Source organism: Hypanus sabinus, unplaced genomic scaffold (assembly GCF_030144855.1).
Source record: "Hypanus sabinus isolate sHypSab1 unplaced genomic scaffold, sHypSab1.hap1 scaffold_445, whole genome shotgun sequence".
Taxonomy (NCBI): domain Eukaryota; kingdom Metazoa; phylum Chordata; class Chondrichthyes; order Myliobatiformes; family Dasyatidae; genus Hypanus; species Hypanus sabinus.
In genome coordinates, this window is record NW_026781319.1 from 37,590 (window position 1) to 109,678 (window position 72,089).

A 72,089-nucleotide genomic window follows, 5' to 3' on the forward strand; every position below is an offset into this window, starting at 1 on the left:
AGAAAGCAAAGTCCCCTTCTGTCCCATCCACCCTTACTTTCCCAATAAAACTTCCATGGGTACGTTATCAAATTATCGTTGAAATCACTCGTTGAAACCTAGATATACTGCGCTACCTACATCGATATGTTCAGTCACACCATCAAAAAAAATCAGTCCGGCTATTAATGCACGACCTACTTTTGAATATCCATGCTGACTATTATTAATTATATCATGCCTCTCCGAATGTTCACAAATCCTGCCTCTCAGGATCTTCTCCTTCAACGTAGCAACCACTGAAGTAAGACTCATTGATCTATAATTTCCTGGGCTAGCTCTACTCCCTTTCGTGAATAAAGGAACAACATCCGCGACCCTCTAATCCCCCGGAACCTTACCCATCCCTATTGATGATACAATCATCATCGCTACTAGTTCAACAATCTGCTCGCTCGGCTCGCACAGTAGCCTGATCCTCCATTCCCTGTGACTTTTGCAACTTTTGCAACTCCTGCATTTTGCCTTTATTAATGTGTAATTACTCAAGGTTTTCAGTCCGCTCTAAGCCACCCGTACAAACGCCAGAATCCTTTGCCCTGGTGAATTCTGAAGCAAAGTATTCATTATATTCCTCTGCTGTCTCCTCCGGTTCCATCCACCCTTTTCCACTGTCATACTTGATTCGTCCCCATCCCTCACGTCTTATCCACTTGTTCTTCATATACTTATCGAGTGCGCTGCAGTGCAGCTGAATCCTAACCTCCAAAGGCTTCTTAATGCCACTTCCGGGTCTCCTAATTTCTTTCTGAAGCTCCTTCCGGTTAGTATTATAATCTTCCAGATCTCCGTCATCTGCTTAACTTTTAAACTTTTCATAAGGCCTTCTTTTATTATTGACATAATTTCCAACAGCCTTTGTTGACCACGGTTTCTGTACCGTACCATAATTTCCCCTTCTCATTGGAACATGCCTATGCATAACTCCAACCAAATATCCCGTAAACATGTATCATAACTCTTTCTTACAGTTCTGAGAACACCTGATCCCAATTTATGCTTCCCAATTCCTGCCTGTTAGCCCCGGATTTTGGCTTAATTCAATTAAACGCTTTGCTAACTGATCTGAACCTATCCCTCTCCAATGTTATGATAAAGGAAGGGGAGTGTGATCACTGTCTCCTTTGAATTCTGATCTGGTGGCCATTACAGATACTTCGATGCCTCAGGGACAGGAATGGTTACTTTCGGGGTCGAGTTTTGAAGTTACAGAAAGACATGGAGGGAGGCAAAAGAGGTGGGGTAGTGGCACTGTTGAACAGAGATAGTGACACAGCTGCAGAAAAGGTGTACGCCATGCCGGAATTCTCTACGGAGTCTCTGAGGACGAAGATTAGTAACAGTAAGGGTTCAATAACTTTAATGGGTGTTTTTATAGGCCGCCCAATAATAGCAGAGATATCGAGTAGCAGACAGGAAACCTGAGCCTGGAAAGACGCGATAATGACAGAGTAGTCGCGATGGCAGAGTTTAATTTCTCAAATTTTGATTGCTATCTCCCTAGAGCAAGGGGTTTAGATGGAGTGGAGTCTGTTACGTGGTTTGCAGTAATGTTTCGTGACACAACATGTAGATAAGCCTACAAGAGGAGAGGTTGTACTTGATTTGGTACTGGGAAATCAAACTGGTCAGGTTTCATATCTCTCAGTGGAAAAGCATTCTGGAGATAGTGTTCATAATTATATTTCCATTAAAGCTGCATTGGAGAGATAGACAGAGACAATTAGAAAAACACTTAATTGGAGTAAGGTCATTTATGAAGTTATCAGGCAGGAAAATGGAAGCTTAATTTGAAAACATATGTTCTCATGGAAAAGTACGGAAGACATTTGGCAAATGTTCAGGGGATGATTCACAGTGAGCGATTTCAAGAAGCACTTGTTAGATATCAGCCAGTCAACGAATGCTTCCGAGCGGTGCGCAAATTTAGAACTGCACGTCTGCAGTCAGTTCCTCCATTACCACGACAGTGTCGGAGAAAAGTTAACATTACCTCATTCTTGGAATGAATCTTTGCAAACTTTTGTTAGCTCGCACAATCAGAGCAGCTTCTGCATCTTATCCTGTGTTCTTCGGGGCCTCGGTCCTCAGCTAGTCAAGCTCAGCAACAGCATTTAATTTTTCCACAATAAAACAAAAGAAACATATCATAGCAACGTAAGATGCAGGAGCCAAAAGGCCCTTCTTGACTGTGCTGAACCATTTATCTTCCTAGTCCCACCGTCCTGCACCTGGCCCGTATCCCTCCATAAACCTCTCTTCCATATACCTGTCCAAGTTTTCAATGTTAAAAGTGAGCCCGCATTTACCACATCATCTGTCCACTCTTCCCACATTTTCACCACTCTCTGCGTGAAGAAGCCCCCTCACAATGTCCCCTTTAAACTTTTCCACTTTCACCCTTAGCACATGGCCTCAGTTTTTTTTTCCTCTCCTGGCCTCAGTGGAAAAAGGCTGCTTGCATTCACTCTCTCGATATCCATCATAATTTTATACAACTCTTTCAAATCAACCCTCATTCACCTACGCTCCAGGTAATAATGCCATAACCTGTTCAACCTTACACTGTAACTTAGTTTCTCAAGTCCCGGTCACATCCTTTTAAACCTTCTCTGCACTCTTTCAAACTTATTAATATCCTTCCTGTAATTAGGTGACCAAAACTGCACACATTACTGCAAATTCGATCTGTCCAATACCTTATGCAAACTCATCATAACATTCCAGCTCTTAAACTCAATACTTTGATTTAAAAAGGCCAATCTGTATCCCCAGATCCCTCTATTCTACAGCACTCCTCAGTGCCCTACCTTTACCTTGTATGTTCCACCTTGATTTTGCCATCCAAAATGCAGCACCTCACACTCGTCTGTATTAAACTCCATCTGCCATTTTCCACTCCGCTTCGCCTGCTGGTCCAAATCCCTCTGCAAGCTTAGAAAACCTACCTCACTGTCCACTACACCTCCAATCTTTGTATCATCAGCAAATTTGCTGATCCAATTTACCTCATTATCATCCACAACAATGATATAGATGACAAATAACAATGGTCCCAGCACTGATCCCAGTGGCACACCATTAGTCATAGGCCTCCACTCAGGGAAGAAATCATCCACTACCACTCTCTGGTTTCTCCCATTGAGCAAATGTCAAATCCAGTTTACTACTTTATCATCGATACCTCGCAACTGAATCTTCTTAACTAACCTCCTATGTGGGACCTTGTCAAAGGCTTTACTGAAGTCCATCTCTGCGGCCATTCTCTCGCACTCTCATTCCCTCTCCACGGTTCCTCTCCCACCCCCAGCTCTCGGTTCCTCTCTTTTTCAGCTGTTCAGCTTGTATTTCTTGGTGTCGGTCTGACTCACTTGTCAAAACGGGCTTACTCTGACAACTGTTACTTCTCCTTCCTGATCTCAGATACGCAGAGGATCCTCGACAGGATGGACGACAGCGAGACTTACATGAATATGAAACGCACATATACTGGCTCAGGGGCACCTTCCCGAGGTGAGTGGGGTTGAAAGACGGAGGGAGGGCGTTTCAATTTGAGTCTGGCTCCGAGGTCGTGTGTTGGAGAGTGTGGATGGAAACCCCCGCTGCTTTTGTCCCTGGGGTTTGGTGACGGCACAGTGGGGAGCGAGCGTCACTCTGTGTCTAAGCCCAGGACTTGTGAGAAGCTGCACAGGGAGATTCAGGGAACCTCAGCCAATTTCTGAAACTGATTTACCATAGGTGGAGACGAAAGCCTAAACCCTCTCTGTGCCCCAGGTCCGTAGAATTGGAAGCCAGCTTCATCGTTGTTGCCTTGACTGTGTTCATGTAATTTGCCCATTCCTGTCGAGAAACCTCAGGGCAAACTGACAGCGGACCCTAATGATTCGCTGTTTGAGAATATGTCAGAGGGAACGCGCAGGACAGGCGACTAGGAGGGAGCAATGTGAGGGGGTGGGGGCGTCAGTGACGCTGGTGTGCTTTGTGAAGGGTGGCGTGGAGCGACTAGCATCTGAGGATATTATCGAGGCAGCATTGTGGAGTGGGGTGTAGAGAGTGTGATGTGTGAGGACGGAATGTCATGGGGACAGTGTTGTGTAGTGGGGTGTAGAGAGTGTGATGTGGGAGGACGGAATGTCATGGGGGCAGTGTAGTGGAAGTCTCGTGTTCGGGGCGGTGGGGTGGGAGGGTGACTGAGGGGGGAGCGCTTAGACGGCGGAGGGAGGGAGCGTTGTGGGATGGCAGGTGAATCAGCAGCACCGTGGGAAGGGTGGTGTTTAGAGAGGGCAATGAGAGATGCAGTGATGAGGGAGACCTCGAAAATATAATTTTAATCCACTCTCGTATTTTCCATCTACCCCCCCCCACTCTGCACAAACCTTACCTCTCTCTCACACTCATTCTTCTGTTTCCCTTCTCTTCTCCCCTCTGTCCCCCTTTTCCCATCTCGTCCACTCTCCCCTCTCTGGGCCTCACTCTGCCCCTTGTCCCTCATCACCCCCTGTCTTTACGGTCTAACTATTCTCCCCTTGCTGCTCTCTCTCACTCGCTCCTCTCTAACGCCCCCTCCCCTCTCTATCCCTCCTTAAACCTCTCTCTCTTCCGTACTCACTCTCTCCCTGACCTCTTTCACGCTATCTGTCCCACTATTCCCTCTCTCACATATTCTCCCTTTCCATATAACCATATAACAATCACAGCACGGAAACAGGCCATCTCGGCCCTTCTAGCCCGTGCCGAATTCTTAATCTCACCCAGTCCCACCTCTCCGCACTCAGCCCATAACCCTCCACTGCTTTCGTCCATATACCTATTCAATTTTACCTTTAAATGCCACAACTGAACTGGCCTCTACTACTTCTACAGGAAGCTAATTCTACACAGCTATCACTCTCTGAGTAAAGAAATACCCCCTCGTGTTTCCCTTAAACTTTTCCCCTTTAACTCACAAATCATGTCCTCTCGTTTGAATCTCCCCTACTCTCAATGGAAACAGCCTATTCACGTCAACTCTATCTGTCCCTCTCAAAATTTTAAATACCTTGATCAAATCCCCCCTCAACCTTCTACGCTCCAATGAATAGAGACCTAACTTGTTCAACCTTTCTCTGCAACTTAAGTGCTGAAACCCAGGTAACATCCTAGTAAATCGTCTCTGCACTCTCTCTAATTTATTGACATCTTTCCTATAATTCGGTGACCAGAACTGCACACAATATTCCAAATTTGGCCTTACCAATGTCTTGTACAATTTTAACATTACATCCCAAATTCTGTACTCAATGGCTCTGATTTATAAAGGCCAGCGTTCCAAAAGCCTTCTTCACCACCCTATCTACATGAGACTCCACCTTCAGGAAACTATGCACTGTTATTCTTAGATCTCTCTGTTCCACTGCATTCCTCAATGCCCTACCATTTACCCTGTATGTTCTATTTGGATTATTCCTGCCAAAATGTAGAACCTCACACTTCTCAGCATTAAACTACATCTGCCAACGTTCAGCCCATTCTTCTAACCGGCATAAATCTCCCTGCAAGCTTTGAAAACCCACCTCATTATCCACAACACCTCCTACCTTAGTATCATTGGCATACTTACTAAACCAATTTACTACCCCATCATCCAGATGATATATGTATATTACAAACAACATTGGACCCAAAACAGATCCCTGAGGCACCCCGCTAGTCACCGGCCTCCATCCCGATAAACAATTATCCTCCACTACTCTCTGGCATCTCCCATCTAGACTGTGTTGAATCCACTGTATTACTCCAGCATTAATACCTAACGACTGAACCTTCTTAACTAACCTTCCATGTGGAACATTGTCAAAGGCCTTGCTGAAGTCCATATAGACTGCATCCACTGCCTCCCCCCCCCCTCTTTCTCTCCACTTTTGTCTCCGTCTCGCGTGATTATTCTGTCCGCTCTCTAACTATCTCCCAGCATCTCTCTACCCGTTTATATCCATTAACTCTCCCCTCTCACATTGCTCACTAACTTAATCTTCTCCCCTCTGTCACCGTGCCCCGGACTTCAACTTTGGATCTGTTTCTGCAATCTTTCCCCCTCTCACTCTCTCCTTTTGACTCTTCCATCCTCTCTTCCACACATTTCACTACCCTTCACTTTACACTCTCTCAACAGTCTGCCTCGCCTCTTAATCCTACACTCCGCACTGACTACCTCTCTCCCCTCACCTCACTTTACCCTCTCTCTCTCCTATTGCTCCTCGTTCTCTTTCCCCAATTCTGCTCCATTTTCCCACCCATCGCCACTCTTCAGTCACCCCCTCTCAACAACTCAATTAATCCTTTTCACTCGCTCTGTCGTTGTACTCCCTGTCTCGCTTCTCTCTGTTGCCTCTCCCTTCATTCCTTTCGCTGTCCCCAACCATCTCCCCCCATCGTGTCTGTACTCTCTTCCCTTCCCTCTGCACCTCACTGTCCCCGATTCTCTATCGCGCTATCTCACACTTGTCTATCACTCTCTCGCAGACGATCTGACCTGCACCGACACCGATCTGAACATTCGGAAAGTCGAACGCCTCACCAATAGACAAGCAGGTCAGTGATGCAACAACGACGTCATTCTGGAGGGTTCACATGTCATACTGCCAAATGGCCAAGTGTGTAATGTATTCTTCTCCACCAATTCCCTGGCAGCTCGTTCCACAGACTGGCCACCATCCGGGTAACAAACGGTAATCAATCGGCTCACCAGCTGAATCTATTTCCCCTGTCTCCTTATACCTGTGCGCTCCTGTCCTCCATTTTCGAAATCTAGGGGAAATAATTGCGCTCATTCACTCTGTCTGTGTTCCTCGTGGCTTCATATACCCCTCAAAGGTCATCCCTGCTCTACAACGAATAAAGTCGCAATCAACCCAACCTCTTTCCCTAACTCTGTCCCTGGAGTCCCGGTAACGTCGTCATAAATCTCCCCGAGCACTCATTCCAGCTCTGTGGCATCTTTCCGAGAACATGCTGAACAACACTGAATACCGTACTCCAAGCGCGGCCTCATCGAAGTCCTGTACAAACGCAACATGACCGCCTTACTCCTGTACGCAATAGACAATAGACAATAAATACAGGAGTAGGCAATTCAGCCCTTCGAGCCAGCATCGCCATTCATTGTGATCATGGCTGATTATCCACAAACAGTGCTCAGTTCCTTCCTTTTTCCCATAACCCTTGACTCCGCTATCTTTAAAACTCTATCCAACTCTTTCTTGAAAGCATCCAGAGAAATGGACTCCACTGCTTTCTGAGGCAGAGCATTCCATAGATCCACAACTCTATGGGTGAAGAAGCTTTTCCTCAAGTCAGTTCTAAATCACCTATCCCTTAGTCTTAAAATATGACCTCTGGTTCTGGACTCCACCAACATCGGGAGCATGTTTACTGCCTCCAGCGTGTCCAATCCCTTAACAATCTTATATGTCTCAATCAGATCCCCTCTCATCCTTGTAAATTCCAGTGTATACAAGCCCAGTTGCTCCAATCTTTCAACATATGACATTCCCGCCATCCCCCGAATTAACCTCGTGAACCTACGCTGCACTCCCTCAATAGCAAGAATTTCCTTCCTCCAATTTGGAGACCAAAACTGAACACCATACTCCAGGTGTGGTCTCCCCAGGACCTCTTTGTTCCTATACTCAACTCCCCTTGTTATGAAGGCAAACATGCCATTAGCTTTCTGCACTGTCTGCTGTACGTGCATGCGTGCGCTCAGTGACTGATGTACAAGAACACCCAGATATCGTTGTATTTCCGCTTTTCCTAATTTTACACCATTCAGATAGTAATCTGCCTTCCTGCACTTGCCACAAAGTGAATATTCTCATATTTATCCACATTAAACTGCATCTGCCATGTATCTGCCCACTCACCCAACCTGTCTAAGTCAGCCTGCATTCTCTTAACATCCTCCTCATATTTCACGCTGCCACCCTGCTTTCTGTCATCTGCAAATTTGCTAATGCTACTTTTAATTCCTTCATCTAAATTATTAATGTATATAGTAAATAGGTGCGATCCCAGCACCGAGCCTTGCGGTACCCTTCTAGTCACTGCCTGCCATTCTGAAAAGGACCCGTTAATCCCTACTCTTTGTTTCCTGTCTGCCAACCAATCTATATCCATGCTAGCCCCCTACTCCCAATACCATGTGCTTTAATTTTGCCCACTATTCTCCTATGTGGGACCTCATGAAAGACTTCCTGAAAGCACAGATGCACTACATCTGTTGGCTCTCCTTTGTCCATTTTCATAGTTACATCCTCAACAAATTCCAGAAATTAGTCAAGCATGATTCCCCCTTCGGAAATCCATGATGAATCGACCGATCCTGTTACTGCTATCCACATGTGCCGCTATTTCATCCTTTATAGTTGACTCCAGCACTTCCCCACTACTGATGTCTGGCTAATTTCTTGTGTTTTCTCTCCCTCCTTTCTTAAAATGTGGGATAACATTAGCTATCCTCCAATCCTCAGGATCTGATCCTGAATCAATAGAACATTGGAAAATTGTTACGAATGTGTCCACGATTTCTAGACCCACCACTTTAAGTACTCTGGAATGCAGACCATCTGGCCCTCGGGATTTATCAGCCTTCAGTCCCATCAGTCTACCCAACAACATTTTCTGACTAATGTGGATTTCCGTCAGTTACTCCGTTGCCCTAGGTCCTCTGACCGCATCTGGGAAATCGTCTGTGTTTTCCCTAGTGAAGACAGTTCCAAAGTATCTGTTCAACTCGTCTGCCATTTCCTTGTTCCCTATAATTCACCCGTTTCTGCCTTCAGTGGCCCAACTTTGGTCTTAAATGTTTTTTTCCTCTTCACAAACAAAGAAGCTTTTACTATTCTCCTCGGTATTCTTGGCTAGCTTACCTTCGTCCCTCATATTTTCTCCTCCTATTGTATTTTTTGTTATCTTCTGTTGCTCCTTAATTGTTTCCCAATCATCTGGCTTGCCGGTCATCGTTGCTATGTTATACTTCTCTTTTATTTTTATACTGTCCTTGACTTCCCTTATTAGCCACGGACGCCCCCTAATCCCCTTAGAGTCCTTCTTCCTGTTCCAGTGTCACCCCTGCTAGGGTATCTTTCCAGTCAACTTTGTCTAGGTCCTCCCTCATGGCTCCATAGTTCCCTTTGATCAACTGTAAAACTGACACATCCCATTTTCCCTACTCCCTCTCAAATTGTAGATTAAAACATCATATTCTGGTCACTATCTCCTAATGGCTGCTTTACCTGGAGTTCCCTTCTCAAATCCGTCCATTACACAACACTAGATCTACAATTGCCTTCTGCCTTCTAGGCTCCAGTACAATCTGCTCTAAGGATCCATCTCGGACGCACTACACAAACTCCATTTCTTGGGGTGCAGTGCCAACCTGATCTTCACAGTCTCCCTGCATGTTGCATTATCTTTGCGACATGCTAATTTTAACTCTTGATTCAACTTGCACCCTATATCACGGCTACTATTGGGGGGCCTGTTGACAACTCACATTAGAGCATTTTTGCCCTTCCAATTTCTCGGTTCTATCCATACTGACTCTACATCTCCTGATTCTATGTCTACCCTCGCAAGGGACTGAATTTTATTCCTCACCAGTAGCGTCTTCCCAGCCCCTCTGTCCACCTGCTGTCCTTTCGATTGGACGTATACGCTTGAATATTCATGTCCCAGCCCTGGTCCTCTTGCAGCCATGTCTATGTTATTCCTATAGCATCCTATAATTTCCAACTGAGCGTCAAGCTCATCCATTTTATTTCTTATACTTCGTGCATTCATATATAATACTTTTCATTCATCACTCCCCTCGCTTCTCACACGGACTGCTGTTGCACTTGGCCATACTCTCCGATCCCTTCCTGAGCTTTCTACCCCTTTAATTCTGTTGTCATTGTTAAGTTTTCTGTTTCACTCTTTCCCTTTAACTGTAACCTTATATTTCAAGTTCGTACCCACCCATCCTACACTTACTAGTTTAAAAACACCCGTGTTGCAGTGGCAAACCGGCCTGCCAGAACGCTGGTCCCCCGCCTGTTAAGGTGCAAACCGTACCTTTCCTTCTTCTCCGTCCACACTGCCTGTTGAATTCCTCTCCTCGTTCTGTCTCCCCATTCTCTCCTATTTTCCCGTCCATCGGCTTTATCTCTCAAACGATTTCCCTTCTCTGTCTATCCATCTGCTGCTCAGTCTCCACTTCTTTCTCTGCTCACTTCCTCATCTTCCTCAAATTTTCTCCCGGTCTCCCACTCCGCCTCACCATTCTCTACCCGTCTCTTGCCCTTCTATTTGTCTCTCTCTCAGATTCTCTTCCATTCTGTTCCAGATGATCTGGACCCCACCTACTCTCAGCTGAACTTTCACCAAAATGAAATTCCCATCGCTAAAGAAGAAAATCCTCCTATGGCGCCGAGACCAGGAGAAATGCCAACGACTGCTCAGGCAGGTCAGAGTTCACGTTTTGAAGGGGTCACGTGCTATATGTTAAATATAGAGATAATTCATCTGCATCGACCAATGCCCTGGCAGCTGGTTCCACAGACTGACCACCATCTGCGTAACAAATGGTTGTCAATCGTCTCACCAGTTGAATCTTTTTTTCCCCTTTCTCCTTATACCTATGCGCTCTGGTCCTCGACTGTCCAGATCCAGGGGAAATAATTGCGCCCATTCACTCTGTCTGTCCTCCTTGTGGTTTTATAAACCCTTGAACGGTCACGCCTGCCCTACAAGGAATAAAGTTACAATCAACCCAACCTCTTTCCCGAACTGAGTCCCTGGAGTCCCGGCAACGTCGCCCAAAATCTCCCCGAGCACTCATTTCCAGTTCTATGGCATGTCTCCGGGAACCGGCCGTCCAACACTGAGCACCGTACTCCACGTGCGACCTCACCGACTTTCGGTACAACTGCAACGTGGTCGCCCGACTCCTGTACTCAGTGACATTCTGATGAAGGCCTGCGTTCAGACGCATTCTTCACCGTCCTGTCTACCTGTCACTTCACTTTCTGGGAACCGTGTCCCAGTACCGCGGGTCCTTCTGGTCTCTAACACTCCTCAGTGTTCCTCCGAATCGTTGTGAAAATCCAACACTGGGCTGTCTTACTGAAATACGATTACTCACACATGTCCGATTTAAATAGCATTTCCTTCAGCTCGTGACGGGCGCCTCGTCTGAGAAAAGAACTGCAACATTAAACCTTTGCTCCGGACACAGAGCCATTTCTATGTCCAGTCAGCCATCCGGCCCTGCGCGACGCACATCTTCCAGAGCATATACCATCTGGGACCCTGTTAAAATATGAGTACAGTACGTCTACCACCCCGACTTGACCAGTCCACCGCAATCCAGTTAATCAGATGTATCTCCTCGATTCCACATCATCCTCCAGAACAGATAACCATCTGAACAATTGTTAATAGCCATGTTAAATACGATACATACACTACTAGTGCTTGACCTGTCATTCCCGGTTAAATCAGCCCGACCATTCACCTCGGGTCTCATATAATCTAGCATCGCCCTCTCTCTTCTATCTTCCACCGTCCCAATCTTCCCTTCTACCTCCCTCTGTCACTGCTCCTTTCCTTCTCCGTCTCTGCCTCCCTCCGTGCCTTCCATCTTCCTGAGCAATCTACCAACTGGGACCTCGTGTTTGGACTTGTTAAATTCAGCGTCCATTATGCCTACAAATACGCACAAACCAGTCGGTCAAATCTCTCTGGGTCCCACACCAATCTACAGATTAGCCAACGTGGAAACATTAAACGCCTTATTGAGTTCCCTACACATCACGTCTACCACCCTGCTGTCATGAACCGTCCGGGTTCCTGAATCCTCATATAGAATCTGCTCCGCCCGTGAGCGAAAGAAACTGCAGAACACTGTGGACACAGCTTAACACATCTCAGGAACCAGAGACTGCAGAACACTGTGGAGACAGCTGAACACATCTTGGAAACCAGAGACAGCAGAACACTATGGACACAGCTGAACACTCCTCGGCAAAATGGCTCCCCTCCAGGAACTCTGCCTATACTGCCTGCTGTCATCGTGATCAAAGAACCAAACCCACTACCCGGTCATGCTGTCTTCTGCCCCCACCCCATGGGAAAAGATGTCTCACTAGAACATAGAAGTGTACAGCACATTTAGGCCCTTCGGCCCACAATGTTATGCCGACCATGTAAACTATTCTATAAACTGCCTGGAATTTCTATGGCGCAGAGCCCTCTATTTTTCTAAGCTCGATGTGCCTATTTAAGAGGCTCTTTATTGACCCTATTGCACTCTCCTCCACCACCGTCGGCGGCCGTGCTTTCCACGCACTCACCACTTTCTGTGTGAAAGTCTTACCCCGTCACACCCTCGGCACCTATTTCCAAGCACTATAAAGCTCTGTTCCCTGGTGTTAGCCATTACACCTCTGGGAAACAGCGTCTGGCTATCAATGTGATGCCTCTTATGATCTTAAACTCTCTCAGGCCAATTATTATCCGCCGTCTCTCTGAGGAGAAAGTTCCAAGATCACTCAGCTTATTCTCATAAGGTACGCTACCCAATCCAGGCAACAACCTTGTAAATCTACTCTGTACTGTCTCTATAGCATTCCCACAGTGAACACAGTGCTCCAAATAGGATCTATCCATGGTTTTATATAGCTGTAACTAGGCTCAAGGACAGCTTCTATTCAACTGCTATCAGAATATTGAACGGTTCCGTATTGGGATATCAGGTACGCTTAACCTCACAATCGTCACCTCGTGGCCCTTCAACATTATTGTGTGCCTCCGGGCACTTCCTCTGTAACTGTGACGTTTTACTCTGTCACTTCCTGTGACTGATGTACCGCGTAAAATTCCAGCGAAGTTCGCTGAATCTGTGTATGTTGCTCTGACCTGTCCTGTTTCTGATGAAAATAAATGATATGGTTGAAAATGTAGATGGAAGGTTGGCAAGTCTGCACGTAATACGAAGTTGAGTGGTGTTAGGGACCGTGTAGAAGATCTGCAATGAATGCAGTAGGATATGGATCAGTTTCTGATATCGGTTGAGAAATGGCAGATTGAGCTTAACACAGAAAAACGCACAATTTGCACTTTGCTAGGTAGAATGTTAACCGGTAACAAACTATTAAAAACAAGAACCAAAACGGTGTTGATTATCAGAGGGATCTTGTGGTGCAATGTCATTGCTCGTGGCCATGCTTACTGACAGGGATTTATGAAGGCATACAGGATACTTGTCTTTATTAGGCTGCATCAGGCATATTATATGAGGATTGGGAAGCTTTTAAAAACTTGCAGAAGGAAACTAAGAAGGTCATTAGGAAGGTAAAGATGAATTATGAAAGGAAGCTGATGACTAATATCAAAGAAAATACTAAAAGTTTTTGTTTCTGTACATAAAAGGTGAAAGAGAGTCAAGAGTAGTTATTGGACCAATAGAAAATGATGCTGGGGATACGGTAATGAGAGACGCAGAGATGGCAGAGGAACTGAATGTAAATGTTGCGTCCGACTTCAGAGTTGAAGAAGTCTGCAGTATGCGGATATTCAAAAATGTTTGTGCAGTGAAAATTATGAATGAGAAGGTGCTCAGAATGCTTAATGGTCTGAGGGTGGATAAATCTACTGGGCCCGATGGAATGCACCCTCGGGTTCTGAAGAAAATAGCTGGCGAGATGGCGGAGGCACTAACAATGATCTTTCAAGAAACAATAGATTCTGGCATTGTACCAGATGACTGGAAAATTGAAGATGCTACTCTGCTATTTAGGAAGGGTGGGGTGCAGCAGAAAGGAATCTACAGATGAGTTTACGGAATACCTGCAGGCAAATGATAAGGTAGGCCGAAACCGGCATATTTTCCTGGAAGGAACATCCTGCCTGATTAACCTACTGCATTTTTTCTGAGGAAACTACTAGCAGGGTAGTCTAACGGGAAGCAGAAGACATGGTGAACTTGGATTTTCAGAAGGCCTTTGGCAAGGTGCCGCACATGAGGCTGCTTGGGAAGATAAGAGACCATAAAAGTATAGGGCCCAAAGAAGAGTGTGTGGAGCATTGACTGATCAGCAGCAAAGTGAGACTGGGAATAAAGAGATCCTATTCCGTCTGGCTGGCGGTTACCAGTGGAGTTCCACAGGGTTCGGTGCTGGAATCTTTGCTTTTTGCGATGCATGTCAATGATTTCCCGCTGACACAAATATAGTTGGAGGAGCGAGAAGTGTTGAGGAAACAGAGATGCTGCTGAGGGTCGTAGATAGTTTATAGGAATGGGAAACGAAGTGGCAAATGAAATACAATGTTGGAAAGTGTACGTTCATGTAGTTTGTTGGAAGAAATAAACGGGCATACTATTATTTAGATGGGGAGAGAATTCAAAATGCAGAAATGCAAAGGGACTTTGGGAGTCTTTCTGGAGGATACTGTAAAATTTAACCTCCAGTTTGAGTCAATGGTGAAGAAGGCCAATGCAATGCAGGTATTGATTTCTACAGGTATAGAATATAAGAGCAGGGATGTGATGCTGAGGCTGAATAAGGCACTGGTGAGACCACACTTGGAGTATTGTTAGCAGTTTTGGGCTCCTTATTTTAGAAAATGTATTCCGTCATTGGAAGGTTTCAGAGAAGATTCACGAGAATGATTCCAGGAATGAAGGGGTACCGTATGAGGAACGTCCGGAAACTCACGGGCTGTATACCCTGGAATTCAGGAGGAGGAGGGGGATTGCATAGAAAAATTCCGAATGCTGAGTACTGAGCGGATTACATACAGCAAAGTTATTTCCCTTGGTAGGGAAGTCGAGAACAAGAGGGCAGGAATCAGGATTGATGGACCTCTTTTTTGAACTGATATTAGGGAGAACTTACTTTAGTCAGAGGTTGGAAAATCTGCGGTTTTTGAAGCGACAAACGGCTGTGGAGGACAAGTCATTGGATAAATCTAAGGCAGAGATAGATAGGTTCTAGTTTAGCCAAGATACCAAATGATATGGCGAGAAGGAATGGGAGTGGGGATTGCTGGAGGATTGGATCACACCGTTATTGAATGGCGGAGCAGACTCAATGGGTCAAATGGCCCGCTTCTGCTCCTATATCTTCTGGCGATAGGGTCTACTGATTTTAGCAGCCAGTCATCTCCATTTTAATTCAGATCAGTCATTGACATCACAAAACACAACCAGCCACTTGTATATGTAAATGATAATCAACCTTGTGAATCTTTTTTTTAAATATATATTGAGATTTGTTTAACTCGGGTCTCTGGTACTGTGAGCAACCACGTTACCTACCGCTCGTCCTCTTGCAATCAGACAGGAAAGAAAGGAAAGCCCCATTGCATTGTAATCCCTAAAAGACCATCATATTTCCAATGTGTGACAAAACAAGTTGCAAACAACAGTACAACCACGACCAAAATAATAAAACCTTAACCCTCTCTCTTCCCCCTCTATCACCCATTGTCTCTCTCTCCTTCTGTCCCTCTCGCAACCTCTGCCATTTTTCTCCCCTCACTCTGCCCGTCTCTTCCTGACTCTTTCGATAACGCTCTTACTCTTCACACTGCCGCTTCACTCATAACCTCGTTCCATCTTCTCCATTCCCACAGATTGTCGAATTCCTCTCCTCGTTCAGCCTCCCCATTCTCTCCCATTTTCCCGTTCATCACCTTCATCTGTCACCCTATTTCCCGTCTCCATCCGTCCCCCATCTACTGCTCAGTGTCCACGCCACTCTCCACTCACTTCACCTTCTCCCTCATATTTTCTACCTGTCTCTCACTCCGTCCCCACCAGTGTCTACCTGTCCCTTACCCTTCTATTTGCCTCTCTGACACATTCTCTTGCATTCTGACCTAGATGATCTGGACCCCACCTACTCGCGGCTGAACCTTCTCCAAAATGAACTTCCCATCGCTAACGAAGAAGATCCTCCTGTTGCGTCTGGACCAGGAGAAATGTCAGTGACTGCGCAGGCAGGTCAGAGTTCACATTGATGATGCTATTCTGAGGGGGCACAGTCACAGTGCAAGTGTTAATGCATCTGCATCGACCCTTTCTTCTGGCAGTTCCTTCCACAGACGGAGCACCGTCTGATAAAAAAAAAATGTCTCTCTGGTCCGCAGTTAAATCTCTTTCTGCTATCGCCTCAGAACTTTGCGTTCTGTCCTCGATTCTAGAAGTATACAGAAAATGACTCTGCGCATTCATATTGTCTGTGCCCCACATGGTTTTATAAACCTCTGTAAGGTCACCCATGAACTCCAAGGTATAAAATCCTAAACTGCCTGAATTATCTCCGTAACTCAGTCCATCGAGTCTCGGCAACATACGCGTCAAGCTCCCTCTGCAATCGCTGCTGCTCAGTGGCATTACTCCTGGAGCAGGTGGACAACGACTATCTATCCTTGACCACAATTTCTGGGAACTGTTTTCCCGTAGTCTTGGGTCCATCTATTCTATAACACACCCTATGGTTCCTCCTTTGCCTGTGAATGTGCCATCCGGGCTTGTCTTCCTCAAATACTACATCTCTCTCACCTCTCCTTTCTTTCTCCATCTCTTCCTCCCTTTCTCTCTTCAATCTCCCAAACCGATCTACCATCTGGGATCTTGTGACTGTATTTGTTAAAGCCATTGTAGATTTATCTGACAATCAGGACAAACAGGTCATCGGCAATCAAATCGGTCCGTCTAATCTCCCTGGGCTCCACCCCATTATACAGAGCAGCCAAACAAATGCCTGATTGAAGACCCTATACGTCATTGTCTACTACACTTCCCTAATCGTCCGTCTCGCTACCTCTCTCCAAATATGGAAATCTAACAAGTTCCTTCCGTGGCCGCTGGCCCACATTCCCTGCTGCCTCGGTGCAGCAGCCAGATTAATCATAGACCCCCGCCCAACCCAGACTCACTCCCATTGGGGGGGGGGAGTATCGGATTATCGAACGTCCCCCTAGGGCGATCAGACGGACTCCTCACCTCACGATCTGTCTCGTCGTGCCCCCTTGCACCTTATCGTCTGCCCGCCCTGGCCTCTCTCTGTAACTGTGACACTTTATTCTGCATTCTGTGATTGCAAATTGAGCTACAGACTCCCTCACCGCCCTATCTAACCTTGACCTCAATTTCTGGGAAACGTTTTCCCGTAATCTGGGTCCATCTATCCTTTAGCTCTTCCCAAGGTTCATCCTCTTCACTGTGAGTGTCCCATCCTGGCTCGTCTTCCTGAAATACCTAACCGTAGGCTTATACAGAAAGTCAGAAGCCACGGAATCCAGGGAAGATTCAGAATTGGCTTGCCTGCAGAAGGCAGAGGGTCGTTGTGGACGGAGTCCATTCTGATTGGAGGATTGTGGCTAGAGGTGCCCCACAAGGATCTGTTCTGGTCCCTTACTTTTTGTGATTTTTATTAACGAACTGGATGTGGGGGTAGAAGAGTGGTTTAGCAAGATTGCAGACGACACAAATGTTGGTGGTGTTGCAGATAGTGTTGCGGTTTGTTGAAGATTGCAGAGAGACATTGAAAGGATACAGAAGTGGGCTGAGAATTGGAAGATGGAGCTCAAGCCGGAGAAGTGTGAGGTGGTACACTTTGGAAGGACAAACCCCAAGGCAGAGTGCAAAGTATATGGCAGCATACTTGGTAGCGTGGAGGAGAAGAGATGTCTGGAAATATATGTCCATAGATTCCTGAAAGTTGACTCACAGGTATTTAGGTTAGTTAAGAAAGATTACGGAGTGTTTCATAAGACGAGGGATAGAATTTAAGAGTCGCGGGCAATGATGCAGCTCTAGAACTGTTAGGACACACTTGGAGTATTGTGTCCAGTTCTGGTCGCCTCAGTATAGGAAGTATGTGGATTCATTGGAAAGGGTAAAGAGGATATTTACCAGGATGCTGCCTGGTTTATAGAATATGCATAATGAACAGAGATTAAGAGGGCTATGCTTTATTTTCTCTCTCTGGGGAGAAAGAGGATGAGAGAAGACATGTTAAGTTATACAAAATATTAAGAGGAATAGATAGAGTGGACAGCCAGCGCCACTTCTCCAGGTCAACACTGCTCAATACAAGGTGACAGGGCTTTAAGGTAAGAGGGTGGAAAGTTTAAGGGCGATATCAGAGAAAGGTTTTTAAATCAGAGAGTGGTTGGTACGGAGAATGCACTGCCTGAGTCAGTGGTAGAGGCAGATACACTAGTGAAATTTAAGAGATTACTATACATCTATATGGAGGAATTTCAGGTGGAGGGTTACATGAGAAGAAGGGTTTAAAAGTGGCCCGAAGTGCCTGTACTGTGTGTACTATTCTATGTTCTATGTTGTAACATTGTCATGCATTTCTTGCTCGTCATTTCCACCCATAAAGCCTCACTTAGACGAATTATCTTGCTTGTCCTGATTGTTCACTACGGTAACATATTCTAAGCCTAGTAATGTCACCCCTCCTCCTTTAATTCCTTCTGCCTTCTCACATCGAAATATGGTGCTCTCCTGCTTGCTCTTTCTGCACACAATTCTCAGTAATGGCTACAATCTTATAACTCACTGTATTGATTCATTCCCTGATCTAAACCGCATTTCCTTAAAGCTTCTTGCATTGAGATATGCCCCAATCCCGTCTGGGATATTGCCTGTGTCTACCCCAGTGAAGACAGATCCAACTGTTCATCTCATCTGCCATTCCCTTGTTCCCCATAATAAATTCAACTGTTTCTGTCTTCAAGGGCCCAAATTTGGTCTTAACTAATATATTTTATCATGAATACCAAATGAAGCTTTTACTATCCTCATCTATATTCTTTGCTAGCTTACCTTCGTACCTCAAAATTTCTTCCCTTATTGCCTTTTTTGTTATATTCTGTTGCTCTGAAAGTTTCCCAGTCCTCTGGCTTCCCGCACATCTTTGCTATGTTAGACTTCTTCTCTTTTATTGTTATACTGTCCTTGACTTCTCTTGTTAGCCACGGTCGCCAATAGGTATCACGACCTCTGGCGGTTCTGCTTCCTTCTACAGGATATCATGGACGCGATCAGAAACATCCTGGTCCCAGGCAACAGGGAGGGAAGCAACCACCCGTGTATCTTTCCAGCGTCCTCAGAATCGCCTGTCTGACCCCTTAACTATAGAGTCCCGATTTACTGCTTGTGTTCTCTACCCTACTGAGCAACAGGGACAGACCCTGTGCCAGGAGCGCGTCAGTTGTTGCATCCCATAGGTATCCAGTCCCCCTCCAACAGTACTCAAACAGGAGCACATATAGTTTAAAGGGACAGCCACACGGGTACTCTCAATTATCTGACTTCTGCGTTTCCTCTCCTGACTGTTACCCATTTATCTGTCTCCCGGGGACACGGTGTGACTGCTTACCTGTAAATCCCGTCTATCATCTCCTCACTCTCCCTGACCAGACGTTTCCCTCTCCTGACTGTTACACATTTATCTGTCTCCCCAGGACCCGGTATGACTGCTTGCCTGTAAATCCCCTCTATCATCTCCGCACTCTCGCTGACCAGACGTTTCCCTCTCCTGACTGTTACCCATTTATCTCTCTCCCCAGGACCCGGTGTGACTGCTTGCCTGTAAATCCCGTCTATCATCTCTTCACTCTCCTTGACCAGACGTTTCCCTCTCCTGACTGTTACCCATTTATCTGTCTCCCGGGGACCCGGAGTGACTGCATGCCTGTAAATCCCGTCTATCATCTCCTCACTCTCCCTGACCAGACGTTTCCCTCTCCTGACTGTTACCCATTTATCTGTCTCCCGGGGACCCGGAGTGACTGCATGCCTGTAAATCCCATCTATCATCTCCTCACTCTCCCTGACCAGACGTTTCCCTCTCCTGACTGTTACCCATTTATCTCTCTCCCCAGGACCCGGTGTGAATGCTTGCCTGTAAATCGCCTCTATCATCTCCGCACTCTCCCTGACCAGAAGTTTCCCTCTCATGACTGTTACCCATATATCTGTCTCCCGAGGACCCGCTGTGACTGCTTGCCTGTAAATCCCCTCTATCATCTCCGCACTCTCCCTGACCAGACGTTTCCCTCTCCTGACTGTTACCCATTTATCTGTCTCCCCTGGACCCGCTGTGACTGCTTGCCTGTAAATCCCGTCTATCATCTCCGCACTCTCCCTGACCAGACGTTTCCCTCTCCTGACTGTTACCCATTTATCTGTCTCCCCAGGACCCGGAGTGACTGCATGCCTGTAAATCCCCTCTATCATCTCCGCACACTCCCTGACAAGACGTTTCCCTCTCCTGAATGTTACCCATTTATCTGTCTCCCGGGGACCCGGTGTGACTGCTTGCCTGTAAATCCCGTCTATCATCTCCGCACTCTCCCTGACCAGACGTTTCCCTCTCCTGACTGTTACCCATTTATCTGTCTCCCGGGGACCCGGTGTGACTCCTTGCCTGTTAATCCCCTCTATCATCTTCGCACTCTCCCTGACCAGACGTTTCCCTCTCCTGACTGTTACCCATTTATCTGTCTCCCCAGGACCCGGAGTGACAGCATGCCTGTAAATCCCCTCCATCATCTCCGCACTCTCCCTGACCAGAAGTTTCCCTCCCCTGACTGTTACACATTTATCTGTCTCCCGAGGGCCCGCTGTGACTGCTTGACTGTAAATCCCCTCTATCATCTCCTCACTCACCCTGACCAGCCGTTTCCCTCTCCTGACTGTTACCCATTTATCTGTCACCACAGGACCCGGTGTGGCTGCTTGCCTGTAAATCCCGTCTATCATCTCCGCACTCTCCCTGACCAGACGTTTCCCTCTCCTGACTGTTACCCATTTATCTGTCTCCCCAAGCCCGGTGTGACTGCTTGCCTGTAAATCCCGTCTATCATCTCCTCACTCTCCCTGACCAGACGTTTCCCTCTCCTGACTGTTACCCATTTATCTGTCTCCCCAAGACCCGGTGTGACTGCTTGCCTGTAAATCCCGTCTATCATCTCCGCACTCTCCCTGACCAGACGTTTCCCTCTCCTGACTGTTACCCATTTATCTGTCTCCCGGGGACCCGGAATGACTGCATGCCTGTAAATCCCATCTATCATCTCCTCACTCTCCCTGACCAGACGTTTCCCTCTCCTGACTGTTACCCATTTATCTCTCTCCCCAGGACCCGGTGTGACTGCTTGCCTGTAAATCCCCTCTATCATCTCCGCACTCTCCCTGACCAGACGTTTCCCTCTCCTGACTGTTACCCATATATCTGTCTCCCCAGGACCCGGTGTGACTGCTTGCCTGTAAATCCCGTCTATCATCTCCGCACTCTCCCTGACCAGACGTTTCCCTCTCCTGACTGTTACCCATTTATCTGTCTCCCCAAGCCCGGTGTGACTGCTTGCCTGTAAATCCCGTCTATCATCTCCGCACTCTCCCTGACCAGACGTTTCCCTCTCCTGACTGTTACCCATTTATCTGTCTCCCGGGGACCCGGAATGACTGCATGCCTGTAAATCCCATCTATCATCTCCTCACTCTCCCTGACCAGACGTTTCCCTCTCCTGACTGTTACCCATTTATCTCTCTCCCCAGGACCCGGTGTGACTGCTTGCCTGTAAATCCCCTCTATCATCTCCGCACTCTCCCTGACCAGACGTTTCCCTCTCCTGACTGTTACCCATATATCTGTCTCCCCAGGACCCGGTGTGACTGCTTGCCTGTAAATCCCGTCTATCATCTCCGCACTCTCCCTGACCAGACGTTTCCCTCTCCTGACTGTTACACATTTATCTGTCTCCCGAGGACCCGCTGTGACTGCTTGCCTGTTAATCCCCTCTATCATCTTCGCACTCTCCCTGACCAGACGCTTCCCTCTCCTGACTGTTACCCATTTATCTGTCTCCCCTGGACCCGGAGTGACTGCATGCCTGTAAATCCCCTCCATCATCTCCGCACTCTCCCTGACCAGACGTTTCCCTCTCCTGACTGTTACCCATTTATCTGTCTCCCCAGGACCCGGAGTGACTGCATGCCTGTAAATCCCCTCTATCATCTCCGCACTCTCCCTGACCAGACGTTTCTCTCTCCTGACTGTTACACATTTATCTGTCTCCCCAGGACCCGGAGTGACTGCATGCCTGTAAATCCCCTCTATCATCTCCGCACTCTCCCTGACCAGACGTTTCCCTCTCCTGACTGTTACCCATTTATCTGTCTCCCGGGGACCCGGTGTGACTGCTTGCCTGTAAATCCCGTCTATCATCTCCGCACTCTCCCTGACCAGACGTTTCCCTCTCCTGACTGTTACTCATTTATCTGTCCCCCGGGGACCCGGTGTGACTCCTTGCCTGTTAATCCCCTCTATCATCTTCGCACTCTCCCTGACCAGACGCTTCCCTCTCCTGACTGTTACCCATTTATCTGTCTCCCCAGGACCCGGAGTGACTGCATGCCTGTAAATCCCCTCCATCATCTCCGCACTCTCCCTGACCAGAAGTTTCCTTCTCCTGACTGTTACACATTTATCTGTCTCCCGAGGGCCCGCTGTGACTGCTTGACTGTAAATCCCCTCTATCATCTCCTCACTCACCCTGACCAGACGTTTCCCTCTCCTGACTGTTACCCATTTATCTGTCACCACAGGACCCGGTGTGACTGCTTGCCTGTAAATCCCGTCTATCATCTCCGCACTCTCCCTGACCAGACGTTTCCCTCTCCTGACTGTTACCCATTTATCTGTCTCCCCAAGACCCGGTGTGACAGCTTGCCTGTAAATCCCGTCTATCATCTCCTCACTCTCCCTGACCAGACGTTTCCCTCTCCTGACTGTTACCCATTTATCTGTCTCCCCAAGACCCGGTGTGACTGCTTGCCTGTAAATCCCTTCTATCATCTCCGCACTCTCCCTGACCAGACGTTTCCCTCTCCTGACTGTTACCCATTTATCTCACTCCCCAGGACCCGGTGTGACTGCTTGCCTGTAAATCCCCTCTATCATCTCCGCACTCTCCCTGACCAGACGTTTCCCTCTCCTGACTGTTACCCATTTATCTGTCTCCCGGGGACCCGGTGTGAATGCTTGCCTGTAAATCGCCTCTATCATCTCCGCACTCTCCCTGACCAGAAGTTTCCCTCTCATGACTGTTACCCATATATCTGTCTCCCCAGGACCCGGTGTGACTGCTTGCCTGTAAATCCCGTCTATCATCTCCGCACTCTCCCTGACCAGACGTTTCCCTCTCCTGACTGTTACACATTTATCTGTCTCCCGAGGACCCGCTGTGACTGCTTGCCTGTAAATCCCCTCTATCATCTCCGCACTCTGCCTGACCAGACGTTTCCCTCTCCTGACTGTTACCCATTTATCTGTCTCCCCTGGACCCGCTGTGACTGCTTGCCTGTAAATCCCGTCTATCATCTCCGCACTCTCCCTGACCAGACGTTTCCCTCTCCTGACTGTTACCCATTTATCTGTCTCCCCAGGATCCGGAGTGACTGCATGCCTGTTAATCCCGTCTATCATCTCCGCACTCTCCCTGACCAGAAGTTTCCCTCTCCTGACTGTTTCCCATTTATCTGTCTCCCGAGGACCCGGTGTGACTGCTTGCCTGTAAATCCCGTCTATCATCTCCGCACTCTCCCTGACCAGACGTTTCCCTCTCCTGTTACCCATTTACCTGTCTCCCGGAGACCCGGTGTGACTCCTTGCCTGTAAACCCCTCTATCATCTCCGCACTCTCCCTGACCAGACGTTTCCCTCTCCTGACTGTTACCCATTTATCTGTCTCCCCAGGACCCGGAGTGACTGCATGCCTGTAAATCCCCTCTATCATCTCCGCACTCTCCCTGACCAGACGTTTCTCTCTCCTGACTGTTACCCATTTATCTGTCTCCCCAGGACCCGGAGTGACTGCATGCCTGTAAATCCCCTCTATCATCTCCGCACTCTCCCTGACCAGACGTTTCCCTCTCCTGACTGTTACCCATTTATCTGTCTCCCGGGGACCCGGTGTGACTGCTTGCCTGTAAATCCCGTCTATCATCTCCGCACTCTCCCTGACCAGACGTTTCCCTCTCCTGACTGTTACCCATTTATCTGTCCCCCGGGGACCCGGTGTGACTCCTTGCCTGTTAATCCCCTCTATCATCTTCGCACTCTCCCTGACCAGACGCTTTCCTCTCCTGACTGTTACCCATTTATTTGTCTCCCCAGGACCCGGAGTGACTGCATGCCTGTAAATCCCCTCCATCATCTCCGCACTCTCCCTGACCAGAAGTTTCCCTCTCCTGACTGTTACACATTTATCTGTCTCCCGAGGGCCCGCTGTGACTGCTTGAATGTAAATCCCCTCTATCATCTCCTCACTCACCCTGACCAGACGTTTCCCTCTCCTGACTGTTACCCATTTATCTGTCACCACAGGACCCGGTGTGACTGCTTGCCTGTAAATCCCGTCTATCATCTCCGCACTCTCCCTGACAAGACGTTTCCCCTCTCCTGACTGTTACCCATTTATCTGTCTCCCCAAGACCCGGTGTGACTGCTTGCCTGTAAATCCCGTCTATCATCTCCTCACTCTCCCTGACCAGACGTTTCCCTCTCCTGACTGTTACCCATTTATCTGTCTCCCCAAGACCCGGTGTGACTGCTTGCCTGTAAATCCCTTCTATCATCTCCGCACTCTCCCTGACCAGACGTTTCCCTCTCCTGACTGTTACCCATTTATCTCTCTCCCCAGGACCCGGAGTGACTGCTTGCCTGTAAATCCCCTCTATCATCTCCGCACTCTCCCTGTCCAGACGTTTCCCTCTCCTGACTGTTACCCATTTATCTGTCTCCCGGGGACCCGGTGTGAATGCTTGCCTGTAAATCGCCTCTATCATCTCCGCACTCTCCCTGACCAGACTTTTCCCTCTCCTGACTGTTACCCATTTATCTGTCTCCCCAGGATCCGGAGTGACTGCATGCCTGTTAATCCCGTCTATCATCTCCGCACTCTCCCTGACCAGACGTTTCCCTCTCCTGACTGTTACCCATTTATCTGTCTCCCCAGGACCCGGAGTGACTGCATGCCTGTAAATCCCCTCTATCATCTCCGCACTCTCCCTGACCAGACGTTTCCCTCTCCTGACTGTTACCCATTTATCTGTCTCCCGGGGACCCGGTGTAACTCCTTGCCTGTTAATCCCCTCTATCATCTTCGCACTCTCCCTGACCAGACGTTTCCCTCTCCTGACTGTTACCCATTTATCTGTCTCCCCAGGACCCGGAGTGACTGCATGCCTGTAAATCCCCTCCATCATCTCCGCACTCTCCCTGACCAGAAGTTTCCCTCTCCTGACTGTTTCCCATTTATCTGTCTCCCGAGGACCCGGTGTGACTGCTTGCCTGTAAATCCCGTCTATCATCTCCGCACTCTCCCTGACCAGACGTTTCTCTCTCCTGACTGTTACACATTTATCTGTCTCCCCAGGACCCGGAGTGAATGCATGCCTGTAAATCCCCTCTATCATCTCCGCACTCTCCCTGACCAGACGTTTCCCTCTCCTGACTGTTACCCATTTATCTGTCTCCCGGGGACCCGGTGTGACTGCTTGCCTGTAAATCCCGTCTATCATCTCCGCACTCTCCCTGACCAGACGTTTCCCTCTCCTGACTGTTACTCATTTATCTGTCCCCCGGGGACCCGGTGTGACTCCTTGCCTGTTAATCCCCTCTATCATCTTCGCACTCTCCCTGACCAGTCGCTTCCCTCTCCTGACTGTTACCCATTTATCTGTCTCCCCAGGACCCGGAGTGACTGCATGCCTGTAAATCCCCTCCATCATCTCCGCACTCTCCCTGACCAGAAGTTTCCTTCTCCTGACTGTTACACATTTATCTGTCTCCCGAGGGCCCGCTGTGACTGCTTGACTGTAAATCCCCTCTATCATCTCCTCACTCACCCTGACCAGACGTTTCCCTCTCCTGACTGTTACCCATTTATCTGTCACCACAGGACCCGGTGTGACTGCTTGCCTGTAAATCCCGTCTATCATCTCCGCACTCTCCCTGACCAGACGTTTCCCTCTCCTGACTGTTACCCATTTATCTGTCTCCCCAAGACCCGGTGTGACAGCTTGCCTGTAAATCCCGTCTATCATCTCCTCACTCTCCCTGACCAGACGTTTCCCTCTCCTGACTGTTACCCATTTATCTGTCTCCCCAAGACCCGGTGTGACTGCTTGCCTGTAAATCCCTTCTATCATCTCCGCACTCTCCCTGACCAGACGTTTCCCTCTCCTGACTGTTACCCATTTATCTCTCTCCCCAGGACCCGGTGTGACTGCTTGCCTGTAAATCCCCTCTATCATCTCCGCACTCTCCCTGACCAGACGTTTCCCTCTCCTGACTGTTACCCATTTATCTGTCTCCCGGGGACCCGGTGTGAATGCTTGCCTGTAAATCGCCTCTATCATCTCCGCACTCTCCCTGACCAGAAGTTTCCCTCTCATGACTGTTACCCATATATCTGTCTCCCCAGGACCCGGTGTGACTGCTTGCCTGTAAATCCCGTCTATCATCTCCGCACTCTCCCTGACCAGACGTTTCCCTCTCCTGACTGTTACACATTTATCTGTCTCCCGAGGACCCGCTGTGACTGCTTGCCTGTAAATCCCCTCTATCATCTCCGCACTCTGCCTGACCAGACGTTTCCCTCTCCTGACTGTTACCCATTTATCTGTCTCCCCTGGACCCGCTGTGACTGCTTGCCTGTAAATCCCGTCTATCATCTCCGCACTCTCCCTGACCAGACGTTTCCCTCTCCTGACTGTTACCCATTTATCTGTCTCCCCAGGATCCGGAGTGACTGCATGCCTGTTAATCCCGTCTATCATCTCCGCACTCTCCCTGACCAGACGTTTCCCTCTCCTGACTGTTACCCATTTATCTGTCTCCCCAGGACCCGGAGTGACTGCATGCCTGTAAATCCCCTCTATCATCTCCGCACTCTCCCTGACCAGACGATTCCCTCTCCTGACTGTTACCCATTTATCTGTCCCCCGGGGACCCGGTGTGACTGCTTGCCTGTAAATCCCGTCTATCATCTCCGCACTCTCCCTGACCAGACGTTTCCCTCTCCTGACTGTTACCCATTTATCTGTCTCCCGAGGGCCCGCTGTGACTGCTTGAATGTAAATCCCCTCTATCATCTCCTCACTCACCCTGACCAGACGTTTCCCTCTCCTGACTGTTACCCATTTATCTGTCACCACAGGACCCGGTGTGACTGCTTGCCTGTAAATCCCGTCTATCATCTCCGCACTCTCCCTGACAAGACGTTTCCCCTCTCCTGACTGTTACCCATTTATCTGTCTCCCCAAGACCCGGTGTGACTGCTTGCCTGTAAATCCCGTCTATCATCTCCTCACTCTCCCTGACCAGACGTTTCCCTCTCCTGACTGTTACCCATTTATCTGTCTCCCCAAGACCCGGTGTGACTGCTTGCCTGTAAATCCCTTCTATCATCTCCGCACTCTCCCTGACCAGACGTTTCCCTCTCCTGACTGTTACCCATTTATCTCTCTCCCCAGGACCCGGAGTGACTGCTTGCCTGTAAATCCCCTCTATCATCTCCGCACTCTCCCTGTCCAGACGTTTCCCTCTCCTGACTGTTACCCATTTATCTGTCTCCCGGGGACCCGGTGTGAATGCTTGCCTGTAAATCGCCTCTATCATCTCCGCACTCTCCCTGACCAGACTTTTCCCTCTCCTGACTGTTACCCATTTATCTGTCTCCCCAGGATCCGGAGTGACTGCATGCCTGTTAATCCCGTCTATCATCTCCGCACTCTCCCTGACCAGACGTTTCCCTCTCCTGACTGTTACCCATTTATCTGTCTCCCCAGGACCCGGAGTGACTGCATGCCTGTAAATCCCCTCTATCATCTCCGCACTCTCCCTGACCAGACGTTTCCCTCTCCTGACTGTTACCCATTTATCTGTCTCCCGGGGACCCGGTGTAACTCCTTGCCTGTTAATCCCCTCTATCATCTTCGCACTCTCCCTGACCAGACGTTTCCCTCTCCTGACTGTTACCCATTTATCTGTCTCCCCAGGACCCGGAGTGACTGCATGCCTGTAAATCCCCTCCATCATCTCCGCACTCTCCCTGACCAGAAGTTTCCCTCTCCTGACTGTTTCCCATTTATCTGTCTCCCGAGGACCCGGTGTGACTGCTTGCCTGTAAATCCCGTCTATCATCTCCGCACTCTCCCTGACCAGACGTTTCTCTCTCCTGACTGTTACACATTTATCTGTCTCCCCAGGACCCGGAGTGAATGCATGCCTGTAAATCCCCTCTATCATCTCCGCACTCTCCCTGACCAGACGTTTCCCTCTCCTGACTGTTACCCATTTATCTGTCTCCCGGGGACCCGGTGTGACTGCTTGCCTGTAAATCCCGTCTATCATCTCCGCACTCTCCCTGACCAGACGTTTCCCTCTCCTGACTGTTACTCATTTATCTGTCCCCCGGGGACCCGGTGTGACTCCTTGCCTGTTAATCCCCTCTATCATCTTCGCACTCTCCCTGACCAGTCGCTTCCCTCTCCTGACTGTTACCCATTTATCTGTCTCCCCAGGACCCGGAGTGACTGCATGCCTGTAAATCCCCTCCATCATCTCCGCACTCTCCCTGACCAGAAGTTTCCTTCTCCTGACTGTTACACATTTATCTGTCTCCCGAGGGCCCGCTGTGACTGCTTGACTGTAAATCCCCTCTATCATCTCCTCACTCACCCTGACCAGACGTTTCCCTCTCCTGACTGTTACCCATTTATCTGTCACCACAGGACCCGGTGTGACTGCTTGCCTGTAAATCCCGTCTATCATCTCCGCACTCTCCCTGACCAGACGTTTCCCTCTCCTGACTGTTACCCATTTATCTGTCTCCCCAAGACCCGGTGTGACAGCTTGCCTGTAAATCCCGTCTATCATCTCCTCACTCTCCCTGACCAGACGTTTCCCTCTCCTGACTGTTACCCATTTATCTGTCTCCCCAAGACCCGGTGTGACTGCTTGCCTGTAAATCCCTTCTATCATCTCCGCACTCTCCCTGACCAGACGTTTCCCTCTCCTGACTGTTACCCATTTATCTCTCTCCCCAGGACCCGGTGTGACTGCTTGCCTGTAAATCCCCTCTATCATCTCCGCACTCTCCCTGACCAGACGTTTCCCTCTCCTGACTGTTACCCATTTATCTGTCTCCCGGGGACCCGGTGTGAATGCTTGCCTGTAAATCGCCTCTATCATCTCCGCACTCTCCCTGACCAGAAGTTTCCCTCTCATGACTGTTACCCATATATCTGTCTCCCCAGGACCCGGTGTGACTGCTTGCCTGTAAATCCCGTCTATCATCTCCGCACTCTCCCTGACCAGACGTTTCCCTCTCCTGACTGTTACACATTTATCTGTCTCCCGAGGACCCGCTGTGACTGCTTGCCTGTAAATCCCCTCTATCATCTCCGCACTCTGCCTGACCAGACGTTTCCCTCTCCTGACTGTTACCCATTTATCTGTCTCCCCTGGACCCGCTGTGACTGCTTGCCTGTAAATCCCGTCTATCATCTCCGCACTCTCCCTGACCAGACGTTTCCCTCTCCTGACTGTTACCCATTTATCTGTCTCCCCAGGATCCGGAGTGACTGCATGCCTGTTAATCCCGTCTATCATCTCCGCACTCTCCCTGACCAGACGTTTCCCTCTCCTGACTGTTACCCATTTATCTGTCTCCCCAGGACCCGGAGTGACTGCATGCCTGTAAATCCCCTCTATCATCTCCGCACTCTCCCTGACCAGACGATTCCCTCTCCTGACTGTTACCCATTTATCTGTCCCCCGGGGACCCGGTGTGACTGCTTGCCTGTAAATCCCGTCTATCATCTCCGCACTCTCCCTGACCAGACGTTTCCCTCTCCTGACTGTTACCCATTTATCTGTCTCCCGGGGACCCCGTGTGACTCCTTGCCTGTTAATCCCCTCTATCATCTTCGCACTCTCCCTGACCAGACGTTTCCCTCTCCTGACTGTTACCCATTTATCTGTCTCCCCAGGACCCGGAGTGACTGCATGCCTGTAAATCCCCTCCATCATCTCCGCACTCTCCCTGACCAGAAGTTTCCCTCTCCTGACTGTTTCCCATTTATCTGTCTCCCGAGGACCCGGTGTGACTGCTTGCCTGTAAATCCCGTCTATCATCTCCGCACTCTCCCTGACCAGACGTTTCCCTCTCCTGTTACCCATTTACCTGTCTCCCGGAGACCCCGTGTGACTCCTTGCCTGTAAACCCCTCTATCATCTCCGCACTCTCCCTGACCAGACGTTTCCCTCTCCTGACTGTTACCCATTTATCTGTCACCCCAGGACCCGGAGTGACTGCATGCCTGTAAATCCCCTCTATCATCTCCGCACTCTCCCTGACCAGACGTTTCTCTCTCCTGACTGTTACCCATTTATCTGTCTCCCCAGGACCCGGAGTGACTGCATGCCTGTAAATCCCCTCTATCATCTCCGCACTCTCCCTGACCAGACGTTTCCCTCTCCTGACTGTTACCCATTTATCTGTCTCCCGGGGACCCGGTGTGACTGCTTGCCTGTAAATCCCGTCTATCATCTCCGCACTCTCCCTGACCAGACGTTTCCCTCTCCTGACTGTTACCCATTTATCTGTCCCCCGGGGACCCGGTGTGACTCCTTTCCTGTTAATCCCCTCTATCATCTTCGCACTCTCCCTGACCAGACGCTTCCCTCTCCTGACTGTTACCCATTTATTTGTCTCCCCAGGACCCGGAGTGACTGCATGCCTGTAAATCCCCTCCATCATCTCCGCACTCTCCCTGACCAGAAGTTTCCCTCTCCTGACTGTTACACATTTATCTGTCTCCCGAGGGCCCGCTGTGACTGCTTGACTGTAAATCCCCTCTATCATCTCCTCACTCACCCTGACCAGACGTTTCCCTCTCCTGACTGTTACCCATTTATCTGTCACCACAGGACCCGGTGTGACTGATTGCCTGTAAATCCCGTCTATCATCTCCGCACTCTCCCTGACCAGACGTTTCCCCTCTCCTGACTGTTACCCATTTATCTGTCTCCCCAAGACCCGGTGTGACTGCTTGCCTGTAAATCCCGTCTATCATCTCCTCACTCTCCCTGACCAGACGTTTCCCTCTCCTGACTGTTACCCATTTATCTGTCTCCCCAAGATCCGGTGTGACTGCTTGCCTGTAAATCCCTTCTATCATCTCCGCACTCTCCCTGACCAGACGTTTCCCTCTCCTGACTGTTACCCATTTATCTCTCTCCCCAGGACCCGGTGTGACTGCTTGCCTGTAAATCCCCTCTATCATCTCCGCACTCTCCCTGACCAGACGTTTCCCTCTCCTGACTGTTACCCATTTATCTGTCTCCCGGGGACCCGGTGTGAATGCTTGCCTGTAAATCGCCTCTATCATCTCCGCACTCTCCCTGACCAGACTTTTCCCTCTCCTGACTGTTACCCATTTATCTGTCTCCCCAGGATCCGGAGTGACTGCATGCCTGTTAATCCCGTCTATCATCTCCGCACTCTCCCTGACCAGACGTTTCCCTCTCCTGACTGTTACCCATTTATCTGTCTCCCGGGGACCCGGTGTGACTGCTTGCCTGTAAATCCCGTCTATCATCTCCGCACTCTCCCTGACCAGACGTTTCCCTCTCCTGACTGTTACCCATTTATCTGTCTCCCGGGGACCCGGTGTAACTCCTTGCCTGTTAATCCCCTCTATCATCTTCGCACTCTCCCTGACCAGACGTTTCCCTCTCCTGACTGTTACCCATTTATCTGTCTCCCCAGGACCCGGAGTGACTGCATGCCTGTAAATCCCCTCCATCATCTTCGCACTCTCCCTGACCAGAAGTTTCCCTCTCCTGACTGTTTCCCATTTATCTGTCTCCCGAGGACCCGGTGTGACTGCTTGCCTGTAAATCCCGTCTATCATCTCCGCACTCTCCCTGACCAGACGTTTCCCTCTCCTGACTGTTACCCATTTATCTGTCTCCCCAGGACCCGGTGTGACTGCTTGCCTGTAAATCCCCTCTATCATCTCCTCAATCTCCCTGACCAGACGTTTCCCTCTCCTGACTGTTACCCATTTATTTGTCTCCCCAGGACCCGGTGTGACTGCTTGCCTGTAAATCCCGTCTATCATCTCCGCACTCTCGCTGACCAGACGTTTCCCTCTCCTGACTGTTACCCATTTATCTGTCTCCCCAGGACTCGCTGTGACAGCTTGCCTGTAAATCCCGTATATCATCTCCGCACTCTCCCTGACAAGACGTTTCCCTCTCCTGACTGTTACCCATTTATCTGTCTCCCCAGGACCCGGAGTGACAGCTTGCCTGTAAATCCCGTATATCATCTCCGCACTCTCCCTGACAAGACGTTTCCCTCTCCTGACTGTTACCCATTTATCTGTCTCCCCAGGACCCGGAGTGACAGCTTGCCTGTAAATCCCGTATATCATCTCCGCACTCTCCCTGACAAGACGTTTCCCTCTCCTGACTGTTACCCATTTATCTGTCTCCCCAGGACCCGGAGTGACTGCATGCCTGTAAATCCCCTCCATCATCTTCGCACTCTCCCTGACCAGAAGTTTCCCTCTCCTGACTGTTACCCATTTATCTGTCTCCCCAGGACACGGAGTGACTGCATGCCTGTAAATCCTCTCTATCATCTCCTCACTCTCCCTGACCAGACGTTTCCCTCTCCTGACTGTTACCCATTTATCTCTCTCCCCAGGACCCGGTGTGACTGCTTGCCTGTAAATCCCGTCTATCATCTCCTCACTCTCCCTGACCAGACGTTTCCCTCTCCTGACTGTTACCCATTTATCTGTCTCCCCAGGACCCGGTGTGACTGCTTGCCTGTAAATCCAGTCTATCATCTCCGCTCTCTCCCTGACCAGACGTTTCCCTCTCCTGACTGTTACCCATTTATCTGTCTCCCCAGGACCCGGAGTGACTGCATGCCTGTAAATCCCCTCTATCATCTCCTCACGTTCCCTGACCAGACGTTTCCGTCTCCTGTCTGTTACCCATTTATCTGTCTCCCCAGGACCCGGTGTGACTGCTTGCCTGTAAATCCCGTCTATCATCTTCGCACTCTCCCTGAACAGACGTTTCCCTCTCCTGACTGTTACCCATTTATCTGTCTCCCCAGGACCCGGTGTGACTGCTTGCCTGTAAATCCCGTTTATCATCTCCGCACTCTCCCTGACCAGACGTTTCCCTCTCCTGACTGTGACACATTTATCTGTCTCCCGAGGACCCGCTGTGACTGCTTGCCTGTAAATACCTTCTATCATCTCCGCACTCTCCCTGACCAGACGTTTCCCATTTATCTGTCTCCCGAGGGCCCGGAGTGACTGCATGCCTGTAAATCCCGTCTATCATCTCCTCACTCTCCCTGACCAGACGTTTCCCTCTCCTGACTGTGACCCATTTATCTGTCTCCCGGGGACCCGCTGTGACTGCTTGCCTGTAAATCCCCTCTATCATCTCCGCACTCTCCCTGACCAGACGTTTCCCTCTCCTGACTGTTACACATTTATCTGTCTCCCCAGGACCCGCTCTGACTGCTTGCCTGTAAATCCCGTCTATCATCTCCTCACTCTCCCTGACCAGACGTTTCCCTCTCCTGACTGTTACCCATTTATCTGTCTCCCCAGGACCCGGTGTGACTGCATGCCTGTAAATCCCGTCTATCATCTCCTCACTCTCCCTGACCAGACGTTTCCATCTCCTGACTGTTACCCATTTATCTTTCACCCCAGGACCCGCTGTGACTGCTTGCCTGTAAATCCCGTCTTTCATCTCCTCACTCTCCCTGACCAGACGTTTCCCTCTCCTGACTGTTACCCATTTATCTGTCTCCCCAGGACCCGGTGTGACTGCTTGCCTGTAAATCCAGTCTATCATCTCCGCTCTCTCCCTGACCAGACGTTTCCCTCTCCTGACTGTTACCCATTTATCTGTCTCCCCAGGACCCGGAGTGACTGCTTGACTGTAAATCCCCTCTATCATCTCCTCACGTTCCCTGACCAGACGTTTCCGTCTCCTGTCTGTTACCCATTTATCTGTCTCCCCAGGACCCGGTGTGACTGCTTGCCTGTAAATCCCGTCTATCATCTTCGCACTCTCCCTGAACAGACGTTTCCCTCTCCTGACTGTTACCCATTTATCTGTCTCCCCAGGACCCGGTGTGACTGCTTGCCTGTAAATCCCGTTTATCATCTCCGCACTCTCCCTGACCAGACGTTTCCCTCTCCTGACTGTGACACATTTATCTGTCTCCCGAGGACCCGCTGTGACTGCTTGCCTGTAAATACCGTCTATCATCTCCGCACTCTCCCTGACCAGACGTTTCCCATTTATCTGTCTCCCGAGGGCCCGGAGTGACTGCATGCCTGTAAATCCCGTCTATCATCTCCTCACTCTCCCTGACCAGACGTTTCCCTCTCCTGACTGTGACCCATTTATCTGTCTCCCGGGGACCCGCTGTGACTGCTTGCCTGTAAATCCCCTCTATCATCTCCGCACTCTCCCTGACCAGACGTTTCCCTCTCCTGACTGTTACACATTTATCTGTCTCCCCAGGACCCGCTCTGACTGCTTGCCTGTAAATCCCGTCTATCATCTCCTCACTCTCCCTGACCAGACGTTTCCCTCTCCTGACTGTTACCCATTTATCTGTCTCCCCAGGACCCGGTGTGACTGCATGCCTGTAAATCCCGTCTATCATCTCCTCACTCTCCCTGACCAGACGTTTCCCTCTCCTGACTGTTACCCATTTATCTTTCACCCCAGGACCCGCTGTGACTGCTTGCCTGTAAATCCCGTCTTTCATCTCCTCACTCTCCCTGACCAGACGTTTCCCTCTCCTGACTGTTACCCATTTATCTGTCTCCCCAGGACCCGGAGTGACAGCTTGCCTGTAAATCCCGTATATCATCTCCGCACTCTCCCTGACCAGACGTTTCCCTCTCCTGACTGTTACCCATTTATCTGTCTCCCCAGGACCCGCTGTGACAGCTTGCCTGTAAATCCCGTATATCATCTCCGCACTCTCCCTGACCAGACGTTTCCCTCTCCTGACTGTTACCCATTTATCTGTCTCCCCAGGACCCGGAGTGACTGCATGCCTGTAAATCCTCTCTATCATCTCCTCACTCTCCCTGAGCAGACGTTTCCCTCTCCTGACTGTTACCCCTTTATCTCTCTCCCCAGGACCCGGTGTGACTGCTTGCCTGTAAATCCCGTCTATCATCTCCTCACTCTCCCTGACCAGACGTTTCCCTCTCCTGACTGTTACCCATTTATCTGACTCCCCAGGACCCGGTGTGACTGCTTGCCTGTAAATCCCCTCTATCATCTCCGCACTCTCCCTGACCAGACGATTCCCTCTCCTGACTGTTACCCATTTATCTGTCTCCCGGGGACCCGGTGTGACTGCTTGCCTGTAAATCCCGTCTATCATCTCCGCACTCTCCCTGACCAGACGTTTCCCTCTCCTGACTGTTACCCATTTATCTGTCTCCCGGGGACCCGGTGTGACTCCATGCCTGTTAATCCCCTCTATCATCTTCGCACTCTCCCTGACCAGACGTTTCCCTCTCCTGACTGTTACCCATTCATCTGTCTCTGAGGGCCCGGAGTGACTGCTTGCCTGTAAATCTCCTCTATCATCTCCTCACTCACCCTGACCAGACGTTTCCCTCTCCTGACTCTTACCCATTTATCTGTCTCCCGAGGGCCCGGAGTGACTGCATGCCTGTAAATCCCGTCTATCATCTCCGCACTCTCCCTGACCAGACGTTTCCCTCTCCTGACTGTTACCCATTTATCTGTCTCCCGAGGACCCGGAGTGACTGCATGCCTGCAAATCCCCTCTATCATCTCCTCACTCTCCCTGACCAGACGTTTCCCTCTCCTGACTGTTACCCATTTATCTGTCTCCCCAGGACCCGCTGTGACTGCATGCCTGTAAATCCCGTCTATCAGCTCCTCACTCTCCCTGACCAGACGTTTCCCTCTCCTGACTGTTACCCATTTATCTGTCTCCCGGGGACCCGGCGTGACTGCTTGCCTGTAAATCCCGTCTATCATCTCCTCACTCTCCCTGAGCAGACGTTTCCCTCTCCTGACTGTTACCCATTTATCTGTCTCCCCAGGACCCGCTGTGACTGCTTGCCTGTAAATCCCCTCTATCATCTTCGCACTCTCCCTGACCAGACGAAGGTCATTGAGCTGCGTCTCTATTTCCCTATCGCGGTCCCTAAGGAGCTGTAGCTCGACGTAGCTGGTGCGGAAGTTTCCATCCGGGAAGCTGAGATTCTCCCGGACTTCCCACATCTAACACGCAGTATATAACACTGGCCTCACAGACACTCTTCCTGTTCTGTTCCTCACAGCTAGCTCACCTCGCCTCGACCCGTTATCGCCGAAGCCCGTATGTATCAAAGCCCTACCGCTCTGCCTGAGGTCACTCCTTTGATAACCGCTCCTTTGGTAAACGCTCCATGGGCCAGTAGCTCCCTGAACCTACCCTGCTATCCAACTGCCGATTGGTCATCCGGTTACAGCCAGTGACAGCCCACGTTCAATGGACTAACGCTCTCGAAACCACCTTTTTAAATAGCCGCCGCAGACCTACGAGAAAACGTCTGTCGACGCCTCTCCTTTTACTTCTCTCTTTCTCTCTCTCACCTCTCAGACGGTCTGAACTCCACCTACACAGTGCTCAAACTTCCTAATGACGAACTTATCACCGAAGAGTATGAAGATCCTCCCATTGCCCCGGGACCTGCGGAAATGTCAGTGGTTGCACAGACAGGTCAGAGTTCACAATAACGACATCACTCTTAAGGGGTCACGTGTGTTATGCACAAGTGTTCAAGTTTTAATGAATCTGCTTCGACCACTTCCTTTGGCCGCTCGTTCCACAGACGGACCACTGTCGGTGTAAACAAGATGTTGTCATTCTTGTCCCCAGTTGCATCATCTACTGCTTTCTCTTTATCCCTGAGCATTTTGGTCCTCGATTATCCAAGCCTACAGAAAAATGACCCTGTCCTAACTCCCTACCCCTCCATTCATCTCAGTCCCAATTCCTCTGAATCTCCTACCTCTCAGTCCCTACTATTCTCTCTGTCCTCCCTCTCAGTCCAAATCTCTCTCTCCTCCCTCTCAGGCCCTACTCCTCTTTCTCACTCTGTCCCTACTACTCTCTCTCTCTCCTCTGTCCCTACCCCTCTCCTTCCTAACTTTCTTCCCTCTCAGTCCCTGCTCCTCTCTCTCTCTCTCTCTCTCTCTCTCTCTCTCTCTCTCTCTCTCTCTCTTCCCTCTCGGTCACTACCCCCTATGCCCCGTCTTTCTCGGTCCCTACCACTCTCTCTCTGCCTTCCTTCTCGTTCTATACTCCCTTCCCTTTCTCCTCCCCCTCGTTCTCAAACCCTCTGTGCCCCCTTCCTCTCGGTCTCGACCACTCTGTCCCTCTCAGTCCCTATCCCTCTCTCTCCCCTCCTTCTTGTTCTCAAACTCTCCCTCACCTCACCTCGGTCACTACTCTGCTCTCCCTCCTCCCTTTGGGTCCCTACTCACTCCCCCCTCTCTCTCGTGCCTACACTGGCTCACACCTCCTGGTCCCGACCCTGATCTCTCCTCTCGCTTGGTCGCTACTTTTTCTCTCTCCCCTTATCAGTTCCTAATGTTGTCTCCCTCCTCCCTCTCAGTCCCTACACCTCTCTCTCCCCTCCTTCTTGTTCTCAAACTCTCCCTCACCTCACCTCGGTCACTACTCTGCTCTCCCTCCTCCCTTTGGGTCCCTACTCACTCTCCCCTCTCTCTCGTCCCTGCACTGGCTCACACCTCCTGGTCCCGACCCTGATCTCTCCTCTCGCTTGGTCGCTACTTTTTCTCTCTCTCCTTATCGGTTCCTAATGTTGTCTCCCTCCTCCCTCTCAATCCCTACACTTTCTCTCTCCTCCGTCTTGGACCCTACACTCTCTTTGCCCCCTCTCAGTCACTACCCCCTCTCCCTTCCCTCTCTGTCCCTACCCCTCTCTCTCTCTTCAATTCCAACCTGACCTCCCTACTCCTGTACTTATTGCCCTGACTGCTTTCTTCACCGCCCTGTCCAACTGTGACTCCACTTTCAGAGAACCGTGAACCTATACCCCGGGTCCCTCTGCTCGACAACGCTCTTCACCACCTTGTCTACCTGTGACTCCACCTTCAGAGAACCGTGTACCTATACCCCGGGTCCCTCAGCTCGACAACGCTCTTCACCACCTTGTCTACCTGTGACTCCACTTTCAGAGAACCGTGAACCTATACCCCGGGTCCCTCTGCTCGACAACGCTCTTCACCACCTTGTCTACCTGTGACTCCACCTTCAGAGAACCGTGTACCTATACCCCGGGTCCCTCAGCTCGACAACGCTCTTCACCACCTTGTCTACCTGTGACTCCACTTTCAGAGAACCGTGAACCTATACCCCGGGTCCCTCTGCTCGACAACGCTCTTCACCACCTTGTCTACCTGTGACTCCACCTTCAGAGAACCGTGTACCTATACCCCGGGTCCCTCAGCTCGACAACGCTCTTCACCACCTTGTCTACCTGTGACTCCACTTTCAGAGAACCGTGTACCTATACCCCGGGTCCCTCTGCTCGACAACGCTCTTCACCACCTTGTCTACCTGTGACTCCACCTTCAGAGAACCGTGTACCATTATGCCCTTGGGTCACTCTCTTCTACAATACTCTCCACGGTTCTGTCTACCTGTGACTCCACTTTCAGGGAACAGCGTACCTCTCGCCGTACGTTCTATAAACTCTCCCTAGTTTCCTCCCGTTCACCGTGCAAGTCCTACCCTGTTGCTTGTCTTCCTGAAATACGAAAGTTCAAACTAAGTTGCATCTGCTTCTGCTCGGCCGACTTCCCCGGCGAATCGAGATCCCACTGTAAGTGAAATCTGTCTTCACTGTATAAAACGACATCAAGGTTAATGTCGTCTGCAAGCACACATACTGTGTACTGTGCAATCTGCCATAAATTGTCGATATAATTGACAGAGATCGATCGGCCCACCACCGACCACCCGTGAACAGTGCTAGTGACGGGCTTCCGGTTTGGGAAACGGACTGCGACACTAAAACGTGTCTCCTATCTCTGAGTCAATTGTATACTGGATCAGCCATCCCCCCCCCCGCGTCGCACACCATCTCCCAGAGCGGTACACCCTCTGGGGCCTTGTTAAAATCTGTGTACATTACATCCAGCAGCTCGACCTGATCAGTCCTCTTTAATCAAATCGGTCAGAGAGATCTCCTTGGGTTCCACAGCATCTTCCCATCTGAGCCCTTGTTAATAGCCTTGTACAAGCTACTGTATGGAACATCTACTACCAATTACTGGTCTGTTCTCCCCAGTTAAATCCGCCGGCATATCTACCTGGGTCTCACGCCACCTGCCAACTCCTTCCCCCTTCTCTCTTCTACTCTCCCTATCTTTCCCTCTCCCGCCCAGTCTCACCGCTCCTTTCCTTCTTGGATCTCTCTCCCAATTCCTCTCTCCCATCTTGCAGAGTGATCTACCATCTGGGAACTTGATACGGGACTTGTCAAGCGTTTATTATGCCTATCAATCCGGACATATCATTCGGTCAAATTCCCCTGGGTCCCACACCATTACACAGATTAGTCTACCAAGTAAAAAAAAAGTCTTATTTTGTTCCTTGTTCACAATGTCCACTACCCTGTTCTCATAAAACGTCCTGGTTCCTCACTAAAAATATAAACACTCCACCGCCCATGACCGCAGGGAACTGCAGAGCGTTGTGGAAATAGCTGAGCCCAGCTCCGAAACCATCCTCCCCTCCATGATCTCTCTCAGCACATACTGCTGCTCAGATAAAGCACCCAGCGTCATCAAAGGTCCCCGGACATTCTGTCTTCTACACCCTCCCATCGGAGGGAAAATGCGAAAGCATGTATCCGGAGGCTCAAGGATAGCTTCTACACAATAGCAATCAGAATATTGAACGGACACCAAATACGATAAGATGTGCTCTTGACATCAAATCTTCCTCTTCACGGCTCTTGAAACCTGTAGTCCGCCTGCACTACAATTTATCTGAAATTTTGATACTTTATTCTGCATTCTGTGATAGAGTAACCTTGTTCTACTCCAATGAAGTGACCTGTATCTGTGGGTGTGGGTGCGATCTCTCCTGTTTCTGATGTATATCTAGATTACATCTAATTATCTGGATAGACAGGGTCTGATTAGCAACAGTCAACATGGATTTGTGAGTGGAAGTTCATGTTTGACAGATCGCATTGAACTTTTTTGGAAAGGTTACTAGGAAAGTTGACGATAGTGAAGCAGTGGATGTTATCTGTATCGACTTCAGTAAGTAATTGACAAGTTTCCACACGGAAGCTTAGTTAGGAAGTTTCAACTGTTAGGTATTAATATTGAAGTAGTAAAATTTATTCAACAGTCGCTGGATGGGAGATGCCAGAGAGTAGTGGTGGATAACTGTTTGTCAGTTTGGAGGCCGGTGACTAGTGGTGTGCCGCAGGGAACTGTACTGGGTCCAGTGTTGTTTATCATATACATTAATGATCTGGATGATGAGGTGTTAAATTGGATTAGTAAGTTTGCAAACGATACTTAGATAGGTGGCGTTGTGGATAGGGAAGCAAGAAATCAAAGCTTGAAGGGAGATTTGGGTCAGTTAGAAATGTGGGCTGGAAGATGGCAGATGGAATTTAATACTGATAGGTTTGAGGTGTTAAATTTTGTTAGGCCTAATCAAAATAGGACATACATGGTACATGTCAGGGCATTGAGAAATCCAGTAGAACAGAGTGATCGAGGAATAAAGGCGCACAGTTCCCTGAATGTAGAATCTCATGTGGATAGGTAGGTGAAGAAAGCTTTTTGTATGCTGGCCTTTATGAATCAGAGCACTGAGTATAGGAGTTGGGATGTAAAGTTAAAATTGTACAAGGTATTGCTGAGGACCAATTTCTAGCATTGTGCACAGTTCTGGACACCGAGCTATAGGAAATATGTCAATAAAATAGAGGGCGTAGAGGGGAGATTTACGAGAATGTTACTTGGGTTTCAGCACCTAAGTTACAAAGAAAGTTTGAACAAGTTAGGCCTTTATTCTTTGCATCGTTAGAAGCCTGAGGGGGGACTTGATAGAGGTATTGAAAAATTATGAGGGGGATTGATCAAGTTGAAATGGATAGGTTTATTTTTTTCATTGAGAGCGGGGAACATTCAAAGAATAGGACATGAGTTGAGAGTTAAGGAGCAAAAGTTTAAAGAGGACATTTTTGCACAAAGAGTGGTAGATGTGTGGAACGAGTTTCCAGTGGAAGTGGTGGAAGCAGGTTCGATATTGTTATTTAAAAATGGATAGGTATATGAATAGGAAAGGAATGGAAGGATATAGGATGAGTGCGGGTCGGTGGGACTAGGTGAGAGTAAGCGTTCGTCACGGACTAGAAGGTCCGAGATGTGATTGTTATATTGTTTTATATGAATGAACGATCTGGGTGAGAATGCAGATGGGTGGTTTGGTAAGTTTGTAGATGATAGGCTGATGGGTGTTGTGCATCGCTTAGATGGCCTGCATTCAATTCCGTGGGACTTGGATCAGTGTCTGATATGGGATGGAGGAATGGCAGATGGTGTTTAACCCGGGCAAACGTAAAATGTTGCACCTTGGTAGGCGAAATGCTCAGAGATAGCACAAGATCATAAGAGTTACAAAGGGCATCATTCCCAAATGTGAAATGTCTGACACCAGAGGGAATGCATCCCGGACAGCATTGCCGGCCGAAGGGCCTGTTCCTCTGCTGTACTGGCTGGTCTACGATGCAGGATGTTGGAAACACACAAAGCCTTGTTAAATCTCCAGGTTCTCACAGGTTTTGGCCACAGACAATAGAGGTCCCGTGGGTAACACCACCAGTCACGGACGGCCGCCGGCCTCTGGGTTCTGTGGACAAGCCAGTACGGCGACTTAATTCCCAATTCACTGTGAATCCCGGCCATCACAATCTTGTGAATGGATCTCCCATGAGAGAGACTTTGTCTGCAGTCAAATCTTTATCACTCCATTGAACCGCGTGATCAACCCGAGATCCCTTTCCCTGTCGACAGTTAAGGGTTCTATCGTTAACTGTCTCCTATCCCTTCACATTTTGTGTCGTCTGAGATTTTACAGCCTTTCAGCTCTACATTCTTCCCGGACAGCCACACCCACCACAAACACCGGATGGTCCGGTTGTATATGTAGACCATTTCCCACCATGCTTTATCATTTCTTCCTCAAAATTTATTTTGTTTTTTTTTTACTATAGAATAACAGTTCCGAATCGGCTCTTCCGGCCATTCAGGCCGCGTTGCCCAACAATACTCCGAACTATTCCTTTTTAATGACAGTTAAATTTACAATAAACAATTAACCGAAAAACCGATATGTCTTTGTACTACGGAAGGATCCCAGATCGCCCGGAGGAAATCCACTGGCTCATGGGGAGTATTGGAAACTCCTTGCAAGCAGTGACGGGAACTGAACCCGGGTCGCTGGTACTGTAAAGCGCTGCGCTAGCCATCACGTGACGGTGCTGCCCTTCTCCTTGTCAGCAGCTGCAAAACAAAGAAACACAATGGAGTCTACGAAATCACCGCAACAGCTTCATCCCCAGAAGACAGTCATTTATCTCATGCGTGAAAAATGAACAAAGCGGTCAAACAGTGATACAGATAGGAAAAATAATAAACCCGTGAAACACTCTCTTTCCACTCTTTCCCACCCCTCTCTCTCGCTCCATTGTCTCTTCCCTCCTCTCTCCCACTTTTCTCTCTCGTCATTTCGCCTCTGTTCCCCACTTTTTCTCTGTCTCTCTCGCACATCCCACTCCCCATTCACACCGAAAATCGCTTCCTCTTCTCACACGGCCACTTCCTAGGTCCTCTCTCTTCTCGTTTTCTCTCCCCCATTGTTTCACATTTTCCGGCCCATCGGTCCTCTCACACCATCTCCTGAATTCTCCTTCTGTTTCTCTGAATCGTCTCTCTACAGGTCCGCATAAAGAGCAGACGAACGAGAACATCGGAAATAGACCGGACCGTAAGTTCTGCCTACTCTGCCTGGTTACGTTCGTCCTCTTCGCGACGGTGGTCGGGCTCTCGATCCATGGTGAGTCGAACGGACTCCGGTTGGAGTCAGACCGTAAGTTGGGAGTGTGGAATAAAACATGACTGTAAAACTCTGAATCCAGACAGCCAATTCCCCGTGCATCCCATGCATCCCCTGAGGGCTCATTCAAACACCCACAGTTCCAATTTAATCGATCACATTCGGAAGACGTGACTAAGTTTCTGGAATCAGATAGACGCTGGTCAGCCCTGGGGATTCAAGCTATTTGGAATCTCAGCGATGAGGGTCAATGTAACTGAGATTGAGAGAGGGAGGGGTGTTGGTGGTGGAAGGAGAGACCGCGGCCGGTGGGTGGAAGAGAGTCCTAGTGGGCGACACGGCTGCATTCACCAACACACTGAAAGAGAGCATGGGGAATAGATCGCACCGTAGGATCTGCCAACTCTGCCTAGTTACTTCCGCCATTATCGTGATTGTTGACGGGCTCTCGACCCAAGGTGAGCCGAACGGGCTCCAAATGTAAATAAATTGTTATTGTACAGCACCACAGTGACATCGACACGCCCTGAACAGTGACACTGAGACACCAGTCTCTGTGACACCAACACGCATCTCCCCCTGACCCGTCCAGCTCCGCACCGTGACAAAGACTCACACGTCACTGGAACACCCCTCACCGAGACGATTGCGCCCCTCAACATAACACAGATGCACCGCTCACTGACGCAATTACCTTCACCTCACCCTGGCACAGGCAAACACCTGATCGTGATACCGGCTCCGAAATTCACAGCGAAACCTCAGTGACATCGACGCACACCTTGGCGTGACACTGCCACACCTACCGTAGCCATGACATGCCGCTCACCGTGACACAGACACATCCCTCTCTGTGCGACCAGTGCACCCCAAACCATGTCACAGGTACTCTAACCACAGTGACACCCCCACGCCCCTCACTCTGCGATTTCCCTCGCAGTGACATCGAGAAACACTTCATTATGAACCGCATCAACTCTCGAGAGTGCACCTAAACATCTATCACAGTGACACCGACACTTTCATCAGAGCAACTCGGACATGTCCCCCATGATACTGACGCAGACCCCCATTGGAAAATCAACAAAATCTTCACCGGGACATTGATATACCCCTCAGCTTGCCACAGACACGACCCTCAAAATGGTGCCGAATCCTCTCACTGTGCCACCAGCACATCCTTCACTGTGACACCCTTCATCGTGAAACTGACATGACACTCTCGGTGACTCGTTCGGTAGCGTGACGCTGACTCACGTGTCACTGAAAAGGCTAAACATCCTCCACCATCTCTCGCAGTGTCACAGATTCGTCAGTCGCAGATCACACCCGACAGAAATTACTATGAGTTAAACTCAACCCTTCAATCCAAGATATCCGAGAATACCCACCTTAATTTCTCCCGGAGAACCTGTCTGAAAAATCTCTCTGCGCTCAACTCTAATCTATCCGATCTTAACCGAATGCACAGCGATCTCCGTCACAAGTTCACGGAGATGGAAACGAAGTACAGATCTGCCAACGAAATCATGGCTCGAATCTGTGAATTGTTGACCAGCAGAAGAGGTGAGGCATCATCCCCCACTTTCATCCGCTCCTCATCACAGGGCAAGCATGGAGAGAGGAAGCGTCACTCTGTGCTTGACATCGGGAGTGTGTGAAGAGATGGTATGGAGGGTGATTCACTCTGTGTTTGACCCGGTGAGTGTGTGACGTGTCTGTCTGGAAGAAGTTGTATTCTGTCACTGAACCCAGGTGAGTGTGGCGGGATGTTGTAGAGGTGGACTCACTCTGGGTCTGACCTCGGGATTGTGAGACATAACCTTAAAATTTTATTCTATGTCTGACTCCGTGAATCTCTGATGTGACCGTATGGATCCAGCTTCACTCTGTGTCTGACAGAGGGATTGTATGTTGGGACAGTGCCCAGAGAGATTCACCCCATGTCGAAACTCTGAAGTGTGTTATAGCACCGTGGAGAGAGAGTTTCACTCTGAATCTGGGAGAGTGTGACGAGACGGTGCAACGTGGGCTTCACTCTGTGTCTGAATCCGGGAGTGAGTTATGGGACGTTGTAGAAGGGGTTTCACTCAGTTTCTGATCCCGGGAGTGTGTGATGAGACGTTGTGGAAGGTGCTTGGATAAAAAAAATGACTTAAAGGAAGAAAGCAGAGTGTAGTTGTGAAAGGGAAGTATTCTTCCTGGAGGTCGGTTACTAGTGGAGTGCCGCAGGGATCTGTCCTTGGACACCTGCTGTTCGTGAATTTTATAAATAAATGACCTGGAGGTACAGGTGGAAAGAAGGGTGAGTAACTTTGTGGAGGACACGAAGATAGGAGGAGTTGTGGATGGAACTGCAGGTTGTCGAAGATTACAAGAGGATACAGACAGGCTGCAGAGTTGTACATAAAAATGGCAGATGGAGTTCAATCCGGACAAGTGTGAGGTGATGCATTTTGGAAGGACAAACCAGAAGACAGAGTACAGGATTAATGGTCAGTTACTTAAGATTGTGGGTGAACAAAGGGACCTTGGCTTTCAAATCCATACATCCCTCAAGGTCGCTGCGCAGGTTGATACGGTAATTAAGCCGATGGGATGGTAGGCTTCATTAACAGGGGGATGGAGTTCAAGAGTAGAGAGGTCATGTTGCAACTCTACAAATCTCTGGTGAGACTACACTTAGAGTATATAGTGTTCAATTCTGGGCACCTCATTATAGGAAGGATATGGAAGCTATGGACAGGGTGCAGAGGAGATTTACCAGGATGTTGCCTGGATTGGAGGACAAGTCACATGAAGCAAGGTTAGCAGAGCAGAATGAGAAAGGTAAAAAAGGTAACAGAAAGGTTAGCAGAATGAGAGCGGACTTGATAGAGGTCTATAAGATTATAAGAGGCATAGATAGGGTCGTTAGTCTGGACCTGTTTCCCAGGGCACCAGCAGAAAAAAACACCAGAGGCATAGGTACAAAATTAAGGGAGGGATGTTTTGGGGAGACATCAGGGGTAAGTTTTTTTACACAGGGTTGTGATTGCCTGCAATGACTTGCCAGGGATGGTGGTGGTGGCTAAAACGTTAGGGGTATTTAAGAGCCTATTGGACAGGCACATGGATGAAAGTAAAATGGAGTGTTATGGGGTAGTGTTGGTTTAGTACATTTTTAAGGGTTATATGGGTCAGCACAACATGGAGGGCTGAAGGGCCTGTACTGTGCTGTAGTGTTCTATGACTTTATGGTTCTATGGAGAAACTCGGTGAAACTGACACCGGAGGAGTGTGACTGGACGGCGTGCAGGAAATTTCACTACACGTCTTAACGCTGGAATGTGTGATGAGGCCATGCCGGAAGAGATTCACAGGCGGTGCGTGACAGGACTTTGTGTGATGGGACGGTGTGGAGGGAGATTCCCTCTGTGTCTGATCCCCGGAGTGTGTGATGGGACGGTGTGGAGGGAGATTCACTCTGTGTCTGACCCCGGGAGTGTGTGATGGGACGGTGTGGAGGGAGATTCACTCTGTGTCTGACCCCGGGAGTGTGTGATGGGACGGTGTGGAGGGAGATTCCCTCTGTGTCTGACCCCGGGAGTGTGTCATTGGACGGTGTGGAGGGAGATTCACTCTGTGTCTGACCCCGGGAGACTGTGATGGGACGGTGCGGAGGGAGATTCTCTCTGTGTCTGACCCCCGGAATGTGTCATTGGATGGTGCTGTGGGAGATTCACTCTGTGTCTGACCACGGGAGTGTCTGATGTGAAAGTGTAGTGTGGATAACGCGGCGCTTCTGAGGCAGGAGGTCAAGCGTGGGAATAAACGGAGACATATACCGAGAGGCAGTTACATCCAAGGTGGACATAGGTAACTGGTTGACAGCCGGGAACGGGAAAGCGTTTCAGCAGCCAGTGCAGTGGTCATCCTCATCAGCAGCCGGTATAACACTTCAGATGCAGTCGGGCATACGGACTAATAGAGGGAGGTCCCTGTGGTTGGCTGTTTGGGGTGGGTCTGTATCCTGACCCAGAAGGCAAGGGGGGAAAGTAGAGACACGCTGCGGTGATGGGGGATTTGTGAGTTTTGGGAATAGACAGGAGGTTCGCCGTGCCAGAATGAGATTCCCGGATGATATGCTGTCTCCCCTTGCCAGGGTCCGGGAAATCTCAAACCGAGTCCTCAACACTCCTAAGTGCGAGGGCGAGAAGTCACAAGTCTGTTCACTGAGGAGGTGTAATTAAATTCATTCTGTAATTTGTGAGGGAGAACCGTCAGTCACATGCATCAGTATCAACATGGAATAATGGGACTGACAGAGGCATCAGAGAGGAGCTTGCCCATGTAGACAGGAGGTGGGGACTGGGTGGGATGCTGGAAGTCTGAAATTTCTAGTAATTTTACACAATGAACAGGATACATACGCCCCAACGAAGAAGAACTTCTCACATGATCAGAGTAGACATCCGTGGCTGACAAAGGAAATTAAGGATTGCAGTTAAGCCAATGAAAGCTCATGTAAAATGGCAAAAGTGAGTAGGAATTGGATGACTTGAAAGTTTTTAAAATCAAACAAAAGGCAACTAGAAAGGCTGTGAAATAATAATTAAAAAAAACAAACACTGGAATATATCTGGAATATGATGGATAACTAGCCAATATTATAAACGCTATAGAGTTTCGCCTGGGAAGGTTTCCAGGGCGCAGGCCTGGGCAGGGTTGTGTGGGAGACCGGAAGTTGCCCAATCTGCAAATATCCCCTCTCCACGACACCGATGTTGTCCAAGGAAAGGGCACTAGGACCCATGCAGCCTGGCCCCGGTGACATCGCACAGCAATGTGTGGTTAAGTTCCATTCTCAAGGACACAACAGACTGTCTCAGCTCGAACCAGTGACCTCCAGATTTTCAGCCTGAGTCTGGCCGTGTTCGTCTGTGATCGGACGGTGTGCAGGGAGCGTAAATCTGTGTCTCACCCCGTGCGTGTCTGATGGGACTCTGTGTTCGATACAGATGTATTTGACGAGGAGCTACTGCGAGAAGGAGGGAGGGCGGGTGAATGCCTTTGGTGGATGTGAGGTGGGTTATGTGTTTGTCTGACACAGGGAACGCGCGCCTGGATGAAGTTCCGCTCTGTGTCAGATATCTCTGTGATAGGACGGTGCGGAGGAAACTTCTCTCGTTTACTGAACACTGTGATGTCTCTGGGCAGAAGGAGCACCATACTAAAGTTGACCACGGGAGTGTGCGGCGGGAGGAAGCAGCGAGTGTTTTCTTTCCTATCTGACACGGGAGGTTGTATTGGGGTAGTGTGGAGGAAGGTTCACTGGGTGTTTGACCCAAGGAGTGTGTGAGAGTGTGGATTAGGGTTAGGGTCGTGTGTGATGGGCCAGTCTGGAAGGAGCGTCACTCTGTGTCTGACACCGGGAGATGATGATGCGACCGTGATACAAGAGCTTCATTCTTCGTCTGTCCACGAGAGTGTGTGACGGGACATTGTGAGCGGAACCCAAATCTGTGTCTGAGCAGTAAGGAAGTGTGCGTTTGAATGGCCCGCAAGGACTTTCACTCTACTACTGATGGGACGGTGCCGTGGTAGTTTCATTGCATGTCTGATCTCTGGAATGTGTGATGGGACGGTGTGGAAGGAGATTCACTCCGTGTCTGATCCCGGGAGTGTGTGATGGGACGGTGTGGAGGGAGATTCACTCTGTGTCCGACCCCGGGAGTGTGTGACGGGACGGTGTGGAAGGAGATTCACTCCGTGTCTGATCCCGGGAGTGTGTGATGGGACGGTGTGGAGGGAGATTCACTCTGTGTCCGACCCCGGGAGTGTGTGATGGGACGGTGAGGAGGGAGATTCACTCTGTGTCTGATCTCTGGAATGTGTGATGGGACGGTGTGGAGGGAGATTCACTCTGTGTCTGATCTCTGGAATGTGTGATGGGACGGTGTGGAGGGAGATTCACTCTGTGTCTGATCTCTGGAATGTGTGATGGGACGGTGTGGAGGGAGATTCACTCTGTGTCTGTCCCCGGGAGTGTGTGATGGGACGGTGTGGAGGGAGGTTCACTCTGTCTATGTCCCGGGGGTGTGTGATGGGTCGGTGCGGAGGGAGATTAACTCTGTTTCCGAACCTGGGAGTGTGTGACGCGACGGTGTAGAGGGAATTTCACTCTGTGTCCTACCCCGGGAGTGTGTGATGGAATGGTGCGGAGGGTGATTTACTTTGTGTCTGACCCCGGGAGTCTGCGTTGGGAAAATGTGGAGGGGGATTGACAACGTGTCTGACCCTGGGAGTGTGTGATTCGACGGTGTGGAGAGAGATTCACTCTGTGTCTGACCCCCGGAGTGCGTGATGTCGTTCTTGTGGAGGGAGCTTCACTCTGTGTCTGACTCCGGGAGTGTGTGGTGGGACGGTGTGGAGGGAGATTCACTCTGTGTCTGACCCAGGGAGTGTGTGATGGGACGGTGTGGAGGGAGATTCACTCTGTGTCTGACCCCGGGAGTGTGTGATGGGACGGTGTGCAGGGAGATTCGCTCTGTGTCTGACTCCGGGAATGTGTGATGGAACGGTGTGGAGGGAGATTCACTCTGTGTTTGACCCCAGGTGTGTGTGATGGGACGGTGCGGAGGGAGATACACTCTGTGTCTTACTCCGGGTGTGTGTGATGGGACGGTGTGGAGGGAGATTCACTCTGTGTCTGACCCCGGGAGTGTGTGATGGGACGGTGTGGAGAGAGATTCACTCTGTGTCTGTTCCCGGGAATGCGTGATGGGACGATGTGGAGGCAGATTAACTCTGTTTCTGATCTGGGAGTGTGTGATGGGACGGTGTGGAGGGAGATTCACTCCGTGTCTGTCTCCAGGACTTTGTGATGCGACGCTGTGGAGGGTGATTCACACTGTATGTGGCCACGGGAGTGTGTGATTCGACGGTGTGAAGGAGATTCACTCTGTGTCTGACCACGGGAGTGTGTGGTTGTAGGTGTGGTGTGAGATTGACACTGTGTCTGACCCCGGGAGTGTGTGTTGGGACGGCGTGGAGTGGGATGGACGCTCTGTCTGACCCCGGGAGTGAGTGTTGGGACGGTGAGGAGGGAGATTCACTCTGTGTCTGACCCAGGGAGTGTGTGAATGGACGGTGTGGAGGGAGATTCACTCTGTGTCTGACCCCGGGAGTGTGTGATGGGACGGTTTGGAGAGAGATTCACTCTGTGTCTGTTCCCGGGAATGCGTGATGGGACGATGTGGAGGGAGATTAACTCTGTTTCTGATCTGGGAGTGTGTGATGGGACGGTGTGGAGGGAGATTCACTCCGTGTCTGTCTCCAGGACTTTGTGATGCGACGCTGTGGAGGGTGATTCACACTGTATCTGGCCACGGGAGTGTGTGATTCGACGGTGTGAAGGAGATTCACTCTGTGTCTGACCACGGGAGTGTGTGGTTGTAGGTGTGGTGTGAGATTGACACTGTGTCTGACCCCGGGAGTGTGTGTTGGGACGGCGTGGAGTGGGATGGACGCTGTGTCTGACCCCGGGAGTGTGTGTTGGGACGGTGAGGAGGGAGATTCACTCTGTGTCTGACCCAGGGAGTGTGCGAAGGGACGGTGTGGAGGGAGATTCACTTTGTCACTGACACCGGGAGTGTGGGATGGTAGGGTGTGGGGGGAGATTTACTGTACGTGTGATCCCGGGTAGTGTTATCTCTCTGACCTTTGGAATGAGTTCGTTGATTCTGTTGGTGTCTGCTACCATCAGCTTGCTTCCCCAGTACACAACAGCAAACATGATCAGTTCCTGAGGATTGGAGAATGGCTTATGTTATCCCACTTTTTAAGAAAGGAGGGATGGTGTAAACAGAGAACTATCGACCTGTCAGCCTATCCTCAGTAGTGGGGAAAATGCTAGTCCATTATTACGGATGAAATAGTGGCATATCTAGAGAGCAGTGATAGGATTTGGCCAAGCCAGCATGGAATTACCAATGGTAAATCATGCTTGACTAACCTATTGGTGTTTTTCGAGAATGTAACCAGCAAGTTAGACGGGGGAGATCCAGTGGATGTAGTGTTCCTCGATTTTCAGAAGGCATTTGATAAGGTCCCACGTAGGAGATTGGTGGGTAAAATCAAAGCTCAGGGCATCGGTGTGGGGGGGGGGGGTGGTGGGGGGGAGGCATTGAAATGGATAGAAAACTGGTTGGCAGATAGAAAGCAAAGGGTAGCGGTGAATGGGTGTTTCTCGGGATGGCAGGTGGTGACTAGTGGGGTGCCACAGTGCTCGGTATTGGGACCACAACTGTTTACAATTTACATCAAAGATTTAGATGGAGGCATTGAGAATAACATCAGCAAGTTTTCTGATGATACTAAGCTGGCGGGCAGTGTGACATGTGATGAGGATGTTAGAAGAATTCAGGGTGGCTTGGATTGGCTGGGTGAGTGGGCAGATACTTGGCAGATGACGTTTAATGTGAATAAATGTGAGGTTATCCACTTTGGGAGTAAGAACAGGAAGGCAGATTATTATCTGAATGGTGTAGAGTTAGGTAAGGGTGAAATACAAAGAGATCTAGGAGTCCTTGTTCATCGGTCACTGAAGGTGAATGAGCAAGTGCAGCAGGCAGTGAAGAAGGCTAATGGAATGTTGGCCTTTAATACAAAGGGAATTGAGTACAAGAGCAGGGAAATCCTCTTGCATTTGTACAGAGCCCTGGCGAGACCACACCTGGAGTATTAGGTACAGTTTTGGTCTCCAGGGTTAAGGAAGGACATCCTGGCTGTAGAGGATGTGCAGCATAGATTCACAAGGTTAATTCCTGGGATGTCCGGACTGTCTTACGCAGAAAGGTTAGAGAGACTGGGCTTGCACACGCTGGAATTAAGGAGATTGAGAGGGGATCTGATCGAAACATATAAGATTATTAAGGGATTGGACAAGATAGAGGCAGGAAATATGTTCCAGATGCTGGGAGAGTCCAGTACTAGAGGGCGTGGTTTGAGAATAAGGGGTTGGTCATTTAGGATAGAGTTAAGGAAAAACGTCTTCTCCCAGAGAGTTGTGGGGGTCTGGAATGCACTGCCTCGGAAGGTAGTGGAGGCCAATTCTCTGGATGCTTTCAAGAAGGAGCGAGATAGGTATCTTATGGATAGGGGAATCAAGGGATATGGGGACAAGGCAGTAACCGGGTATTGATAGTAGATGATCAGCCATGATCTCAAAATGGCGGTGCAGGCTCGAAGGGCCTATTGTCTATTGTCTATGATAGATCTGGCCACCACAGACTCGTAGAACATCCTCAGCATCGTCCGGCAGATGTTAAAGGGCCTCCGTCTCCTCAGGAAGTAGAGATGGCTCTGACCCTTCTTGTAGACAGCCTCAGTGTTCTTTGACCAGTCCAGTTTATTGTCCATTCGTATCCCCAGGTATTTGTAATCCTCCACCATGTCCACACTGACCCCTTGGATGGAAACAGGGGTCACCGGTGCCTTAGCCCCCCTCAGGTGTCATATTAAGCTGCAGATGATTCTGCTCGCACCATGTGACAAAGTTTCCCACCGTCTTCCTGTCCTCAGCCTCATCTCCCTTGCTGATGCATCCAACTATGGCAGAGTCATCAGAAAACTTCCGAAGATGGTAATACTCTGTGCAGTAGTTGACGTCTGAGGTGTAGATGGTGAAGAGAAAGGGAGACAGGACAGTCCCCTTTGGAGCCCCAGTGCTGCTGACCACTCTGTCTGACACAGAGTGTTGCAAGCGTATGTACTGTGGTCTGCCAGTCAGGTAATCAATAATCCATGACACCAGGGAAGCATCCACCTGCATCACCGTCAGCTTCTCACCCAGCAGAGCAGGGCGGACGGTGTTGAACGCACTGGAGAAGTCAAAAACCATGACCCTCACAGTGCTCGCCGGCTTGTCCAGGTGGGTGTAGACATTGTTCAGCAGGTAGATAATGGCATCCTCAACTCCTAGTCGGGGGTGGTATGCGAACTGGAGCGGGTGTAAGTGTGGCCTAACCATAGGCCGGACCTGGTCTGGAACAAGTCTCCCCAGGGTCTTCACGATGTGGGAGGTCAATGTCACCGATCTGTAGTCATTGGAGCCACTGGGGCGCGGCATCGTCGGCACAGGGACGAGGCAGGACGTCCTCCACAGCACAGGAACCCTCTGGAGACTCAGGCTCAGGTAACCCTAGATAATTTCCAAAGTAACGACATTTACGGCACAGCGTTGTGGGCCGAAGGGTCTGTGTTGTGCTGTTAGTTGATGTGAAATGTTATCACCGAGCTACACTCGATAAGGAAGTCAAACATTCTGCCGCAGAGGGAGACGCACTGTCCCGGATGTGGAGATTGTTGATAAGAACTTAGGAAATGATTGAGGATGTTCTACGAGTCTGTGGTGGCCAGATCTATCATAGACAATAGACAATAGGCCCTTCGAGCCTGCACCGCCATTTTGAGATCATCCTCAATCTAAGCATTTGTCAATAAACGGCAGCCCGATGTGGGTATTGTAATTGTCCAGATGGTCCAAGGCCCAATGGAAAGCAAGTCAGATGGTGTTCCATTTGTCTACCAATGGCAAGGCTAGGGCGAGTGACGAGGGAGTAGAGGGATAAGGGTTAAAGGGCAGGATCTCCAGGGTAGTCATCTCAGTATTGGAACCCGAGCACCATGCTCGCCGGGATTATACAGTTTACACTCATGGATGTCTACCCGTTCCAGCGGGATGGGAACCAGAGTGCCAGATGAGTTAGCGGAGAAGTTGTGGAGGCGGATGATGGTGAGAGCTCACAGAGAGTTTGTAATCAGATGGTTGAGGTCAGTGAAACGCCTGCCCTGAGCTCATACGTTTCAATGCAGAAGGATGTGAGGAAAGGCTGAAGATAGTGCTGAAGATGAGGTAACTGGTTTTACAAACAGAGGAAGGCGATTTACTCTCTGTTAGTGTGTACTGAGGGGGCTGTTGAACGGGAAACGTTGCAGTCAATCGTCTGAGCTGCTTGGTCAATTGTGGACAGCATCGAAAAGCACAAACACAGGACTGAAGGTGCTGAATTTTAATGTGTGGAGTATAACGAATAAAGCGGCGCTTCTTTGGCAGGAAGTCAAGCGTGGGAATAAACGGAGACATCCACAGAGAGACAGTTGCATCCAAGGTGGACACAGTAAACTGGGTGACAGCCAGGAAGGGGAAAGCGGTTCAGGAGCCAGTTCAGTGGTCATCCTCATCAGCAGCCGGTATAACACTTCAGATGCAGTCGGGCATTCGGACTAATAGAGGGAGGTCCCAGTGGTCGGCTGTTTGGAGTGGGTCTGCCTCCTGACTCAGAAGGCAAGGGGGGAAAGAAGAGACACGCTGCGGTGATGGGGGATTAGTGAGTTTTGGGAACAGACAGGAGATTCGCCGTGCCAGAATGAGATTCCCGGATGGTGTGTTGTCTCCCGCTTGCCAGGGTCCGGGATATCTGAAACCGAGACCACAACACTCCTAAGTGCGAGGGCCAGAAGTCACAAGTCTGTTCACTGAGGAGGTGTGATTAAATCCATTCTGTAATTTGTGAGGGAGAAGCGACACTCACATACATCAGGATCAAAATGGAATAATGGGACTGACAGAGGCATCAGAAAGGAGGTTGCCCATGTAGACAGGAGGTGGGGACTGGATGGGATGACCGTAGTCTGAAATTTCTGGTAAATTTACACAATGAACAGGATACATACGCCCCAACGAAGAAGAGGTTCTCACATGATAGGAGTAGACATCCCTGGTTGACAAAGGAAATTAAGGATTGCAGTTAAGCCAAGGAAAGCTCATGTAAAATGGCAAAAGTGAGTAGGAATTGGATGACTTGAAAGCTTTTAAAATCAAACAAAAGGCAACTAGAAAGGCTGTCAAATAATAAAACAAGCTGGAATATAACTGGAATATGATGGCAAACTGGCCAATAATATAAAGCAGGACACTCTAAGTTTATTTTTTAAAATTTCAGTTTATAGGCACCCGTTGTTCTAGTGAGACCATGGACTTTCGCCTGGGAAGGTTTCCAGGGCGCAGGCCTGGGCAGGGTTGTGTGGGAGACCGGAGGTTGCCCAATCTGCAAGTCTCCCCTCTCCACGCCACCGATGTTGTCCAAGGAAAGGGCACTAGGACCCATGCAGCTTGGCCCCAGTGACATTGCAGAGCAATGTGTGGTTAAGTCCCTTTCTCAAGGACACAACACGCTGCCTCAGCCGAGGCTCGAACTAGTGACCTTCAGAATTTCAGCCTGAGTCTCGCCGTGTTCGTGTGTGATCGGACGGGGTGCAGGGAGCGTAAATCTGTGTCTCACCCCGTGTGTGTCTGATGGGACTCTGTGTTCGATACAGATGTATTTGACGAGGAGCTACTGCGGGAAAGAGGGAGGGTGGGTGAATGCCTTTGGTGGGTGTCGGGGGGGTTATGTGTTTGTCTGACACAGGAAACGCCGGCCTGGATGGTATTCCGCTCTGTGTCAGATATCTCTGTGATAGGACGGTGCGGAGGAAACTTCTCTCGTTTACTGAACACTGTGATGTCTCTGGGCAGAAGGAGCACCATACTATAGTTGACCACGGGAGAGTGCGGCGGGATGAAGCAGCCAGTGTTTCATTTCCTATCTGATCACGGGAGGTTGTATTGGGGTAGTGTGGAGGAAGGTTCACTCGGTGTTTGACCCAAGGAGTGTGTGAGAGTGTGGATTAGGGTTAGGGTCGTGTGTGATGGGCCAGTCTGGAAGGAGCGTCACTCTGTGTCTGACACCGGGAGATGATGATGCGACCGTGATACAAGAGCTTCATTCTTCGTCTGTCCACGAGAGTGTGTACCGGGACATTGTGAGCGGAACCCAAATCTGTGTCTGAGCAGTAAGGAAGTGTGCGTTTGAATGGCCCGCAAGGACTTTCACTCTACTACTGATGGGACGGTGCCGTGGTAGTTTCATTGCATGTCTGATCTCTGGAATGTGTGATGGGTCGGTGCGGAGGGAAATTCACTCTGTGTCTGACCCCGGGAGTGTGTGATGGGACGGTGCGGAGGGAAATTCACTCTGTGTCTGACCCCGGGAATGTGTGATGGGACGGTGTGGAGGGGGATTCACTCTGTGTCTGACCCCGGGAATGTGTGATGGGACGGTGAGGAGGGAGATTCACTCTGTGTCTGACCACGGGAGTGTGTGATGGGACGGTGTGGAGGGAGATTCACTCTGTGTCTGACCCCGGGAGTGTGTGATGGGACTGTGTGGAGGGAGATTCACTCTGTGTCTGACCCCGGGAGTGTGTGATGGGACGGTGAGGAGGGAGATTCACTCTGTGTCTGACCCGAGGAGTGTGTGATGGGTCGGAGTGAAAGCAGCGACACCTGCTGTCTGAATCGGGGTTGGGATGTTGTGGTGGGAAGTTGACTGTTTCTGATCCCAGTCGGTGCAATGGGATTTATGGAGGGAGATTCACTTCTGTTTGTTCCTGATTTGCAGTGCCAGCGTGTCCTCAGGGCTGGATCGAACATGAAGGTCGGTGCTATTTCCTATCCATCCTGGAAGAATCTTATGATGGATCGAGGGAACATTGTTCAAACTTTGATGCAAGGCTCCTCGAAATAGGTTCAAAGCAGGAAGAGGTAAGTGATTTCCGGGGTCTAACAAAGTTTGAACCTTACCGCGCCGTCCCATCACACACTCCCGCGATAGACAGAGAGTGGAACTCCCTCCAGAAGCAGAATCAGAATCAGGTTTATTATCACCGGCATGTGACGTGATATTTGTTAAATTAGCAGCAGCAGTTCGATGCAATACATAATCTAGGAGAGAGAGAGAGAGAGAGAGAGAGAGAGAGAGAGAGAGAGAGAGAGAGAGAGAGAGAGAGAGAGAAAATAACAATAAATAAAATAAAACCTAATAAAAATAAACAGGTAAATAAAACACCTAGATTGAATAGATTATTTAAAATGTAAAAAAAAACGGAAATATTCTACATTATAAGAACTGAGGTAGTGTACAAAGTTTCCAGTCCGTTCCGGAATCGGATGGCAGAGGGGAAGAAGCTGTTCCTGAATCACTTAGTGTGTGCCTTCAGGCTTCTGTATCTCCTACCTGATCGGAACAGTGAGTAAAGGGCAAGCCATTGGTGCCGGAGGTCTTCAATAATGGTCGCTGTCTTTCCGAGACTCCGCTCCCTGAAGATGTCCTTTTGTAGGCAAGCGCCCAATATGGAGCTGGCTAGATTTACAACCTTCCGGAGCTTCTTTCGGTCCTGTGCAGCAGCCAGACCCGCCCCCCCAACATACCAAACAGTCATGCAGCCTGTCAGAATGCTCTGCACGGTACAATTATGGAAGTTTTTGATTGTGACAGAATGAAGTCCCTCCACGCCGTCCCGTCAGACACTCCCTGGATCAGGCACAGAGTGAAACTCCCACAAACCTGTCCCAACACCCATTCCTGGGATCTGACACTAGGGATTCCATCCCTGTGCCGTCTCGTCACATTTTCCCGTGGTCAGGCAAGGAGAGACGCTAAATGTAACCGTTAGGTTCTACCAGCATGTTTTGTCTGGTGTGTGAGGGCGATACTGCCTCCGGCCCGGCCAAACCGAGAAAAGCTTGTTTGTGTGGACGCGTGGCCCAGTTACAAATCAATCCCACGAAATAACGAGCAGTACGCCATTTGCAATTAAACAATTGAACTTTATGATTCTTCATTTAACTACAGGGTTAGTCTGGAAAACAATTTTACCATTTTAACGAAACAGTCTAATGCGCTCCTTGGAGCTGACTGTTTTCCCGTCCGTCCGTTTTCCATCGATTTCCCCTGGGCGTGGTCGTCTCCCGACCCCATTCCAAGTCCGCTCAGGCCTGCAGTCTACGATTACCCCGTTCTGGCATCTTCTCTCTCCATCTTCTGCCGAACAAAAGGCCGCGAATCCCTCGCTTTCGGTCTCACAGGAAAGAAAATCCCTCCCATCACGGAACGTCACCCATTCCGAAGCCCCCGTTATCTCTCGTCATAACTCAAACACACTGCTGCTACAGAGAAACCATTACATTAGTAGTGAAACATTTCCCAGGGCGTTGCTTGCATACTAATGGAAGGGATTTAATTTTACAGGAATTTGTTTCCACCTCTATCGGCGAAGTATACCAAACTTACTGGATTGGAAAATGCAGATACGGGTGAGATTTGGACTGTTACAGGTCGGTGGTGTGAGTGTGACAGGGGCCCGTGTGGAGAGTATGGGAGATTGGGATTAGTTTGGAGTCTGACACGAGGCCGTGTGGAGAGAGCAGGTCAGTGGGATTAGTCTGTTGACTGACCCAGGGTTGTCGGGAGAGGGTGGTGCAGTGGGATTGATTTGGGATTTGACTCGGGATTGTCGGGGAGAGCGGTATAGTGGGATTCGTCCGGCCATGGATCCGGGGCTGGGGGGCGAGCGCAGATCAGTCGATTAGTTGTTTTCGACGATCTCCGGTCGCCTGATGGATCTGTTTTGACTCTGTTGACATTGTCTAACCCTCTTTCATAGGAATGTGGACTCTAATCTCCTGCGCAAGTCCTATAGCCGGTCCAGCTGCAGTAAATGCAACGCGTACCGGGGCTACAATCCTTGCAAAAGTAAACGCAGATTCATCTGCGAGAAGTCGGCACATTTATACCCGGATATTCCTGCAGAGATCCGAGGTCTCTGTCAACACCCCGAGGGAAAGACTTAAATCAAATGAAGGCATTCCACTTCTCCCCATTCAATCTACCCCACTCTCAAACTCCCATCTTTTTACTCTTTCCCACCCTCTCTTCCCCTCCTTCCTACCCCAGTCTCCTCCTCTACTCGCATCCCCATTCTCCCGCACCTCTCCCTCTCTCCATCTTGAACACTTTTCACCCTTCCCGCCCCGCTCTCCCTCGATCCCCCCTTTTAATCCCCCTTTCTACTCCTCTCTTTGCCCTTCTCCCCAGCTCATTCCGCTTCTGCCCTTGCTCTCTCCCCCTCGGACCCCATTCTTTGCCTCTCCGCTCTCCGTTCTCACCACACACTCTCACCTCAATTCTGTGAACTCTGGCTCTCAATTCCCCAACCCAGGGGAATAGACTGCGCACATTTACCCTCTCTGTGCCCCTCCTGGCTTCATACCCATGCCCCAAGAAATGTAAACTCATCCTTCCTGCTTGCCTTCTATCCGTAACAGACCCTCGAGACCCGGCAACATCCTCGTAAATCTCCCTCTGCACTCTTCCCAGCTCAGTGGCATCTTTCCTACAGGCGGGGGACCAGAAGTGAACACCGCCCTCCAGGCGCGGCCTCAACGATGCCTTGTACAACTTCAACGTGACCCCGGTACGGTGCAAAGATGTAAAATTAACGTAAATTGGGAGAATTAATAAATACTGCAATGAAGGTGAATACCGAGGGAGTGTTTAACGGCTTGTAAATTGTTGAGTTTACAGGCGTCTGTACCCCCTCCCCGATGGTACCGATGAGCCCAGGGCATTTCCCGACGGGAGGGGGTCCTCGCTGATGGATACGGTCTTCCCGAGGCATTCCTTCTTGAACATGTCCTCGATAGAGGGGAGGGAGGGTTGTTGACGGGCAACAATTGGCACTTTGAGCCTTAAAGGGAAGGTGACCGCTCACCACACTCCGGGGAACGGACGTGCCGAAACCTTGATGCCTGTCTCTGTTCAGTCGGGAACTTGGCACCTTCTTCGTGTTTGCGTGAATGTGCAATCTCCACCCAGATGGATTCCACATTCTGCTCCATTGATCCCATATCGTCCCCCACTATCGCCCTGACCTCAGCCTCAATCAAGAGCGCTACCCCACCTCCTTGACATTCCTGCTCATCCTTTCGTATTCCCTGATATCCTGGGATATTGAATTTCCTGTCCTCTCCACTTTGCAACCACGTCTCTATAACGACCACTAAATCATTCCCCTTTGTACTGATTTGGGCCACAAGTACACTGACCTTATTTGGAAAACTAAGGGCATTCAGATAACGTGATTTTACACTCATTGTGCTTTTAAAATCATGTCATCTTTCTCTCTTTACACTTGAATTTTCTTCGTTTCCCTTCACTACTCTCTAACTTTTCTCTTTTTTATCTTTTGATTTTACTGGATCTTTATCCACACTTCTCACTTTTACTTTATCCTTACTCCGCCAGTCTGCTGAACAGAAACCGTCGTTCTGCGTCTCGCTGTGATCCAGGTCCCATCCCGGTTCAGATGCATCTCGTCCCATTTGAAATGTTCCCTCCTGTTGCCGATTCCAATGAATTCAAACCCAGTTCTCCCACACCAATCCTTGACCCACGCATTTAACTCTCTAATCTTCTTTACCTTAAGCCAATTTCACATGGCTGAGGCTGTAATCATGAGATTTCCTCCTTTTCGTTTTAGCTTTTTTTTAGTCCGCAGCTGCTGAATTCCCTCAGCAGTAGCGTTTACCTCGATCTACCGATGTGTTGCATATACATACTGACTTGGTTTCCACCGCCGCCTGCCGCAAGGAATTCCTCCAATCAACTCTCATGGCAGAAGAAATCCCTCCGAACATACGTTCTAAATTCTCATCCCTGCATGCTGAGATTGTCCCCGCAGGCCTTAACACGGATTTGTGCGTGGAAGGTCACATTTGACAAATCTTATTGAAGAGGTTACAGGGAAAGTAGACAAGGGTAAAACAGTGGATGTTATCTATATGTACTTCAGTATGGCCCTGGACAAGGCTCCACACGGAAGGTTAGTTAGGAATGTTCAATCTTTAGGTATTATCATTGATGAAGTAAAATGGATTCAACAGTGTCTGGAAGGGAAATGCCAGAGTGTAGTGGTGGATAACTGTTAGTCGGGTTGGAGGCTGGTGACTAGTGGTGTGCCTCATGGATCTGTACTGGGTCCACTGTTGTTTGTCATATACATGAATGATCTGGATGTTGGGGTGGTAAATTGGATTAGTAAGTATGCAGATGATACTATGTTAGGTGGCGTTATGGATAGTGGAGACGGTTTTCAAAGCTTGCAGAGAGATTTAGGCCAGTTAGAAGTGTTGGGCTGAAGATGGCAGATGGAGTTTAAGGCTGATAAGTGTGAGGTGCTACACTTTGATAGGAATAATCCAAATAGGACATACATGGTAAATGGTAACGCATTGAGGAATGCAGTAGAACAGAGTGATCTAGGTATAATGGTGCATGGTTCCCTGAAGGTAGAAAATCATGTGGATAGGTTGGTGAAGAAAGATTTTGGTATGCTGGCCTTTATAAATCAGAGCACTGAGTATAGGAGTTGGGATGTAATGTTAAAATTGTACAAGGCATTGGTGAGCCCAAATTTGGAGAATTGTGTACAGTTCTCGTCAAAGAATTATAGGAAAGATGTCAACAAAATAGAGAAAGTAGAGAGATTATTTACTACAATGTTACCTGGGTAATTTACAGGGAAAGTTTGAACAAGCTAGGTCTTTATACTTCAGAGCGTAGTCGGTTGAGGGGGTCTTGATAGAGGTATTTAAAATTATGAGGGTATAGATAGACGACGTGGCTAGGCTTTTACCATTGAGAGTAGTGGAGATTCATACAAGAGGATATGCGAAGAGATTTAGGACGCAAAAGTTTAAGGGTAACACGAAGGGAAATTTCTTTACTCAGAGAGTGGTAGCTGTGTGGAACGAGCTTCCAGAAGAAGTGGTAGAGACAGGTTCCATATTGTCATTAAAAAATAAAATTTGATAGGTGTATGGACCGGAAAGGAATGGAGGGTTATGGGTTGAGTGCAGGTCGGTGGGACTGGATGAGAGTAAGCATTCGGCACGGACGAGAACAGCCGTTATGGCCTGTTTCCGTGCTGCAATTGTTATATATGACTGACCACTTTTCACATATAGTCTATGTTGGGACCAGAACTTCTTACCTTGTCTGTCAATCATATGGAAGTTGGAACTCATAGCGCTTTTTGCGAAGATTGCAGACGAAATGAAGACTGGCGGAGGGGGCAGGCGATTTTGTGGAAGTAGTCAGGATGTAGGCTATATTCTAAATGATGTGAACATAAAACAACTAAGGCTGAATGGGATCACTTAACGGTCAATTTACACGCTGTGGAAGGTAAATGCCAAGGTGGCATGTATTTCAAGGGGGTGAGAGTATAACACAAGGATGTAATATTGTGACTTTACAAAGTATTGGGGAGGCCTCCGGTGGAGCATTGTGAACAATTGCGGGCCCCTAATCTTGCAGAGGGTGTGTTGAAGCTGAAGAGCTTTCAAAGGTGCTTCACAGAAATGATTCCATCAAGAGCGTTTGATGACCCTGTGGTTGATGCACAGGAGTTTAATTTAAAAAAAAAGGTGACTTCATCGAAACCTCTCGAGTGATGAAAAGGCTTTGCTCAAGAGGAGATGGGAAGGACTTTCCTGCCGGTTGGAGAGTGAACGACCAGAAGGTACATCTCAGAATAGAGAGGGTGCCCTTTATGCACCCGTTATTCTCTGAATTCCAGTGAGTACAGGTCCGAGCCGTGAACGTTTCTCCACATGATAGGACTTTCAATCTTCGAATAATTCTTGTCAAACTCCTGTTAAGCCTCTCTGATGGAAGCTCATCCTTTCCTCGATCAGGGTTCCGAAACTCCACAACACCTCGAGTTAGGCCTCACCAGTGCCTTGTAGAGTCTTAAAATTACATCCTTGTTTACATATTCCAGCCCTCCGAAATGAAATTATCATCACATTCAACAAAAGATGTGCACAAAATAATAAAATCGCTAAAATTAATTGCTAAGTTTTAGATTTATTCACAGCAAAACCTATTTCTAGCTCTAAGCTTCTTGAATTCCTGTTTCGTTTCTACAAATCGGTTTTTGGTTAATACTTCTGGCAAGAGTAGGCTGACTTTTTTATTATTATCACTGGGGTGCAATGTGCCACTTGTAATCATCCGATGCGCCCCTTCTGGCACAAGCGCCATAGGTTGGCCATCCCTGGCACAGGTCGATAAAGGGAGGAGGTCCTGAATATAAGGAGTTAGGTAGAAAGCTGCGAAGCAGCACCTCCAGGGTAGTCACCTCCGGGTTGCTGCCTGTGCCAGATGCCAGTGACGGTACAAAGAGGATGATTTGGAAGATGAATGCGTGTCTGAAGAACTAGTGCGTGGTAGAGGATCAGATTTCTAGATCATGGGGGTCTTTTCAGGGGAAGAGATGACATGTAAAAAGAGGACAGGTTACACCTGAACCTGAGGGGTACCAACCCTCGGTGCGGTCTGAACCTGGAAATTGATCACAAACGAATCCTTCACACCCTGGATATTTTAGTTCCCTCTTAACTTCGAAAATAGTCGGCGCTTCAATTTTTTTCTACCAAAGTGTATGACCATACACTCTCCGACTCTGTAATCTACCTGCTGCACCTTTGTCCATTTGCCGAATCTGTTTAAGACCTTCTGTAGCCTCTCTGCTACCGCAACACTACCTGTAGATCGGTAATGTTATTATTGGTCTACACCAGGGGTGTCAAACACAGTTTAGGTCACGGGCCGGATTGAGCAAAATGCAGCTTCATGCGGGCCGAATCACCCGGACGCGTGCGGTCGCAGCTTTCGTTGCCTCCGTTTTCTCAGCCTGCTCTCTTATAGTCTCTGCTATAACTACAAAGTGTTTCACTTTACAAATTCCGTTTCTTATGAAGAAGACTGCCGAGCAAGACTGCCGAATAAACACTAAAAACCCTGAAAACCTGGTACCTGAATAAACTCAGCATTAGCCATATCATACGCCATAGGCGCTTCGATTACTGGGGCCAGCTTTAATAGTTTTTAGATATTATCTCGCGGGCCAAAGATAATTCCACCGCGGGCCGGATTTGGCCCGTGGGCCTTGAGTTTGACATGTATGGTTCACACTGAATGTGATTCCCCGATGACGAAGACAAATAGTCCGCTGCAGAGGGAGATGCCCTGTCCCGGGGTTTGGAGATTGTGGATTACAATCACCTCAACACCACCTGTAGATCGGTGATGTTATTACTGGTTCACACTGACTGTGATTCCCCGATGACGCAGACAAATAGTCCGCTGCAGAGGGAGATGCCCTGTCCCGGGGTTTGACCCGTGGGCCTTGAGTTTGACATGTATGGTTCACACTGACTGTGATTCCCCGATGACGCAGACAAATAGTCCGCTGCAGAGGGAGATGCCCTGTCCCGGGGTTTGGAGATTGTGGATTACAATCACCTCAACACCACCTGTAGATCGGTGATGTTATTACTGGTTCACACTGAATGTGATTCCCCGATGACGAAACAAATAGTCCGCTGCAGAGGGAGATGCCCTGACCCGGGGTTTGGAGCTTGTTGATTACAACTGAGGAAATGATTATGCCGAACGCTGAGCTGTTGCCAGTGAACCGCAGCGTGATGTAACTATTGCAGTCGTCCAGATGGTCCAAGGCCCAGTGGAAAGTAAAAAAGATTGCACCCGTTGTGGACCTATCGTGGAGAGAAACAAAGTGCAGCTGATCAACGTTCTGGGCCCTGTGTAGATCCTCTGAGATGTTAACATCCGGGATATTCAAATAATTCGAGAGGCTTGCCGGGTGACAGACAGGACTTATAGAGAGGCAATTATACCCAAGGTGGAGGACGCAGGAAAGTGGGTGACAGCCAGGAAGGGGAAAGCGGTTAAAGAACCAGTGCAGAGTACCCCTGTGGTCATCCCCATCAGTAGCAGGTATAACACTTCAGATACAGTCGTGTGAACGAACTAATAGAGAGAGGTCCCAGGGTTCGGCTGTTTGCAGTGGGTTTAGAGTGACTCGAAAGGGAAGGGGAAAGAAGAGACACACTGTGGTGATAATGGATTCGTTAGTCATGGGAACAGACAGGAAGTTCGCTGTGCCAGAATGAGATTCCGGATGGTATGTTGTCTCCCGCGTGCCAGGTTCCGGGATACCTCAAACCACGTCCTCAGCATTCGTAAGTGGAAATTTGCAAGTCTGTTCACTGAAGAGATATGATTCAATTCATTCTGCAATTTGTGAAGGAGAAGCATAGGTCACATGTATCATTTCGGCAATGGAATTATGGAATTTTCAGAGGCATCAGAGAGGAGCTTGCCCGGGTAGAATGGATGATGATAACGGCTGGGATGCAGGCACAGCAGAGATGGCTGTAATTTCTGCTGATTGTGCACAATGAGCAGGATAGATTTGTCCCACAGAAGGAGTTCTAAAATGATAAGTGAAGTCATCCATGGCTGGCAAAGGAAAGTTAGGGGCTGCAGGTGAGACAACGGAAGGTCATAAACGGTGACAAAAATGAGTGGGAAATGGATGATTTGAAAGCTTTTAAAGCCAAACAGAAGGCAAATAAAAAGGCGCTGAAATGGAAAAAAAAAGTGGAATATGATGACAAAACAGCCAGTAATATAAAGCAGGATACTCGAGATTTATTCTTCAGTTATACAAATGTAAATAAGATGAGAATGGATTTTCGGTAATTGGGAAATAATGCTGTCGAGGTAGTAAACAAAATGGCAGCTGAACGCTTCATATATCTTCACAGTGGACGAAAGTAGTTGTGTGCCAGAGATCCATGCGTGTCAGGGAGCAGGAGTGAGTGCAATTGCGATTACAAAATTGATGGGCACGCTTTCACAAAAGAGGAAGGGATGAATTATATATATATATATTTTAGCCAAAATCCCTTGTATTTTCTCTCCATGTAGAAAACAGTCTACACTTTTATTTCTTCTAACAAACTGCATGGCCACGCACCTCCAGACACCAGCCATTCGTTTGCCCTCTTTCCTTATGCGTATTCACGTGTTCACTATTTTCATCGCAATTCACTAAAGAGAAGGTTATTGAATTGTGTAAGGGAAACAAGTTGGGCAGTTATGGAAACTATGATGATTAAAGAGGAGGAAGTACTAGAGCTTTTAAAGAATATAAAAGTTTCGGGGTCCTGACAGGATATTTCCCAGCATGTTGAGGGAAGTTAGTGTAGAAATAGCAGGGGATCTGACAGAAAAACACTTCAAATGTCACTAGAACCGGGGATGATGCCGGAGGATTGGCGCATTGCTCATCTGGTTATATTTTTTTGAAAAGGGTTCTAAGAATAAATCTAATATTTATAGGCCTCACATTTTTACGTCAGTTGTGGGTAAATTAAAGGAAAGTATTCTCAGAGATGGGATTCCTTCCTGCCGCAAGGAATTCCTCAAATTCACCCCTCTTAGGCAGAATTTCCTACAAAACTGCGTTCTAAATTCTCATCCTTGCATGCTGAGGCTGTCCCCTCAGGTCTCAGTCTCCCCCGCCATCTCTCTCCCGATTCACTCCATCGAGAACCTTCAACATTTGATAGTTCTCAATGACGTCATCACTCATTCATCTGAATCCCAGTGAGTACCGGCCCAGGTTCATCAAACACTCCTCAAGTGGTAAGCGTTTCAATCCCGGAAACAACTCGCATTGCACCATTTACCATGTCAACACACCCTTTCCTACATAAGGGTCCAGAAACAGCTCATAATGCCGCAGGGTAGGCCTCCGAATAACGCCTTAAAATTAATATGTTAGCCCTCTGGAAAGCAACGCGACCGTTGTATTTGCCTTCCTCATCACCGACACCACCAATTAATTAACCTAGAGGAAAACCTGTACACGGACTCTCAAATCCCTTTAGGCCCTAGATAGTTGATTTTTCTCTCCATTTCGAAAATAGACTGCACTTCCATTTATTCGACAGAATTGCAACTCCATACCCTTCCCGGCACTGTATTCCGTCAGCCATAGCTTTGCCCATTTCCGCATTCTGTCTCAGCCCTTTTGTAGCCCCTCTGCTAATTGAACCATACTCGTAGATGAGCAAAGCTCATTATTATTCTTTGAATTGCATCCCTGCTTTTACATTTTAGTGCTCTCGAAATGACTGTGTGGAGGGGAGCTGTAAATAATGTCTGAACCGCGAGTGTGTAATGGGACAGGGAAGAAGATTCACTCTTTGTCCGTACCAAGGGGAGTGTGATGCGACGCTGTGGAGGGAGATTCACTCTGTGTCTGACCCCGGGAGTGTGTGATGGAACAGTGTGGAGGGAGATTCACCCTGTGTCTGAGGTCGGGAGTGTGTGATGGGAAGATGTTGAGGGAGCTTCACTCTGTGTCTGACCCCGGGAGTGTGTGATGGGACGGTGTGGAGGGAGATTCACCCTGTGTCTGATCCCGGGAGTGTGTGATGGGACGATGTGGAGGGTGATTCACTCTGTGTCTGATCCCGGGAGTGTGTGATGGGACGATGTGTAGGGAGATTCACTCTGTGTCTGACCCCGGGAGTGTGTGATGGGACGGTGTGGAGGGAGATTCACTCTGTGTCTGACCCCGGGAGTGTGTGATGGGACTGTGCGGAGGGAGTTTCGCTCGGTGTCTGACCCCGGGAGTGTGTGAACGGATGGTGGGGACGGAGAATTATTTGACAAGAGTTCCGGTCAGATGGATAAAATTGACTTTCAGAAAGCCTTTGACAAGGTGCCACACATGTTTCTGTTTATTAATTTGAGAGCCTATGGTATTACAGGAAAGTTACCAACATGGTTAGAGTTTTGTCTGATTGGTGGGAGGCATCGAGTGGAATAAAAAGGAACCTTTTCTGTTTGGCTGACAGCGATTGGTGACGTTCCGCAGGATCGGTGTTTTTATGCTGAATATAAATTATTTAAATGACAGAATGATGGCATTGTGTCCAATTCTGCAGGATGAGACGAAGATTGTTTGTGGGGCAGGCAGCGTTCAGGAAAAAGACAAGATGCAGAGGACCTTAGACATATTAGTAGAATGTTCATTGGCAAATGGAATACAATGTTGGAAAATGCTTGGTCGTGCGCATTGGCTGCAGAAACGAATGTGCGGAGTATTTTCTAAACGGGGAGAAAATCAAGAACAAAGTGATGCAATGGGTTATCTTCTTCCACTGCGCAATCGCATCTCTGAACGCACGAGAACTGACTCCGCATTTTTCCGGTATTTATTAATATCTGTAACTTACATTAATTTTACATCTTCGTGCCGTAATGATGCTGAAAATAAAACTCCAGGCTGTGGGAGTCTCAGATAATAAATCAAATAGCGATTCCGTTGCAAAACATCCGATCCGAGTGGACAGGACACTTGGCCCGGTGGTCTTCCCTGGTCAGGACACTGAGTACAGGTAACATTCTAGCAAATCTCCTCTGTACGCTCTCTATTTTGTTGACGTGTTACGGGGTGCGTATCATGGTGGCTGGGAGATCCCCAATATCAGTAAGGTTGAGATCCCCAGTGTCAATAGAGTGGCTGATAACAGTTGGGAGACAATGGCCGCTGTTCACAGACCTGGAGGTCCTGCCCTTTAATTTCGCGCTTAACTCCTGAAATCCCTTTGCAATGCGTCATCACTCGCCCTACCCATGTAATTGTTATCTACATAGAGCATGAAGTTTGCTGTTGACTCTGCAATATAAATACTGAGGACTCAATCCACCTTGTCCCAGATCCTGACTCTCAGGAGGTTACGTACCATCCGGGAATCTCGTTCTCACCTAAATAATCTCCCGTCTACTCCGCTAACAACTCGTTTATTAACACAGCCCTCCTCTGTACCCCCTTCCCTCCTGAGCCTCACTGCCGGACTCAATAACAGAGACCCCGTCGCTGAGGCGTCTCCCTCCCTTTGTCATTTTACAAATGTCATCCCTTGCGATCTGCCCCAGCCTGATTTCTCCAATCTACATGAAAATTGATGAACCCCTCTTACTGGGCGTCTGTGTTAGCGGCTCATTTGCCCCTCACTATAGCCACTGGTCTCCCAGGAGATTGACCCACCTTTCACTGGCTTCATGTGTCCACGGTGTATACGACTGTGGTCCCACAAATCGGTGAGATTGGGAACTCTCACCCACCCTAACTCTGGTTTGTGTGAATGTTGTTTGATTTATGGTAATGCAGACACTGTTCCTACAGAAAGACCATTACCTGAAATGCCCTGTAATATTAGCAGTAAACCTTTAACCCGGGCGTTACATTGAAAAAAAAACACAATAGTCATAATATTGCCTTTTCTGAGTGTCATTTCCACCTTCAGTTGTCACTTCTCGTCCACGTGAAGTTTGCTGCTCATCGGAGTCTTTTTACCATTCCAGTTTCTGAACTCGACCCACAAGGACTCCCCGTGTTCCCATCTCATCTCACATCTCTTGAATGATTTCAGTTATGTCTTTAACATTAGGGACACCCGGAATGCTCTGTCTACCTGCCCGTGCTTTTGAGCTAAATTCCCAACTGCGAAATTCCTCCAGCCCCAACTCTGTGTTGCCTTGAATGTCATACTTGTAAAACTCGAAATGCGCGTCCAGGTCCTCTGCCTTATACAGTATACTGCGCGCATTCGGGTATAACACGTTCAGTCCTGTGGTTACCATCTTTTCCATTTTGCCTCCATGTGGAATCCTTTCTAAGCAATTGTTATCGAATGGACTGGGGTAATCGATTTCTTTCCTGACAGTCACTCAGTTACCCGTTTCCTGAAAGATAGGGGTGTCTTCCTCCCTGCCCATCTTATCAATATCGTTCCCCGTTCTCCCGTGTGAGCCGCAGCTGATCGATTTGTAACTCCAGTTTCATCATATGGCATACATGGTGATGCAGTCCGATGCATCTCACGCAGATGCAGTTATTATGGGAACTGGAGGTCTCCAGTTTATGACGGACACACCGCTGACCACGGGACCATTCTCACTGCAGGACACTAAGACACAATGAAAGAAAATGAGCTTGGGCTTTCAAACTGAGACCTCAAATTCCACTGCTGGAACAAATCTCAAGACATCTATATCAGTGATAATGCATCTGATTCCGATTCTGTATTAGTCTGGCACAACGTCCCGGGCCCGATCCTGCACACATCGGTGTTCTACCTGCGCTGTCCGCAGCAGGAACACGGACAGTCAATGTTCTTCAAGTCGCATACCAGCCTGACGTCATCATCAGAGGGTCACGCCCATTGATTTCAATCGTCAGCAGCTTCGGTAGCAGGCCCACCGTGGAAGCAATGACTCGCTTCCCCTACAAGGGGCACGGAGATGTGGGCAATACTTTTCAATTACTCTAAGTCTCAGGAAGTGAATCAGTAAAGGGATTCCTGAGTGAAGGGAGATAACAGTCTCGGATGAAATGGGTCGTGGGGGCAGCAGATACAGCATTGCCCGACAACGATGGGGACGGCAGGGTAGCTTAGCAGTCAGTGTAACACTGCTTTATGGCCAGCGCACCCGGTTCAATTCCCGCCGATGTCTCTAAGTTTCCCCGGTGACCATCTGGATTTCTACCTGACGCTCCGGTTTCTTCCTTAATGGCAAAGACCTATGGGGTTAATAGGTTAATTGGTCATCAGTCTGCCATATGACGGCGCGGGCTATTTGGATCTTTTGCCCCGATGTACTTCTCAAAGCACATTATTTATATAATTGTTAATATTCATTTAAAGAAATTTTATAAACATCGTAATTATGCCCCCCACTGACTTCAGCTTTCCCCATTTCACCCACCTCCCCCACATTCTAGAAACTCACCGACCTCACCCACCCTTGACCAGTGCCTTTGAACAGCAGAAACGCTCGGATACAGGAAATCTGAAAATAAGCAGCGGATTTGGGTTTGGGTATTTGATCCTCCACAATATTCCGCGTGGGAATATGAACTGGAGGTGGCAGCGTTTTATTTTATACGAGCTCGACATCAACCCGGCAGGGACGGAGAGCACCCTCGGGAGCGGTCTGAGACTGGATCGAACTCGGGAACCTCCGTTCTCGAGCCGCCGCCGATCTCACTGCGTCACCGGCCGACCTGGGTCGACCTGGTTTGGCCACACCTGTGAAGCGATGGTCTCTGATCATCAGCGCCACGGACTGACAACCTTTCCGGCTCTCCAAGACACCACCCTCGCTTACACACGCACCGCGTTCCCCAATGACATGTCGACAGTTTAAATGAAGAAAGAATTGGACAATGAGACCCACAGAAGGTTATTAGCATTTAGAGAATATTTTATTTCTTTACTTCAGCAACAGGAAAGCGATGGCCCAGATCCATCCAACAAGACTCTGGGGTTTGGAGCTGCGGCTGAAAGCGGGACACCAGTACGAGACTCCTCAAACCTCGAAGTCGCTGTTCAACAAGGCCTTGACTGAGGACAGCTTGTCATTCCAACCGAACTGGCGATAGTCGGTCCATTGGTCACCCTGGAAGGTGATGAGTCTCGGCCCTTTCTGGTTGAGATCCTGGTACAGAATCCACACGCCGCTCTTCACCTTATGGGAAGAGATGAGGTTGTCGAAGCCGGATTTCGACAGATCATCCGTCGTTTCCTTAATGCTGCGGCTCATGCCCCCATAGCCGATGTGTTCGCACAGAACGATCTCCGGGTTGAGCAAATTTTCCTTCACCAGGCGCAAAGAGCTAATCGCACGATCCAGGTAGTCCAGTTTTCCGTGGTCTCCTGGACCAAACACCTTGAAATCCCCCTTGAAGTTTGTGCCGTCGTACACCACCCAGTGCCGGCCAATCACTCTGATCGAGCGGACAGCATTCGTGAAGTTCTCAACAGCAAGATCTTGAACATCGTTCACAAATTCCTTCTGCTTCCCTGTAAAGTCGGGATTTTCGTACAGAATGATTTTACTCATCTCGTTAGAGCG

At 49.1% G+C, this 72,089-nt stretch overlaps 1 protein-coding gene across 1 annotated transcript; it reads left to right on the forward strand.

Moving 5' to 3' along the window:
- Window positions 1–3,435: 3,435 nt before the first annotated feature.
- LOC132388970 (C-type lectin domain family 17, member A-like) lies at window positions 3,436–59,643 on the forward strand. Its single transcript, XM_059961394.1, has 10 exons — window positions 3,436–3,552; window positions 6,541–6,609; window positions 10,403–10,522; window positions 15,944–16,063; window positions 36,844–36,963; window positions 43,240–43,356; window positions 44,656–44,922; window positions 56,844–56,986; window positions 58,473–58,537; window positions 58,888–59,643. The coding sequence occupies exons 1-10, from the start codon at window positions 3,486–3,488 to the stop codon at window positions 59,072–59,074; spliced, it is 1,275 nt and encodes a 424-aa protein (XP_059817377.1). The 5' UTR covers window positions 3,436–3,485; the 3' UTR covers window positions 59,075–59,643.
- Window positions 59,644–72,089: the final 12,446 nt, after the last annotated feature.

Bases quoted from the DNA above. Each gene is read 5' to 3' on its own strand.
- LOC132388970 (XM_059961394.1), top strand. From the start codon at position 3,486: ATGGACGACAGCGAGACTTACATGAATATGAAACGCACATATACTGGC. The intron at 10,523-15,943 runs GTCAGAGTTCAC...ATTCTGACCTAG, and splicing joins GCCAACGACTGCTCAGGCAG to ATGATCTGGACCCCACCTAC. The intron at 44,923-56,843 runs GTGAGGCATCAT...CCTGATTTGCAG, and splicing joins ATTGTTGACCAGCAGAAGAG to TGCCAGCGTGTCCTCAGGGC.